Raw genomic sequence first — 72089 nt, forward strand, 5'->3', positions numbered from 1 at the left:
CCTCTTGTAGGGTAGAATTTTCCCAAGCTTGACTTCACTTTCTTTCCTTTTTTAGGCTGCCAAACACTTTAGCAAGGTTGAGTGACCAATATTTGTGAAGGGACTTAAGGGTTTTGAGTTAAGGTTAGAGAGATTTTCAAGCTTGAATGAAGAAAAGAAATGGAGGGTTTTCCCTTGGCTATGGTGCGGCTGAAATGAGGAAGAAGATGGCTGTTTACTTTTTAATTTCTTTGGTCTTTATTGTCTCTTTTATTAATTAATTAAATGGTTGTTTAATTGTGATTGGTGGGAACCTTTAAATGACATCATAATGATGTCTTAATTTGCATTATTTTGATTTTTCTTTTCTTTTCTTTTCTACTAACTTTAAATTAGTTTTTCATCAACATTAATTCATATTTTATGTCATAATAATTATTTACTTAACTGGACAAGTCGGCCAAAAATCGTCTCTGAAGGCGAAATGACAAAAATGCCCTCCGTTTGGCTTAACGGGTCAAAATTGTCTGTATCGATTGAAAATTTTTTCTAAATATTTTCTTGGCATTCTAATGCCATAGGAACCTCAATGACCCTTCTCTGAAGTCCCAAAAATTATTTTATGAATTTTTCCCCGGGTCTAGGGCTCCTAGTTGCGAGAACCGCAACTTCCCTCTGGGTTACCCATCGCTTGGGCACCGGCTCATTTGACTTAGTTGTATTTTATTTCTAAAATTTTTACTAAATTTTTCTTATTAATATTTGAGTTAATTTTGGTCCCTCACTTTAGTTTAAATATTTTTCCGAACGTTCTAGCTGTCCGGACCGACACCGGTCACCGGAACAGTAGAATGTACGGAGTTGCTACCGGGAGGGTATTACAAAATGACATTAAAAATGTCAAAGAAAAATTAAGAAAATTTAGTTAATCGGTACAGATAGATATAACCCGATAAGCATAACGAAGGGCATTTTGGTCATTTCACCCTCAAGGTTGAATTTTGACCTAAATGCCAATTAAAATTAGAAAGATTAAAACACATAAAAATAAAGTAAAATTATGAAATATGCAATGGAAAAAGGGAAAAGAAAAGGAAAATAAAGAAATGAAAATTTAATGAATTATGAGGTAAGCATGACATAGGGGTGATATAATTAAAATTTTGAACCAATTAAATTTAGACATATAAAGATATAAGAGACAAATATAATTGAGCCATTCTTATCATCTCATTTCATCTTCTTCCTTTTCAACATGTTGGCCGAACCACCCCATTGAAAAGCTTCTTCCATTTTCTTTCTTCAAAGCTTGATTTCCCTAAGCTTTCTACCCCAAAACCCATACCTCCCTTCATAAAAAATTAACCCCATACCTTGAGGAAGCTAGTTGTAGCAATAAGAAGAGAAAAAATTGAAGTTTTGGTTAGCTTGGACTTAAGCCCCAAGAGGTTAGTGCTTATTCCTTCTTCCTTCCTTTATTAAATATTGAATTAATGCTAAGATGAGTTGATATTGCATAAAAGTTAAAGAAAATAAAGGGTTATGTGAGGGTACCAATTTCGGCAGCCATGATGAAAAGTGGAATTTGATGTTTTTAATTGATATAAATGAAGGAGCGGAAGCATGAAAAACACAAGTTTATATCATTGAATTCAAAATTTTTTCACCTAGGGTCACATGCATCATGCAAGATTCATTTTTATCTATTTGATTTCAATGATAAACAGCATATTAAAACTCTTTTAATATGTTTTGGATCTAGATTTGCCATTTAAGATTTTAGAATTAATTAGATTAATTCATTAGAATCCTAGATTAGATTAAGAACAAGTGCAATAACCTTTTGATGCACTGCAGTGTGTTTAGCACCTTTAGGATGCTTCTTAGGACACCAGATGTTGTCCCTCTAGCTTGTCCACACCAAGATCACCTATGGCAGCCCTCGAATAGCTTCTAAAGCTTTTTTTATGAATTAGAAAATCAAGTTTTGTCTTTTAAGAGATTACAGATGTAAACAGGACACTAGAAATAATTTCTAATATTTTTAATTCAAGAGATTGTTGTCTAATCTCTTTGAATTGATGAGAGATGAAGAAGAAGAGAAAGGATGGTAGCTAAGGGTGGCGGCACAAAGAGATGAATGGCAGCTTGTTATTTTGTTCTTTCATCCTTACACTTATATAGCTAGGTCACCACTTAAAACCCTTGCCACATGTCACCTTCTAATTAGCTCTAGGTTTAATTGACCCAATCATATTGTGCCAAGTGTCAAACCTATATTTAATCTTGACTTTGATCATCTTACATGATTAAAAGACATATGACAAGCTTATGTGTAGTGCCATGTGTCACCATCTCATAGTGCCACATGTCACCCTGTGAAATGACCAAAATACCCCTGTGTCTTAATTTTGAGTTCTCAATCCAAAATAATTATTTCTCTTCTTCTAATCAATTTATATCAAATGTAAATTAATTAATTAATCTCTATTAATTAATTTCTCATAATTAAATTCATATTTAAACACTTTAAATATAAATTTAACTTATACTATACATCCAATAACCTAGATTTGGTTTCAAGCCATGCTAGGGACTTTGCAATCTAATTGCAAATCAAACCTATTTAATTAATCAATTCAACTCTTTAATTAATTAATTAAATCATATTTAATTTGGTGATTACTTGTGTATGTGTGTGACTTACTAGGCTCATCACTAATTGGCAATGAGACATGATATCAACTTTTAATATTATCAGAACTCTTTCTTACCATAAATGATTTCTCTAAATCATTTTATGCACCTCATAGACCATGGTTAACACCTAGCATAGCATGCCTGGCCACCCAATTAGTAATAAGGTTTACCTTAAATGAACCTGTAATCATATGTTACCATGCACTAGAATCTCTCTGTTACAAAATCCCAATTCGAGCTGAAGTCATGATTTATGTCAAACCCCATTTGCTATGAATATTATGTTCTCTTTTAATTCCAGTTCTTGATTAAAAAGATTTTTCTCATCAGAAACTCTTTTTTGATTAAATCTATCTGTCCTGGCCAGGAACTTGAAACATCAAGAACAATTAAATGAACATAGGATTTTATCCCTATTTATTTAGAGGAACAGATTCCATCTTGATCAACACCTACCTCCATATATAACTAGTAGGAGCCAACACATGCCCATATACCCATACATAGTACATGTATGAAAGCAGTATCAAACTCAAACCATTTATATACAAGATAACTGTACTATCTCAAGTCTAAAGATTATATGCACTAATATGATTTATGACAATACATTGACAAGAGTAAATTCCATGTGCTTGTCATAAATGTTACTGGTTCGGCCGACTTATCATGTATAAGTGCCTATCATATTAATTATATGGCATGAGACTCACCATTCCATCTTATTTACATCTCATATAAATAACTTGAGAACAAACATGATTACAATCTTTCTGGATAAGTCATGTCCTTATTGTGAAGTATCCTCGATTGTGAACCAATTTATGATACTTTATGCTAGAAATACTGTCATTCATATTCTTAACAACTTAAGAATAAAATTTCTAATAAAATATCAATGGACTTTTTCCATTACACATAAATATATTATGTAAACGGAAAAGTGAAAATGCCTTTTATTAATAAAATATGTACAAGATACATACTAAATGATATGCTCTAGGGCATACTACTAACAATCTCTCACTAGCACTAGAGCCATTCATTACAATATCTTAGACCCATCTTCTCAAGATGTCGGTCTAGTTGAGTTTGTGACATAGGCTTAGTGAATGGATCAGCTGGATTTTCAGCTGATGCTATTTTCTGCATGGCTACATCGCCTCGCCCAACTATTTCTCTGATAATGTGGTAGCGCCTTTCAATGTGTTTGGATTTCTGGTGAGACCGGGGTTCCTTAGCCTATATGACTACTCCATTATTATCACAGTGAAGTGGAACTGCTGACTCAATGGAAGGAACTACTGCAAGTTCTGTCACGAACTTCTTTATCCAGTAGCTTCCTTTGCAGCATCTGATGCAGTAATATATTCAGCCTCAGTGGTGGAATCTGCAGTCGTACTCTATTTGGAACTCCTCCAACTGACTGCACCTCCATTACAAATGAACACATATCTAGAGGTAGACTTTCTATCATCGATATCTGATTGGAAATCAGAATCAGTATAACCATCCAATTACAAGTCACCACCTCCATATATTAAGAATAAATCCTTAGTTCTTCTCAAGTACTTAAGGATATTCTTGATAGCTATCCAGTGTTCCAAACCTGGATTAGATTGATACCTGCTAGTCAAACTAACAGCATATGCAATATTCGGCCTAGTACACAATATTGCATACATCTAACTTTTTCATAGGTAAGTGGATCATCTCCATGATCAACTTCTTCATGAGTAGACAACTCATGTTCTTTTTCATTAAGGAAACCATATCTCACTGGTGAGTGAGATACCCTAGTTGTTCTATGAGGAACAGCTATAGATGTTTCATTAATAGGTGTAGGTTGACTAGATGGATCTATATCCATCTGATCTGTTGGTCGGTCAGAATTCTCCAATTCTAACTCTATTTGCCTTCCTTTGCCTCCTTCTTGAACAAACTGTTGTTCAAGAAATGTGGAATCTCTACTAACCACAACCTTTTGTGATGTAGGCAAATAAAAATAATATCCAAAACTATCTTTTAGATATCTAACAAATCGACCCTTTTCTGATCTAGTTTCCAATTTATCAGTGTTCAGCTTTTTGATATAAGCTGGACAACTCCAAATTTTAACATGCTTAAGACTTGGTTTTCTTCCATGCCATATCTCATAAGGTGTGGGAGATACTGATTTTGATGGAATCCTATTCAGAATATGCAAAGCTGATTCTAATGCAAATCCCCAAAAGGAGATTGGCATATCAGTATAGCTCATCATACTACGTACCATATCCAATAGGGTATGATTTCTCCTTTCAGATACACCATTCAGCTGTGGTATTCCTAGAGGAGTCAGCTGGGAAACAATGTTGTGCTCTCTCAAGTGTTCATCAAATTCAGTACTCAAGTATTCACCTCCACAATCTGATCAAAGAGCTTTAATACTCTTTCCTGTTTGATTTTCTACTTCAGATTTAAATTTTTTAAACTTATCAAAGGATTCATGTTTGTATTTCATCAAATACAAATACCCAAACCTTGATTTATCATCAGTAAAGGTAATAAAGTAATGAAAACCACCTCTAGTCATTTTTTTAAATGGACCACATACATCACTATGTATTGGCTCCAAAATATTTTTAGCTCTTCGCCCTTGTCCTACAAAGGGTGTTCTAGTCATTTTGCCCTGAAGGCAAGATTCACAAGTTGGAATAGGCTCAGAGCCCAATGAGGATAGAATCCCCATTTTCTCCAGTTTTGCAATCCTATCTTCTGCAACATGACATAACCTTAAGTGCCAAATATATTTTGAACTTTAGTTGATTTTCACCATGGCATTGCATTCATTTAGATCACTTGCATTCATTTTGTGTTTTTCATTATTATCCAAATAATAAAGACCATAATTCATATAACCTGAACCAACATATTTATTTCCAAAATAAATATTGCAAATATCATCTGTGAACTGAAATTCGTAGCCATTTTTAGTCAAATTAGATATAGAAATGATATTCTTAAAAGCATCAAGTACATATAAAATATTATCCAAACACATAACATGTCCAAACATGTAAAAAGATTTACCCATACACAGTATAAGTATGAAAGCAGTATAAAACTCAAACCACCTGTATACAAGATAACTGTGCTATCTCAAGTCTAAAGATTATATGCACTAATATGATTTATGATAATACATTGACAAGAGCAAACTCCATGTGCTTGTCATAAATGTCACTAGTTTGGCCTACTTATCATGTATAAGTGCCTATCATGTTTGTTATATGGCATGAGACTCACCATTCCATCTTATTTACATCTCATATAAATAACTTGGGAACAAACATGATTACAATCTTTCTGGATAAGTCATGTCCTTATTGTGAAGTATCCTCGATTGTGAACCAATTTATAATATTTTGTGCTAGAAATACTGTCACTCATATTCTTAACAACTTAAGAATAAAATTTCTAACAAAATATCAATGGACCTTTTCTATTACACATAAATATATTATGTAAACGGAAAAGTGAAAATGCCTTTATTAATAAAATATGTACAAGATACATACTAAATGATATGTTCTAGGGCATACTACTAACAATAAATTGGTTAAGTGATGTTGATTAATAAGTAGAGATGAGTTATACATTAATTTGCAAGTGTTATGTGTGAGATTGAAATTGTGAGTTAGGGTTTTAACCTAACTTTGAGAACCTTGTGTGTGGCTGGAATTTGACCTTATTGAGATGAATTGTTGATCATTAGAAGTGCTATAAATGCTAATTGAAGTTTGGGAGTTGGGAGAAATTGAATTGGGTGTATTAATTTTTCATGCAGGAATTCTAGATCTATAGGTCCAGCAGGTTTGAACTACTATAACTTGAATTGTGTTGCTCCAATTGGTATGAGGCCAATAGAAGATGAAACTAGAGTTAAAATGCCCCATTTTTCATAAAGAAACCATGCCCAAAAACTATCCATAACTTGACCTAATTACTGCTTGAATTCGAATGACCATAACCTAAAATCAGAAAAATGACCAAATGAATAGTATATGTTTATTTGGCCATAACTCCCTCTAGAAAGGTTAGAATGACCTGATTTTTATACCATTGGAAATGTTAGATATAGGAGCACAACTTTCATGAAGATCACAGAACCTAGAATTGCTTCTAACCAAACCAACTTGCTAGAATAAATTAGGTCAACAAAACTATCTAGAACCAAACTGTCCATAAATTCTGAACTTAGGCCTACCCGACCAGTTTTGGCAAAAATGCCATAACTTGGTCTACAAAATTGCAAATGCAATGAGACCAGTGCCAAAATTTTTGTAAGACATAGATCTAAAGCTTTGGTATTTTGACCAAAACCCAGAACCTAATGGAACTTGGCCAATTAGCTAGGAAAATCAGCATACTAAAACCTAAAATGAATCAAATAACCTCTTGACTCCATAACAGTTTTTATACCATAACTTTTAGTAGAAAACTCTAAAAAGGATGAGCCCAACTGTTTTGGAAACCTAAGAGATAGGGCTTAAACTTTAATTTAGAAAATTTTATTAAATTTTGAGTGTTAGAACCCTAAAATGAGAGACAAAGTCACTGACCTGAACTTGAAATCTTATAGATTCAGGGTACCTGAGTCCAGGCCAGTTAATTTGCTATAATTAATTCTACAAAATCTGAAAAATTGTAATTCAAAATTCTGAGTAATCATAAGACATAGGGTAACAACTTCTATGAAGAACATTAGGCTTAAAAGTGGCTGTAACATGTCTAATTAATTAGATAAAAATTGACTCTAGAATCTGCCTAATTCTGGACCCAAAAAGAAATAGTGAACCAGTTGTGGTTATTTGATCATAACTTGAGTTCTAAAACTTCAAATGATATGATTCAAAAAGAAAAACAAAGACAAGACATAGAGGGACAACTTCCATGAAGGAAGTATAGCCAAACAGTGGCCACATCTTAGCCAATTTGCTAGGAGAAAATAAGACACCAAATCTGGACCTAAAGAAAGGTTTAAGATATTATTTGATACATGACATGTAAATTACCTATGTGAATTGCTAAATGCATAAGTTACATGAAAATGAAGGGGGAACCTATTTTCCCACTATAAATTGACATGAAACTACTATAAAGCACTAATAGTACATGATATGAAATGATAAGATCATAAGTAATTAATAATACTAATTTGCCCAAAGTATACCTAGATTTATTTATATAGCATGGATCGATTGGTATACCAATTAGGGACTACAGATTGCAGTATTGCCTACAGAAATAATCATTGATAGACAATATATGTCTAAGATGATTGTTCTACTGACTTTATGCCTGCCCGTTGGCCATTGTGCCTAATTTTATTTCTGGCTTTATGCCTGCTCGCTTGCCTTGTGCCTAACATGACAGATGTATACATATTAGACATACGGATGTTTAACTAGTATACTCCCGTGTATTCAATCTTTATAGTTTGTTATAGGTTACTTGAGCACAGATAACAGTAATAAGCCTTAAATTTAAATAAGTACACGAAGAGATCATAGGTATGAGTAATAAGACTGAACATGGAATAAATAAACAGAAAAGATCCTGATTAACTTAATTGCTTACAAAGTTCTATAAACATGTAAAAGATTTTAAATTCATAAAATTTTATATTTCTTAGAAAGTTATACGTAGAATAATTAATTCAATTATTAAGTTATTTTTATTTCAATTTATGCACCACTAAGCAATATGCTTAGCACGTTGGATCTTACCACGCGTAGGTACAGGAGACCACCACCACCCCCACCACCAGTAGCAGTAGAGCACCGATAGAGGATTGATCAGATTTGCTACAGTGTCGGTGTCACCTCATCAGTTATTTTGGTAGAGCTCATGTATATATAGATATTGCATTTTGATCACCGTACATAAGTAAATGTTATAAATCATTCAAGATATGTAATTAAAATTTTGAATTTTATATAAATTATACATTATTGTATGTAAATTTTATATGAATGAAATGAAATTTACTTTCTTGAAAATTTTATGAATAATGAAATGATATGACATGGCATATGGAAAGAATGAAATGGATAGTATAACATATGATATGAAATTGTTTTTAATAGATAAATAATGGAACCCGCCATACCCAAATAAAAATAGAAGAGATCCCGTCTGGGTCTCCATAAAAATAAGATGTGATAAAAAAAATTATACACGTAAGATAATATAATTAAATTAATATTGTACACGATAAGACAAGATAGGGTGCTCCGACACCGAATGTAGCACACCTTGCTCGACTACACTGTAGATAGGTAAGGGGTATTACACTTAATCACATTAAGCCACTTGTCAAAGCTAGATTTAATCTTCATTTAATCATCTTTCATGAATGAAAGACAAATGGCAAGCTTGTATGGTGCCATGTGTCACCATCTCATGGTGACACATGTCACCATGTAAAAAGACCAATTTGCCCTTATGTATATCTTTGAGTTCTCAACCCAAAATTATTATTTCTCTTCTTCAAATTAATTTATATCATATATAAATTAATTAATTAATTAATCTCCATTAATTAATCTTACAATTAAATTCATATTTAAACCTTTTTAAATATAAATTTAATTTATATTATACATCTAATAACCTAGATTTGGTTTCAAGTCATGCTAGGGACTTTGCAATCTTATTGCAAACCAAACCTATTTAATTAATTAATTAAATTCTTTAATTAATCAATTAAATTATAATAAACTTAGTGAATTGCTTGTGTAAATGTGTGACATATTAGGCTCATTACTAATTGGCAATGAGAAATGATATTAACTCTTAACATCATTAGAATTCTTTCTTACCATAAATAATTTCTCTAAATCATTATAGGTATCTCATAGACCACGGTTGACACCTAGCATAGCATGTCATGGCCACCCAATCAGTAATAAGGAATACCTTAAATGAACCTTTTAATCATATGTTACCATGCACTTAAATCTCTCCGTTACAAAATCCCAATTATAGATGGAGTCATGGTTAATGTCAAACTCCATATACTATTAATATTATGTTCTCTTTTAATTCTAATTCTTGGTTAATCAGACTTTCTTGTTAGAAACTCTTTTCCGACTAAATCCATCTGTCCTGGCCAGGAACTTGAATCATCAAGAATAATTAAATGAACATAGGATTTTCTCCCTATTTACTTAGGGTAACAGATCCCATCTTGATCAACACCTATCTCCATATATAACTAGTAGGAGCCAACACATGTCCATATACCCACACACAGTATGAATATGAAAGCAGTATCAAACTCAAATCACCTATATACAAGATAAATGTATTATCTCAGGTCTAAAGATTATATGCACTGATATAATATATGACAATGCATTGACAAGAGTAAACTCCACGTGTTTGTCATAAGTGTCACTGGTTCGGCCTACTTATCATATATAAGTGCCTGTCATATTTGTTATGTGACATGAGACTCACCACTCCAACTTATTAATATCTCATTTTAATACTTTGGAACAAACATGATTACAATCTTTCTGGATAAGTCATGTCCTTTGTGAAGTATCCTCTATTGTGAACCAATTTATGATACTTTATACTAGAAATACTGTCACTCATATTCTTAATAACTTAAGAATAGAATTTCTAACAAAATATCAATGGACCTTTTTAATTACACATAAATAGATTATGTAAACGAAAAAGTGTAATTGCCTTTTATTAATAAAATATGTACAAGATACATACAAAATGATATACTCTAGGGCATACTACTAACACATCTGCTACTGCTTCTAACTTTTTAGGATCCATTTCGATTCCATTCTCTAACACTATATGCCCTAAGAAGGATATTCTCTTCAGCCAGAACTCACACTTGGAGAACTTAGCATATAATTGATGCTCCCTCAACATCTGAAGAACTATTGTTAGGTGTTGTGCATGCTCTTTTGAACTTCTGCAATACACTAATATATCATCAATAAAGACAATTACAAAGTGATCGAGATAATGTCTGAATACTTTGTTCATGAGATCCATGAATGTAGGTGGGGCATTTGTTAACCCAAACGACATTACTAGAAACTCATAATGCCTGCATCTGGTCCGAAAACAGTCTTCAAAATATCTGATTCCTTAATCCTTAACTGATGGTATCCAGACCTCATATCTAACTTTGAAAAACAACTAGATCTAGCCAACTGATTAAATAAATCATTGATACGGGGTAGAGGGTACTTGTTCTTTATAATTATCTTATGCAACTATCTGTAGTCAATGCATAACCTCAAGGATAAATCATTCTTCTTTACAAATAATACTGGAGCACCCCAAGGGGAAGTATTCAGTTTGATGAATCCCTTATCCATTAATTCCTGTAGTTATTCTTTCAACTTTTTCAACTCTACAGGAGCCATCCTATAAGAAAAAATAGATATGGGTCTAGTACCAGGCACTAGATCAATTTCAAAATCTGTCTCCTTTTTAAGTGGCAGGCTAAGTAGTTCCTCAGCAAACACATTTAAAAACTCTTTTACCACAGGAACTGATTCCGGTCCACTTTTGTTGTCCACAACTTCTCTAACATGAGTTAGAAACCCTTTACATCTTTTTCGAAGCATCTTACTAGCTTTTATTGCAGAGATTATTCCTTTCACTACTAAAGTCTGATCTCTTTGAAAGACTACCTTTGACCCATCTGGACCTCTAAACTTTACTACCTTATTTCTACAATCTAAGGTGGCATAATTAGTTAAGAGCCAATCCATCCCTAGAATGGCATCAAAATCCATCAATTCTAGGACTACTAGGTTAGCTAGAAAATATTTATCCTTTACCATCATTGGATAGGCATAATAGATCATTTTTACCTTTGAAGGATCACACTTGGGCCCACTAACAAGCAACAGACATTACAGACTTGAAACTACTAAACCAATCTTAAAATTACTTTGGCTTAATAAAAGAATGGAATGCACTAGGATTAATCAAAACATGCATATTGAAGCTTCCAATGTAAAGGTGTCATTTGGTGGAAGGCCACTCTCTGACAGACCTCACAAGCAGTCACAACTGTGCAATCTCTTTCTTCATGGAAGGCCACCAATATACCTTATTTAAGTCTTGATACATTTTGGTGGCTCCAGGGTGCACACTATACTTAGTATTATGAGCTTCTCTTATAATATCTCCCTTGAGTTGGGTGTCATTTAGTACAAACAACCTATTGCTGTACCTTAAGACCCCTTTTCTGTTAAAACAAAATTCACTGATCTTACCTTTCTGTACCAATTTTGCTATTTTCAGAAACTCAGGATGTTCATATTGTTTTCCTACTATTTGTCTTAGGTACACTGGTGTCACCTTCATCTAAGTTATCCAAGTACCCTTGGCTAATAACTCCAGTTGCAACCTTTCTCTAATCAGCTGGTGCAAGCCCTTTAAGATGGAACATCTTTTTATGGATATATGTGTCAAACTGCCAAATGATTTCTAGCTGAAAGCATTTGCAATAATGTTTGCCTTTCTTAGATGGTACTGGATTATACAGTCATAATTACTGAACAATTCTACTAATCTTCTTTGTTTGAGATTCAGCTCTTTCTGATTAAAGATATACTAGAGACTCTTGTGGTCTATAAAGATCTTGCATTTTGCTCCATGAATATAATGTTTCCACATCTTTATAGCAAAAACTATGGCTGCCATTTTTAAGTCATGAGTGGGATAATTAGCTTCATGCTTTTTCAACTACCTTGAAGCAAAAGCTATTACTCTTCCCTTCTGTATGAGAACACATTCCAAACCCACTCTGGAGGCATCGCAATAGATAGTGAAATCTTTATTGCCTGTAGGCAGAGCCAGTACTGGTGTTGAAATCAGGCACTTTTTAAGCTGCTGAAAGCTCACTTCACATTCATCACTCCATTTAAACTTCCTATTCTTTTGAGTTAACCTAGTCATTGGAGCAATTATCTTGGAGAAATCAGGTATAAATCTCTTATAATAGCCAGCCAAACTTAAGAAACTATTGATCTCTGTCACTATAATTGGCCTTGGCCCATCTGCTACTGCTTCTACCTTTTTAGGATCCACTTCGATTCCATTCTCTAACACTATATGCCCTAAGAAGGATATTCTCTTCAGCTAGAACTCACACTTGGAGAACTTAGCATACAATTGATGCTCCTTCATTGTTTGAAGAACTATTGTTAGGTGTTTTGCATGCTCTTTTGAACTTCTGCAATACACTAATATATCATCAATAAAGACAATTACAAAGTGATCGAGATAATGTCTGAATACCTTGTTCATGAGATCCATGAATGCAGGTGGGGCATTTGTTAACCCAAACGACATTATTAGAAACTCATAATGTTTGCATTTGGTTCGAAAAGCAGTCTTCAAAATATCTGATTCCTTAATCCTTAACTGATGTTATCCAGACCTCAAATCTAACTTTGAAAAACAACTAGATCTAGCCAGCTGATTAAATAAATCATTGATACGTGGTAGAGGGTACTTGTTCTTTATAGTTATCTTGTTCAACTGTCTGTAGTCAATGCACAACCTCAAGGATATATCCTTCTTCTTTACAAATAATACTGGAGCACCTCAAGGGGAAGTACTCGGTCTGATGAATCCCTTATCTATTAATTCCTGTAGTTATTCTTTCAACTTTTTCAACTCTACAGGAGCCATCCTATAAGAAGAAATAGATATGAGTCTAGTACTAGGCACTAGATCAATTTCAAAATCTGTCTTGTTTTTAGGTGGCAGACTAAGTAGTTCCTCAGTAAACACATTTAAAAACTCTTTTAGCAAAGGAACTGATTCTGGTCCACTTTTGTTCTCCACAACTTCTCTAACATGAGCTAGAAACCCTTTACATCCTTTTCGAAGCATCTTACTAGCTTGTATTGCAGAGATTATTCCTTTCACTACTAAAGTCTGATCTCTTTGAAAGACTACCTTTGACCCATCTGGACCTCTAAACTTTACTACCTAATTTTTACAATCTAAGGTGGCATAAGTAGTTAAGAGCCAATCCATCCCTAGAATGGTATCAAAATCCATCAATCTAGGACTACTAGGTTAGCTGGAAAATATTTATCCTTTACCATCACTGGATAGGCATAACAGATCATCTCTACCATTAAAGGATCACACTTAGGCCCACTGACAAGCAACGGACATTGCAGACTTGAAACTACTAAACCAATCTTAAAACTGCTTTGGCTTAATAAATGAATGGAATGCACTAGGATTAATCAAAACATGCACATTGAAGCTTTCAATGCAAAGGTTACCTAACACCATAGTGTTGGAGGTATTAGCTTCCTATTGTGTCATGATAAAGATCCATGCCAGTGCTGTTGAACCCCTTCCTTAAGAGCCCACTATAGAGGAAAAAAAACCTCATCCTCTACCTTGTCCTCTTCTTGATGAGGGACCCATAAATGTTTGCCTCACTATCGATTGAGTTACACTGCCTGACCCAGTCTGCTACTATGAAGCTACCCTTTCCATGTTAGGACACTCTCTAGACATGTGCCACTCCTAACCACATCTGCAACATTGTGAAGTTCCAAACCTATAAACTCCTCTATGAGGCTTCCCACATCTGACACAATCAAAGGTATCTGAACCTGAACTGGAGTTGCCTCCCATCCCAAGGCCTGACTTGATTTTGTTTTAGAACTTATTCTTTTTTTACTTCTGGCCAAACTTCCTTCCTTTTTCTTTCTTAGTTCCAGAGGAAAAAATAGTATGGGTTAGGTGATCAAACCTCCCTACATAGGTAGCCTTAGGAATTGCAGATTGCTTGGCTTTTGTACTTTTTAGCTGTAGACTCCCTTCAATGATAGCCCCAATCTCCATCTTTCTTGTAGCATCTACTATGGAATGGAAGCTGTGAGTTTCTGTAGCCAAAATCAATGAAGAGTATCTAGAGTGCAACCTCTGAGTGTACCTCTTTGCCTTCTTCTCATCTATATTATACTCTTGCCCTACATACTACAAAAGCTCAAAAAATATATCTGTATACTCAATCCACACTCATATCAATAGCTTGTCCTAACTGTTTAAACTTCACCACCTTCAGCTCCCTAGAGCTTTCTAGAAAAGCTCAATTTGTAAACTTTATCATAAACTGAGACCAAGTCATACTATCAGACCTATCTTCAACATAAGACTTGTACTATTTCTTCACCTTTCTACATTTCAAGGTAAAGCTAGCCGTCTGAATGGCCCTACAATCATTGGCATCCAATTTGTTAGTGTGACACCCCTTACCCGTCTACAGTATAGCCGAGTAAGATATGCCATACTGTGCACCAGAACACCATATTTTATCTCAATTATTTTTTTCTCCTTCCTTAATTTATTTCTTTATGATGATGAAATGCAATTTGAGAGATTTGACTCATTTAAGTCATTTATAGAAATTATAAATTTATTTGAGGTTTCGAAAATTTTATAGAAAATCCGGCAGAGTACCGGCTAAAAATGGAGAAAACAGTTTTTCAGAACCTGTGAAAAACACTTCCAATATTCATCCATATTCTCAAACTCCAATAACCATCAACATGGTCTCAACAATTTTCAACATTCACAACCATCTCAAATTTTCAACATGAATCCACAATTTCATTCAGATCAAAATCAAATTTAATTTTATGAAGATATTCTCAAATTATATTAATTAATGAAATTTTACAAAATATGTACATCAACATATTATTACATAAATTTACTATTTACATGAGTTCATAATTTACAAATCACAAACTACTACCTATTACAAAATGCAAAAACCAAATTTCAAAAGGAACCTAAAGGTCCTACCACTGATGCATTGCAGATAAGAGGTGACTCTGACTCTATGCAGATCTGTGACCTCACCCAGTCTGTGGTCTGCTAGGCTCTCTATCAGTCTCTCCAGAACTTACGCGTGGCAAAAAGTGACGCGCTAAGTAATAATGCTTAGTGGTGCTAATAATAAAATAAAGAGAACTAAAAAGAAATAAATATGTAGTGTGTATATTGATGTCTCATGCATATAAATTTTTGGTAATTATTTATAGTCTTATTTATTTGATACTTGTTATATCCATTATTTCATTAAATTTATCAACTTTCATTTTTGGTTGCCCAAGTAACCTATCTTTGGATGATCGGATCGATAAACGGGTAAACTGGCACTGGGTACCAAGTACCTCAGGCCATCACACCATCGGTCACATATGTATCTCCCGGTGTGCAACAGAACAGCTAATAAGCTGTAATAATTATTAGGCATAAGGCCAAGTATCACCATAATATCAGAATGGCTAAAAGCCATAAAATCACAGAATGGCATAATGCCATGTGCAGTACTGCTAACTAAACCCTATTGGCATGCCAACCTATCCAAACCAATCTTACTAGGTGTACTAGGGCACAATACTGAGTTATTGATTGAATTTTCATGCTTTACATGTAAGGTTACTATTCATTTTACTATTTAGGTCAAATTATTGACTTTCGAATGCATAATAGCTACATAAGTCCTAATCATATAAATTTATCATATTTTGGTTCCCAAAAGTGTTGGCATTAGTTGCCAATCCATACTTCTTACCAATGGTGAATAAATCAGAAATTTCAATTTTGGGTGCTAGAGTTCACTGTTCCATTAGGTCATTCTACAGTGAGAATTTGGCTAAATGTTCTTTATCAAAGTTGTTCCTTATTGTGTCTAGTTACATTTCTTTTTTTGAATCACTCCATCTGGAGTTTTGTAGCTCAAGTTATGGCCTAAACACCATAATTGGCCGGATTGCAATTTTTCTAGAATTTATGGGCAGAATCAATTCTGCGATTTTTGTACACTGATTGCAGGTCAGTTTTTGAACATGTTATGGTCAAAATTTGGGTTTGGTTTCTTCATAAAAGTTGTAGGGCTGTGTCTCAGCTTTCTACTGGTAAAAATTTAGGTCAATTGGATATTTCTACACTGAGTTATGACCAAATGAATGAACATTATTCATTTAGTCATTTTCCAGGGACTGCATATTGGTCACCGGGATTAGGTCAATTTTTAGAGCCACTTGGGTTGGTTTTCTGGGCAGGGTTCCTTCACCAAAATTGTAGCATTATGTATCTAGTTTCACCTCTAATTGGCACCAATTGGCACTAAAATTCAATCAATAACTTAGTATTGTGCCCTAGTACACCTAGTAAGATTGGTTTGGATAGGTTGGCATGCCAATAGGGTTCAGTTAGCAGTACTGCACATGGCATTATGCCATTCTATGATTTTATGGCTTTTAGCCATTCTGATATTACAGTGATACTTGGCCTTAGCCTTGTGCCTAATAATTATTACAGCTTATTAGCTGTTCTGTTGCACACCGGGAGATACATATGTGACCGATGGTGTGACGGCCAGAGGTACTTGGTATCCAGTGCCTGTTTACCCATTTATCCAGTCCAGTCATCCTGTATAGGTTACTTGGGCAACCAAAAATGAAAGTTGATAAATTTAATAAAATAATGGATATAACAAGTACCAAATAAATAAGTCTATAAATAATTACCAAAAATTTATCTGCATAAGACATCAATATATACACTACATATTTATTTCTTTTTAGTTCTCTTTATTTTATTATTAGCACCACTAAGCATTATTGCTTAGCGCGTCACTTTTTGCCACGCGTAGGTTCTGGAGAGACTGATAGAGAGCCCAGCAGACCACAGACTAGGTGAGGTCACAGATTTGCATAGAGTCAGAGTCACCTCTTATATACAGTGCATCAGTGGTAGGACCTTTAGGTTCCTTTTGAAATTTGGTTTTTACATTTTGTAATAGGTAGTAGTTTATGATTTGCAAATTATGAACTCATGTAAATAGTAAATTTATGTAATAATATGTTGATGTACATATTTTATAAAATTTCGTTAATTAATATAATTTGAGAATATCTTCATGAAATTAAATTTGATTTTGATCTGAATGAAATTGTGGATTCATGTTGAAAATTTGAGATGGTTGTGAATGTTGAAAATTGTTGAAACCATGTTGATGGTTATTGGAGTTTGAGAATATGGATGAATATTGGAAGTGTTTTTCACAGGTTCCGAAGAACTGTTTTCTCCATTTTTAGCCGGTACTCTGCCGGATTTTCTATAAAATTTTCGAAACCTCAAATAAATTTATAATTTCTATAAATGACTTAAATAAGTCAAATCTCCCAAATTGCATTTCTTTATCATAAAGAAATAAATTAAGAAAGGAGAAAAAAATAATTGAGATAAAATATGGTATTTCGATACACAGTGTGGCATATCTTACTAGGTTATACTGTAGACGAATAAGGGGTGTCACATTTAATTGGTATCAGAGCCGCTCACGTGTCCTCTTGGGCGATGGTGGGGCAAACCTCAGCGAGGACGTTTAGTCCAAAAAGGGGGGGGAGAAAGGTCCCTTAGGCAAATCCCACATCTGCAAAGCACGGAGATGGTCTTGGATTCAAAAGGTAATTATATAAAAAATGAGGGATCTAATCACTAGAGGCGCCTTTTGGTGGAATGGCCTAGAGAGTTGGAAGAACTCTAGGGTTAAGCGTGCTCACTTGAGAGAAATCCTAGGATAGGTGACCTCCTAGGAAGTTCTCCATTCCACCTATGGGACAAAACCGTGAGGCTTATGGCCAAAGCGGACAATTCCTCTAGTGGTTGGAGCCCGATCATTACAGTTAACTATCATTTTAACCGCCCTAATGTATTCAAAAGGATCACCTCCTTCCTTATACTTATGAGCATCCAACTTTAAAGTAGTATGTCATCTTTGTTTATTTTGACTACTTGCCTCGGTCTCTTGCATAGGAACTTTGGAGCTGCAGGGAGTGGTGGTGGCACTTGCGCTATTGTAATTCCCTCCATGGGATTTTGAGTTCTTATGATGGTAGAAGAACTATGGGGGCACTACTGTGGAGGGTACATGGGATATGGGTTATACGGTGGGAAGTAATGTAGGTAGGGCATAAAAGGAGGATATTGGGGATAGCCCATAAACTCAGAGTTCCCAAAACTTCCCTGTCGTAGGTATTGATACCCGAACCCACACTCTGGTCTTGGCTGTGGAGGAGATACAAACTCTAACTCATCTCCTCTTTCCTCAAAACTATCTTCTCCCATCCTTTCTACACCAAAGGCTTGAGATTCTCATGTTATTGGGAGAAGCCATAAGAGTTCCTTCTTGCATCTACGGACATTCTAAGTGCCTATGTAGTCTCCTTGTTGACTTCAAAGAACCTTTTAAGACCTCTTAAAGATTCCCCCCTTTCACTTCTGCTTGCTCTCTCCTTAACAATAGGGTTAAAGGGTAGTGCTCCCATACCCTCATTCCTAGGTGGAGCCCTAGTCAACCTAGTATACCGTCTCAAACCTCGCATTTTTTAAAGAAAATAAGAAGTGTTGAGCATGTAAAAAGTTCATGTGCATTCACATGAACACACAACACATAATTAAACATAACATTCATCACATAACATACAGGGACTCAACCCTACTGGATATGTATTTTTCTAACTGTGCTGGTTAACGAACTTCCTTTCACCTTTCTTCTAAACTTTTTCTAGCATATAATTCCACTCATCTATCCTAGAGCTTTGATACCAACTTTGTAACTACCCAAACTAGGGACCATTATTGGCACTAGGGATCGAGTTAGCTTAAGGCTGCCAGAACCTGTAGCAAGCCTCAAACCTGTGAAACATACATACATTCTTATATCTCACCATCTTAGCATACTTCAAACCATTACACCTTAGTCTTTTCGTTTATACATAAACATAATAATGGTTCATAACCTAAACCTTAACATACATAAAATTCAAAGTGTAATGGTTCAACATGCATACCCTCAAAAGGGTTTACACAACGTAAACATCATTATACTTTAAATAATTATTACATTTTTTCTTAAATCACCAGCACAATACTATTCATTCATAGGTTACATGCCCATTTATCCACACATCATACATAAAGGAGGGTTAAGACTATCGTTGAAGCTCTCTCTTTAAGAACTCTTCTAATCTTACAACCCTGCACCTAGGGGTTAGGGGAATGGAGTAACCTTATACAAGCTCAGTGAGTAAACTTGTGACACCCCTTACTCGTCTACAGTGTAGCCGAGCAAGTTATGCCACTCAGTGTGCCGGAGCACCAATTCATGTTTCAATTACAATTTATCCCTTTTAATTCATTTATTTACAATTTTTGATAAATCTGAATTTTTTTCGCAAATTTTATAGAAAATCCGGCAGAGTGCCGGCTGTAAATTGGAAAAACAGTTCTTCTGAACCTGCTTAAAAACACTTCCAATATAATTTCCAAATCCAAACTCCATTATACACACATTTCTCAACTCAATCTCAAAATCTCAATACTATTTTCAGAAACTTTTCTTTTCTGTTCACATCATCACTGAAAGCACATTTATATTTCTCAACATTTCATTTATCAACATACATTATACAGAAAATTTCAATAACATGAAATTTCATATATTTTCATTGTTACATAATTTTAAGAGTTTATAGTTACAAACCAAAATTAATACAAAAAGCAAAATACAAAGTGCTACCCCGAAATCCTAATGTCCTAACATATGCGCTGCAGATGTGAGGTGACTCTGGACTTCGGATGCAAATCTGAAGACTCACCCGGTCTGATGTCCACTGAGCTCACCAGCTAGGTCTCCAGTACCTGCGCTGTAACACCCCTCACCCGACTACAGTGTAGCCGAGCAAAGCGTGCTACAATCGGTGCCGGAGCACCCTAACTTATCTTACTTTATTTCTTTAATAATTTTGAATTCATTTAATTTAATATCAATTATTATTTTTATTTTATTTTATTTTTTTTTGATGGAGAAACTAGTAGAGTTTCTCCTATTTTATTATCGTTTGGCGTATTTCAATATTCACCTGTTTGAAATTCAATTCAACAATATTTCTAAAATAAAATCTTATCCATGCTAATCATAATTATCTCATATTTCAAATCTCATCCATACATTTCAATTTCATTATCATTTCCATTCACACTCAATTCATATGTAAACATTCTCAAATTACATAAGCAAAATTTTCAAATTTCCTTAATTTACATAATTTACAAAATAATTACAAAATTTCATAATTTACATCATAATACAATATCTAAGCAATTTATGCAAAATATAAAATATGTTCTATATGGGCCCTATCTACATGCATTGCTGAGGAGGTGACAACCTTGAATACTTCAGACACTTCTGCAGATCTGGACTCCAAAAATCTTAGTCAAAGTACCTGCGCGAGGAAACAAATCCATCGCGCTAAGCATTGCTGCTTAGTGGTGCAATAATAGAATAAGAAAATAAAATATACAAATAAAGAAAGAACGAAGCATAATTTGAATATTTAAGAATCAATTTAATTTAATACAATGTGTCTAATATTAATTATCTTTTGTTCTCATTTGTTTCACTTTGGAAGCGTTTAATTCCGAAATTCACAGAGATAACGTAAATATACAGAATTTATAAAAATACTCAATTTATATTCATATGGAATTTAATATGTTTAATCCTAATTTAGTCTTCTTTGAAAGTGTTTATTTGCCAATGTACAGTAATGATGTACAAAGAAAAATGATTTGAAAATGATAAATTTATGCTTATATTGTTATATAAGCACGTTTGCAATATTCATTTATGTTATAATTTTCTTTGCTAATCCTTTAGCATTTTCTCTATACTTGCTAGGTTGTCTCAGATTATTTCATAATAAGTAAATTTTGATATCTGTCCAGTTCATTTCGATTCTTTCTAATAAATAACTATCCTAATTTATTTTAGGTCATCTTACTCATTTATTTTATTTAATTTCTAATTATTTTTAATTGCTAATATTCTTAACTTATCTCAATAAATTACACTGCCCAAGTAACCTACGACAGGCTGACTAAACTGGATAACGGGTCGTTGGCACTGGACACCGCGGGGCCTCGGGCCGTCATACCATGGGACGCAGTAACGCCAACCACGTATCGATCGGTATGGCTAAAAAGCCATGATAACACATAATCGAGCATAAAAGCCATGAATGTTGGCATAAAGCCATGAATACGGGCATAAAGCCATGAATACAGCATAAAGCCTTCGCAAGATCGCTAAAACAATACCCTATTGGCATGCCAATCTATCCAATCTGACATACGTGTCTAGGCAATACAAGGGCACATAATATCATTAAATATTAATATATTGTGTTTATGAATTCATTATTTCATGATAAATTTCAATTATAATTCATAAATTCATTTGATCATTTATATGATCACAATTCACATCAATTATCCTTTTATACCATTTTACTCAAAATACTTCTCCTTTTTATAATAATGAGAACTAATGTCTCATTCATACATTAATATAGTTCATTTATTCATTCATTATGTTATTCATATTGATCACAATTCTAAACAATGGTTTACATGTACCATTGTATTCAAAACATTTCCTTTCTCATTTATACATTTAAGAATCTACTTATGTAGTCATAATTTTATATTTCAAGTTGAGTTATTAATATTTTATGAATTCCATTTGTGATGGGCATATAAGCCCTAACTATCTATTCACATCAATTAGGTGACTTATTTTTCATGTTTCAAGTAATCCATGAATATTTCATGGATTTCAAATTTATGGCCTTAATTTCTTTTTAACAATTTTGACTAGGATGCATAGTCCACATTTGTCATACAATTCTAAGCATTTAAGCTTAGAATTGGTTCTAGGTCTTCATCTTAGTTTGTTACTCATTTTGATTACTATTTACCTTACTAGTCAACCAAAATGTTGACTTTTTCATACTTAAGGGATATGTTAATTCTAATTACACCAAGATCCCACATTTTGAATTTTACATTTGCTAGTATCAATTGCCAATTGCAATTTAAAATCCCCTAGATGCATTTCTAATTTCAAATTTTAAATTTCAAGTTTTGGTATCACTATTCACCTCATTGGTCAACAAAAATGTTGACTTTTGGATAGAAAATAGGTGTATTGGTTTTAACACCCCAAACATACCACATTTTGTATTTAAAACTTGTTGGAATTGATTGCCATTTCCATTTCTCAACTTAAATCAAGGAGGGCAGAAATTTCAGTTTTTGAGACCCAATTTTACTGTTCCATTGGGCCCTGTTGCAGTAGGAATTTGAAGAAATGGAAAACATGAAAGTTGTTCCTTATTTTGTCTAGTTGAATTTCCTTTTTTGAATCACTCCATTTGGAGTTTTGTAGCTCCAGATATGGTCCAAAAACCACAGCTGGCCGGATTACCATTCTGCAGAAATTACCATATCTACAGTAACATGAACAGTGACTTCCACTGCCATTTGGGTTAGGTTCTGGCCATAATTTGGGGTAGGTTCCTTCATGAAAGTTGTTTTTCTATGTCTTAACTTATTTCTATAAAAATTTCAGGTCAATTGACCAAATCTACAGTGAGTTATGGCCAAATAAACAGTTACTGTTCATTTGGTCAATTCTGCAGAATCAGTTACAGGGTATCCGGATTGGGGCCAAGTTTTGGTCCTCTTGCTTTGATCTTTTGGGCATGGTTTCTTCAGCAAAAATGTGCCATTATAAGCCTAGTTTCATGTCCAATTGGCCAAACACCAATTGGATCAACACAGCCAAAGTTATGGATGTGTAATTGGACTGAAATCTCAGTCCATTACTGCTGTCCTAGGGCAGCTTACACCTTCACTTTGCCATATTATTTTTCAGTCCATATTATGGTCAAATCTCCTCAAATGGTCACTAATTGACCATTAAAATGTTCTCTAACAATTTCATAAGCAAAATCAATTTTCACTCCCCAAAACCCTAATGTCCAATTCAAATTACACATAAACCTTAATTAGCATACTAGTTCAACATCCATGCATGTTCATACCTTAAACATCATTTCTAGCCACTCTAAGTTCATTAAAACAATCAAACTCATCTTTCCTTAGGGCTGCCAAAAATTGAAGATACCCTAACATATATGATTTACTTCAAATTCTTACAATTTCTTGTCTTAAAATGATGCTCTAACAAGGATTAAAGGAGTGAGAGTGAAAGTATAGCACTAACCTCTTTAATGGCAGAATTTTCCAAGATTAAACTTCACTTTCCTTCACTTTCTAGGCTTCCAAACACTTCCCCAAGAGGTATGGACAAGTTTTAATGAAAGGTGTCTAGGGTTTAGTCGTGAAAATTCATGGGAAATGGAGGAAATGAAAGAAAATTTTCATGGAGGGAGGAAGAAGAGAAACTCACGTTTTTTTGCTGAAGAGAAGGCAGCTGGTATTTTAATTCCTTTGGCCATGTTTATCTCTTTTATTTGTTAATTAATAGGTTGTTTAAATATGATTGGTTAGAACTTTTAAATGACATCATAAAGATGTCATAATGGGCCTTTTTCCTCATTTTCTTTTCCTTTCTTCACTACTCATTTTAAATTTAATTTCTAGTAATGTTTATTCATATTTTAGACCATAATAATTATTTACTCAACTGGACAAGTCGGCCAAAAATCGTCTCTGAAGGCGAAATGACCAAAATGCCCTCCGTTTGGCTTAACGGGTCAAAATTGTCTATACCGATTGAAAAATTTTTCTAAATATTTTCTTGGCATTCTAATGCCATAGGAACCTCAATGACCCTTCTCTGGAGTCCCAAAAATTATTTTATGAAATTTTCCCCGGGTCTAGGGCTCCTCGTTGTAGAACCGCAACTTCCTCCGTTACCCATCACTTGGGCACCGGCTCGTTTAACTTGGTTGTGTTTTATTTCTAAATTTTTCCTAAATTTTTCTTATTAATATTTGAGTTAATTATGGTTTCTGACTTTAGTTTAAATAATTTTCCGGACGTTCTAGCTGTCCGGACCGACACCGGTCACCGGAACAGTAGAATGTACGGAGTTGCTACAGTGAGGGTGTTACAATTCTTCCCCTCTAATTTAAATTTCGTCCTCGAAATTTACTGGGTGTTTTAGGTTCTGAGATAATTCTTTTACCTTTCTATTACTCACTCTGTCTACTTCTTTTGTATATATGGTACTATTTAGTCTTTTCGAATCTATCATTATACACTTAGGCATATCAGAAGGGAAGGATACTTTACCTCAAATTCACATTTGGGGCTTCTTGCTCCTCTCCGGCTTGGGTGACATTTGGAAGTGGTGTTACTGTTGTACTTGGTCTTTCCACAACCTCTGTCTGGGTCCATGGTAAATTCCTCTTAGGATAATTTTTCAGACGATGGTCTATGGCCCCACATCTATAACAGGCTCCAGTTAATCCCCTACATTCACCTTTATGCCACTTGTTACAATGGCCACATTTTCTTGCTAATCCTAGCGCACTCACTACTAGTGTTTCTGGTTGATCTCTTCTGGGTATAGGCCTAGGTCTAGATCTCCTACTTTGATCAGATGTCTGACTTGACTATTCTCTCAGCCTCTTATTACTAGACTGTCCAAATTTCCTCTTTTGCTGATCACCACTCCTCTTCTGTTCCTCTTCATGAACACAGCTAATATATTTCTTTCTAAACTCTATCAAAAAGAATTCCCAAGTTATGTCAGCTGGTGGCACTACCTTGGTTACGACATCCCACCATCGATATTCAGCTTCTTGTAACAATGAAACTGCACACTCCAAATTCTGTTCTGGTGTGCAATGGAGCTGCTGCAAGACTCTTTTAGTCCTTTCTAACCAATACTCAGCAGCTGCAGAATCGTCTTCCTTTTTACCATTGAAATCTACAGCTCCATATTTCCTAAGTTTTCCTAGAGGTGATTTTCGCTGAGGTGGTGGTGGAATAACCCCAGTCATCTGTCGAAAGAATTCAGTCATCTGCTCAAACAAGGCCTGTTGGGGTTGTACAGGCACTACTTGCACTGGTGGAGCAGGATCTCCCCGATTTCCAATATCATTCCCAGTCGGGATACGGCTTACTACTTCTTCTTCTATTGCCCTCTGCGATTCTGAGTCCATACCTTAACCTAAAATAACCAAGAAAATAGATCTGCATTAGTGTCACCTCAACTCATATGAATGCAATGCATGATATGCAATCTATCTAGGTCTAGAAACGCCTAAACCGCGCTCTGATACCAATAAATATAACACCCCTCACCCGACTACAGTGTAGCCGAGCAAAGCGTGCTACAATCGGTGCCGGAGCACCCTAACTTATCTTACTTTATTTCTTTAATAATTTTGAATTCATTTAATTTAATATCAATTATTATTATTATTTTTTTTTTTTGATGGAGAAACTAGTAGAGTTTCCCCTATTTTATTATCGTTTGGCGTATTTCAATATTCACCTGTTTGAAATTCAATTCAACAATATTTCTAAAATAAAATCTTATCCATGCTAATCATAATTGTCTCATATTTCAAATCTCATCCATACATTTCAATTTCATAATCATTTCCATTCACACTCAATTCATATGTAAACATTCTCAAATTACATAAGCAAAATTTTCAAATTTCCTTAATTTACATAATTTACAAAATAATTACAAAATTTCATAATTTACATCATAATACAATATCTAAGCAATTTATGCAAAATATAAAATATGTTCTATATGGGCCCTATCTACATGCATTGCTGAGGAGGTGACAACCTTGAATACTTCAGACACTTCTGCAGATCTGGACTCCAAAAATCTTAGTCAAAGTACCTGCGCGAGGAAACAAATCCATCGTGCTAAGCATTGCTGCTTAGTGGTGCAATAATAGAATAAGAAAATAAAATATACAAATAAAGAAAGAACGAAGCATAATTTGAATATTTAAGAATCAATTTAATTTAATACAATGTGCCTAATATTAATTATCTTTTGTTCTCATTTGTTTCGCTTTGGAAGCGTTTAATTCCGAAATTCACAGAGATAACGTAAATATACAGAATTTATAAAAATACTCAATTTATATTCATATGGAATTTAATATGTTTAATCCTAATTTAGTCTTCTTTGAAAGTGTTTATTTGCCAATGTACAGTAATGATGTACAAAGAAAAATGATTTGAAAATGATAAATTTATGCTTATATTGTTATATAAGCACGTTTGCAATATTCATTTATGTTATAATTTTCTTTGCTAATCCTTTAGCATTTTCTCTATACTTGCTAGGTTGTCTCAGATTATTTCATAATAAGTAAATTTTGATATCTGTCCAGTTCATTTCGATTCTTTCTAATAAATAACTATCCTAATTTATTTTAGGTCATCTTACTCATTTATTTTATTTAATTTCTAATTATTTTTAATTGCTAATATTCTTAACTTATCTCAATAAATTACACTGCCCAAGTAACCTACGACAGGCTGACTAAACTGGATAACGGGTCGTTGGCACTGGACACCGCGGTGCCTCGGGCCGTCATACCATGGGACGCAGAACGTCAACCACGTATGCAGTCAGTATGGCTAAAAAGCCATGATAACACATAATCGGGCATAAAAGCCATGAATGTTGGCATAAAGCCATGAATACGGGCATAAAGCCATGAATACAGGCATAAAGCCTTTCACAGTACTGCTAAAACAATACCCTATTGGCATGCCAATCTATCCAATCTGACATACGTGTCTAGGCAATACAAGGGCACATAATATCATTAAATATTAATATATTGTGTTTATGAATTCATTATTTCATGATAAATTTCAATTATAATTCATAAATTCATTTGATCATTTATATGATCACAATTCACATCAATTATCCTTTTATACCATTTTACTCAAAATACTTCTCCTTTTTATAATAATGAGAACTAATGTCTCATTCATACATTAATATAGTTCATTTATTCATTCATTATGTTATTCATATTGATCACAATTCTAAACAATGGTTTACATGTACCATTGTATTCAAAACATTTCCTTTCTCATTTATACATTTAAGAATCTACTTATGTAGTCACAATTTTATATTTCAAGTTGAGTTATTAATATTTTATGAATTCCATTTGTGATGAGCATATAAGCCCTAACTATCTATTCACATCAATTAGGTGACTTATTTTTCATGTTTCAAGTAATCCATGAATATTTCATGGATTTCAAATTTATGGCCTTAATTTCTTTTTAACAATTTTGACTAGGATGCATAGTCCACATTTGTCATACAATTCTAAGCATTTAAGCTTAGAATTGGTTCTAGGTCTTCATCTTAGTTTGTTACTCATTTTGATTACTATTCACCTTACTAGTCAACCAAAATGTTGACTTTTTCATACTTAAGGGATATGTTAATTCTAATTACACCAAGATCCCATATTTTGAATTTTACATTTGCTAGTATCAATTGCCAATTGCAATTTAAAATCCCCTAGATGCATTTCTAATTTCAAATTTTAAATTTCAAGTTTTGGTATCACTATTCACCTCATTGGTCAACAAAAATGTTGACTTTTGGATAGAAAATAGGTGTATTGGTTTTAACACCCAAAACATACCACATTTTGTATTTAAAACTTGTTGGAATTGATTGCCATTTCCATTTCTCAACTTAAATCTAGGAGGGCAGAAATTTTAGTTTTTGAGACCCAATTTTACTGTTCCATTGGGCCCTGTTGCAGTGGGAATTTGAAGAAATGGAAAACATGAAAGTTGTTCCTTATTTTGTCTAGTTGAATTTCCTTTTTTGAATCACTCCATTTGGAGTTTTGTAGCTCCAGATATGGTCCAAAAACCACAGCTGGCCGGATTACCATTCTGCAGAAATTACCATATCTACAGTAACATGAACAGTGACTTCCACTGCCATTTGGGTTAGGTTCTGGCCATAATTTGGGGTAGATTCCTTCATGAAAGTTGTTTGTCTATGTCTTAACTTACTGCTGTAAAAATTTCAGGTCAATTGACCAAATCTACAGTGAGTTATGGCTTACTGTTCATTTGGTCAATTCTGCAGAATCAGTTACAGGGTATCCGGATTGGGGCCAAGTTTTGGTCCTCTTGCTTTGGTCTTTTTGGCATGGTTTCTTCAGCAAAAATGTGCCATTATAAGCCTAGTTTCATGTCCAATTGGCCAAACACCAATTGGATCAACACAGCCAAAGTTATGGCTGTGTAATTGGACTGAAATCTCAGTCCATTGCTGCTGTCCTAGGGCAGCTTACACCTTCACTTTGCCATATTATTTTTCAGTCCATATTATGGTCAAATCTCCTCAAATGGTCACTAATTGACCATTAAAATGTTCTCTAACATTTTATAAGCAAAATCAATTTTCATTTCCCAAAACCCTAATGTCCAATTCAAATTACACATAAACCTTAATTAGCATACTAGTTCAACATCCATGCATGTTCATACCTTAAACATCATTTCTAGCCACTCTAAGTTCATTAAAACAATCAAACTCATCCTTCCTTAGGGCTGCCAAAAATTGAAGATACCCTAACATATATGATTTACTTCAAATTCTTATAATTTCTTGTCTTAAAATGATGCTCTAACAAGGATTAAAGGAGTGAGAGTGAAAGTATAGCACTAACCTCTTTAATGGCAGAATTTTCCAAGATTAAACTTCACTTTCCTTCACTTTCTAGGCTGCCAAACACTTCCCCAAGAGGTATGGACAAGTTTTAATGAAATGTGTCTAGGGTTTAGTAGTGAAAATTCATGGGAAATGGAGGAAATGAAAGAAAATTTTCATGGAGGGAGGAAGAAGAGAAACTCACGTTTTTTGCTGAAGAGAAGGCAGCTGGTATTTTAATTCCTTTGGCCATGTTTATCTCTTTTATTTGTTAATTAATAGGTTGTTTAAATATGATTGGTTATAACTTTTAAATGACATCATAAAGATGTCATAATGGGCCTTTTTCCTCATTTTCTTTTCCTTTCTTCACTACTCATTTTAAATTTAATTTCTAGTAATGTTTATTCATATTTTAGACCATAATAATTATTTACTCAACTGGACAAGTCGGCCGAAAATCGTCTCTGAAGGCGAAATGACCAAAATGCCCTCCGTTTGGCTTAACGGGTCAAAATTGTCTGTACCGATTGAAAAATTTTTCTAAATATTTTCTTGGCATTCTAATGCCATAGGAACCTCAATGACCCTTCTCTAGAGTCCCAAAAATTATTTTATGAAATTTTCCCCGGGTCTAGGGCTCCTCGTTGCAAGAACCGCAACTTCCCTCTGGTTAGCCATCGCTTGGGCACCGGCTCGTTTAACTTGGTTGTATTTTATTTCTAAATTTTTTCCTAAATTTTTCTTATTAATATTTTAGTTAATTTTGGTTCCTGACTTTAGTTTAAATATTTTTTCGGACGTTCTAGCTGTCCGGACCGACACCGGTCACCGAAACAGTAGAATGTACGGAGTTGCTACAGTGAGGGTGTTACATGCGCGTGGCAAAAGCAACGCTCTAAGCAATTCTGCTTAGTGGTCACAATATAAAATAATATAAAATAGGAATAAAAATAAGTATGCAGAATGTATGTTTATATTTATGAGTAGACTTAATTTCTGATATTATTTGCAGTATTATTCAATTTAAAATTTAGTAACGTTTATTATCATTGCCCGAGTAAATCATACTAGTTGACTGGACCGGATAAACGGGTAAACTAGCACTGGGTACTAAGTACCTCGGCCATCATACCATCGGTCACATTGTGTCTTTCGGTGTGCAACAGAATAGCTAATAAGCTGTAATAATCATCTAGGTGAAAACCCAAGTATATCAACTCAAATAACATAGCCAAAGGCTATTATGTCACAGAATGGCATGGGAAGCCATGAAACACAAAATGGCATAAAGCCATATGTAGTACTGCTAACAGAACCCTATTGGCATGTCAAGCTATCCAAACCAATCTTATTAGGTATACTAGGGCATATTACACCTTTAAATTTCACAATTTTTGAATTTCAAGTTGTAATGTTACTACTCATTTCATTAGTCAACTAAAATGTTGACTTTTGCATAGGCAATAGGTACATTGGTTTTAATACTCCCAACATACCACATTTTGCATTCAAAATTTGTTGGTATTGGTTGCCAATACCATTTCTAAGCTTAATGTTAATTGGGCAGAATTTTCAGTTTTCATGCTTTGATTTTACTGCTCCATTGGTCATTTTTGCAGTGAGAATTTGGCAAAATGATCAACATGAAAGTTGTTCCTTATTTTGTCTAGTTGAATTTCCTTTTTTGAATCACTCTATTTTGAGTTTCGTAGCTCAAGTTATGGCTCAAAAACCACAACTGGCCGAACTGAAATTTTTCCAGAATTTTTGGACTGACCAAATCTACAGTACATGGAACAGTGACTGCAACTCACTTTTTGAATATGTTCTGGTCATAATTTGGGTTAGCTTTCTTCATGAAAGTTGTATATCTATATCTCAGCTTGTTGCTAGTAAAATTTCAGGTCAATTGGACCTTTCTACACTGAGTTATGGCCAAATGACTAAACACTGTTCATTTGGTCATTTTACCCAGGCAGAATGCAGTTCACCCGGATTTGGGCAATCTTTTGGTCCACTAAATTTGGTTTTCTGGGCATGGTTTCTTCACCAAAGTTGTGCCATTATGTGTCTAATTTCATGTCCAATTGGCCTTGCACCAATTGAACCTCTATAATTCAAGTTATTGCTGCCCAAACCTGCTGGACTCATGTCTAATTCTGCAGGTCACCAAGGGCAGCCACACCAAACCCAAATCCCACTACACAATTCACTTCATTTTTTATTCAAACCAAACCAAATGGTCACTGATTGACCATTAAAACCTACTTCCATCATCACATGGTCAAAATCTCATTTTTCACCCCAAAACCCTAACTCAAACATTCCAAATCATGCATTACCATTACACTTCATCACTCCACTTACAAAATGCATGTTAAGAGCAGCCATACTAGCATGTTAAGTCCATAAAAATCATCACCATATTACCCTAACCAAGGCTGCCGAAATTTAGGGATTACATACAAATGGTATTCCTTCAATTTCCTTATCATTTGCACTCATTCATAGTCCTAATACATGAATTTAAAGTTAAAGAACAAGGTTAGGTCACTAACCTCTATGGAGTGAGATTTCCCACTTGCTAGTGTAACACCCTCCCTTTAGCAATTCCGCACATTCTACTGTTCCGGTGATCAGTGTCGGTCCGGACAGCTAGAACGTTTGGAAAAATATTTAAACTAAAGTGAGGAACCATAATTAACTCAAATATTAATAAGAAAAATTTAGGAAAAATTTTAGAAATAAAATACAACCAAGTTAAATGAGCCAGTGCCCTAGCGATGGGTAACCTAGTGAGAAGTTGCGGTTCTCGCAACTAGGAGCCCTAGACCCGGGGAAAAAATTATAAAATAATTTTTGGGACTCCAAAGAAGGGTCATTGAGGTTCTTATGGCATTAGAATGCCAAGAAAATACTTAAAAAAAATTTTCAATCGGTACAGACAATTTTAGCCCGTTAAGCCAAATGGAGGGCATTTTGGTCATTTCGTCTTTAGAGATTATTTTTGGCCGACTTGTCTAGTTAAGCAAATAATTATTATGATCTAAAATATGAATAAATATTACTAAAAATTAAATTGAAAATGAGTAGAGAAGAGAATAAAAGAAAATGAAAGAAAGGCTAATTATGACATCATATGATGTCATTTAAATTTCCTCCACCAATCACAATTTGTTAAACTCATTAAAAGAGATAAAAGAGACCAAAAAATTGAAAAACCAATCTGCATCTTCAACCTTTGGGCAGCCAAAAACGTTGAGAGAGAGAGAGAGAGAGAGAAGAGATTCCACCATTTTCAAGCTTAAAAGCTTGAATTTCCTCTCCATTTGTTCACCAAAATTGCCAAGTCCCTTCACAAAAATTTGATCTTTCACCTAGAAAAAGCTATTGGCAGCCAAAGAAGAAGAGATTAGGGAGGTTTAATCAAGGTTAAGTGAAGCTCAAAAAGGTTAGTGCACTAAACAATTTCTTTTCTTTCTTTAATCTTGTAGGCATGCTAAATCAAGTAGAAATTGTGTGAAATTAAAAGAAAAACTTGAGTAAATGAAATCTCTAAATTTGGTAGCCAGGAGAAAGTTTAAGGATTGTTGGTTTTTGATGAAATTAAGTGGCTTAGTTATGCTATTGATGAGTATAGATGATGGATAAAGTGATTTGGTATGAGTTTAGTGTGTGTATGCGATGAATTAGACATTGGAGTTAAGGTTTGAGCATGAAATTGAGACTTTGATCATGTAATAATGAAAGTGAGTTTTAATGGTCAATTATTGACCATTTGGTTATAGGTAAACAAGAAATGAAGTGTGTTTAGTGATGGGATTTGGGTTTAGTGTGGCTGCCCTAGGTGACCTGTAGAATTGGACATGAGTCCAGCAGGTTTGGGCAGCCATAACTTGAATTGTAGAGGTTCAATTGGTGCAAGGCCAATTGTACATGAAACTAGACACATAATGGCACAACTTTGGTAAAGAAACCATGCCCATAAGACCAAACCAAGTGGACCAAAAGCTTGCTCCAATCCCGGTGACCTGCAGTCTGTTTTTGCAGAATGACCAAATGAACAGTGTTTGGTCATTTGGCTATAACTCAGTGTAGAATGGTCCAATTAACCTGAAAGTTTACCATCAACAAGCTGAGATATAGACCAACAACTTTCATGAAGAAACCTAATCCAAATTATGACCAGAACCTATCCAACAAGTGAGTTGCAGTCACTGTTCACTGCACTGTAGATATGGTCAGTCCAGAAAAATTTTAATCCGGCCAGTTGTGGTTTTTGGACCATAACTTGATCTATAAAACTCTAAATGGAGTGATTCAAAAAAGGAAATTCAACTAGACAAAATAAGAAACAACTTTCATGTTGATCATTTTGCCAAATTCCCACTGCAAAAATGACTAATGGAACAGTAAATACAAAGCATGAAAACTGAAAATTTTGTCCAATTAACATTAAGCTTAGAAATGGTATTGGCAACCAATACCAACAAATTTGGAATGCAAAATGTGGTATGTTGGGAGTATTAAAACCAATGTACCTATTGTCTATGCAAAAGTCAACATTTTAGTTGACTAATGAAATGAATAGTAACATTCAAACTTGAAATTCAAAAATTGTGAAACTTAAAAATGCAAAATGCCCTAGTAGGCCTAATGTGATTGGTTTGGATAGGTTGGCATGCCAATAGAGTTCAATTAGCAGTACTGCACATGGCATTATTCCATTCTGTGATTTCATGGCTTTTAGCCATTCTGACATTATGTTGATAATTGGCCTTGTGCCTAATGTCATTACAGCTTATTAGCTGTTCTGTTGCACACCGGGAGACACATATGTAACCGATGGTGTGACGGCCCGAGGTACTTGATACCCGGTGCGGTTTGCTTTATCGATCGATCGTCCAAAGATATGTTACTTGGGCAACCAAAAATGAAAGTGGATAAATTTAATGAAATAATGAATATAATAAGTAAAAAATAAGAAGGACTACAATTACTCATCGAAAATTTATTTGCAATGAGACATCAATACATTCACTGCATATTTATTTTCTGTTATTTCTTTTTATTTTATTAGTGGCACCACTAAGCATTATTGCTTAGCGCGTTGCTTTTGCCACGCATAGGTTCTGGAGAGACCGACCGAGAGCCCAGTAAACCACAGACTGGGTGAGACTTTCTGTAGCTCTACATAGTGTCCGTGTCACCTCACCGACGTCAATGCATTGGTAGGACACTAGGTTTCATTTTGGGTATTTTGTAATTAACTTTTATTTTCTCATATGTAATTGAAACTTATGTAATGTATTTTGGTATTCATGTAAATAGTGGAAATTGTGTTTATGAATGAAAAAGTGAATATTTATTTATGACTTTTACATGATTATCATATGAGATGAATGATTGAGGAATGGAAATGTTGTTGAAAAAAAATATTGGGATTTTGTTGATGAAATGGAGTTTGGGATTGATTGAAAATGTTGAAAGTGTTTTTCACAGGTTCCGAAGAACTGTTTTCTCCATTTTTAGCCGGTACTCTGCCGGATTTTCTATAAAATTTGCGGAACATCAATAAATTTATGATTTCAATAAATGACTGAAATGAATTATATTTCACAAATTGTACTCCATAACTATGAAAAAAATAATAATAAATTAGGAAGAATAAAAATGATTGAATTAAAATAGGGTATTCCAGTACACTATGTGGCATATCTTGCTCGGCTACACTGTAGACGGGTAACGGGTGTCACAGCTAGAGTTCCTCTTTTTCCTTTCTTTTTGCTCCCAAAAGAATCACCAAGATGCAAGAACACTTTTTTGTATTGGGAGTATAAGGTTTAGTGGGGTAGAAGTTGGTGAAATCAAGCTTGAAAAAGCTTGAAAATGGTGGCTATGGTGGAGGCTCACGGCAAAGAAGAAAGAAGAAATGAGTTTTCTGATTTTTTTCATTTTTCTAGCCCATTTTATCTCTTTTAAACAAGTTTATGCCATGTGTCAACATTGGGTTGGTTGGGAGAACTTTAATGACATCATGATGACGTCATTATTCTATTTTGTTTCATTTTCTCTCCATTTCTTATCTATTTAATTTCAATTAAAATTTTAACAACATTTAATTATATTTTATATTATATAAATTATTTATTTAACTGGACAAGTTGGCCAAAAATCATCTCTGAAGACGAAATGACCAAAATGCCCTCCATTTGGCTTAACGAGCCAAAATTGTCTGTACCGATTGAAAAATTTTTTTAAGCATTTTCTTGGTATTCTAATACCATAAGAACCTCAATGACCCTTCTCTAGAGTCCTAAAAATTATTTTATAATTTTTTCCCCAGGGTTTAGGGCCCCTAGTTGCGAGAACCGCAACTTCTCACTAGGTTACCCATCTCTAGAGCACCAGCTCATTTAACTTGGTTGTATTTTATTTCTAAAATTTTTCCTAAATTTTTCTTATTAATATTTGAGTTAATTATGGTTCCTCACTTTAGTTTAAATATTTTTTCAGACATTCTAGCTGTCCGGACCGATATTGGTCACCGGAACAGTAGACTGTACGGACTAGCTAAAGTGAGGATGTTACAAAACTAACCCTCATTAATTTTATCATTCATTCATACTTGTGTAATGCATCATTCACATAGATGTTCACATCACAAACATTTTACGTAAGATGGACATTATCACCAATAACTCCCTAAACTTTTCTTTTAAACATTACCTGTGTCATATACCCAGGGGCAACTATCAAATCTCCCTTAAAGGGTAACATCAAGATCTCCCCTTAGAATTTACTTATAGATCCATAACATTACATAACATAACATGGGGGGAGTAATGGGTCATCCAATATCCATCAATGCACCAACTGCAATTTATACAATTATGCAACATCTTCATGTTCTAGACACATACATCCTAAATAAATATGACATGATGCATAAGGACGCTCATTAATTACCTATAAATAGTTTTTGTTTTATTAAGGTTAGAGTTACTCACCTCTTGTAGCCTATCAACCTCCTTACTCAAATGGGAGCTATCCTTAGATCCTTACTCCTCTGAGTCCCTCAAGCCTGATCTTATAAAATCGAATCCTAAAGTGTTATACAAGGCTCTAAAACTCTATACATAACATAAATATCATATTTAAAGCCCTTAGGAATCATAAAATTAGGTTTTAGAATCTTAAAATCAAAGGAGAAAATAAGTGGGTAGAACCAAGTTCGACTATTGAAGTCTTAGGTTTCGACTGTTGAACCTTAGAACGTTAGGTGCCCAATTTGGTCAGTAGCCACTGCTGCTACCAAAGTTTAGGACTTCGATTGCTGAACCGAGAAAACTTTTAGATTTTGAGAAAATGTAAGCTTTAGCTACTGAACCTTAGCTTGCGATAGTTGAACTTGGAAATTTCTAGAATTCCTAAGTCGAAAGCATGCAGATCCAATCTCTCAGATGCATCAAAACTCATTTCAAAATTTCAAAACATAATATCATCACATATACACATCTCTAGGACCTAGAACAACTAGAAAACATGCTTAAAACCCACATACATTCATCATAAACTCAAATCCTAGGTTTTCCCTAAACCCACATGCATAAACTTCATCAAAAACTTAACTTAAAACAACTTTTCATGAAATTAAAGCTTTAGAAATCTAATTTCTCATCAACTCTCTTAGATCTATCTATTAGATCAAGAAGAAAATAAGGTTACCTCTTTTCTTGGAGCTTGGAGATGGAAGAAACAAAACTTCAAAGCTTGAATATACTCTTTTACACTTCTAAATAGAAGAATCCACCTTTAGATCTTCAAAGACCTTAGGAGTTCTCTTCAAGGAGCTCCTTGTATGCCCCACTAGTTGAGAGAGAGAGAGAGAGGAAAGAAAGAAACCCAAGTGTTTTGGGTAGGAAATGAACAAAGATCCCTTTTATACCCTCTCCGTCGAGAGACTTTAGGCTGTCGAAAGTTTGACTTTTGGCAATCAAAAGTTCAACTTTCGGCTGTCGGAGTTGATTCTGCCCAAATAGGCATTTGGTCAAAAAGAGACTTCAACTGCAGAAAGTCTGTCTTTCTGCTGCTGAAGTTCCTTCTGCCCAAAACAACTTATTTAAAACTTTTAAAGAATAAAACTCTTAAAACATTTTTTCATTCTTAGATACATTTTAAACACACATACATTAACATATTCTCATCTCATAACGCCACTCGCTTGATAATAAAGTCTCACTCTTCACTAAAATATTCTGTCAAGGATAAATATTCCAAAATTGAAAATAACTGATATTACAAATTTTTTTAAAACTACTGATAATTTTGGACATAATTATTTCTAAAAAATTAAAAATAAAAGTGAATAGAGGGAGTATTAAATATATTTTTTTGGTTTTTCTCAACTGTGCAACATTGCGCTTATTAAAGTTTTATTAGATTTACTTATTTACTATTAATTTTGCATCAAAATTTATCAATATTACATAAAAATTTATAATATTTTCATTGAAAGGGGTGTAATATCGCATAAGAAATATAATTTTTATGTTCACAATATAAAATTAATAATAAATAATTGTATTTATTAAATTATTGCACTTGTTTGAAAAATTGTTTAAACTAAAAGGGTTAAATTTTCTAAAATAAAAATCTTTATGCATCACATTAATTTGTATTTATTGTAATTTAATAAGAATAATTATGTAATTTTATGAGATAAAGTTTAATTTACCTCATGTATTTATTGAGTATGTTTAATTTATGTCATATTTAACTTTTAGTTCAATTTAATTTAAAAGTTTTGATTTATATTTAATTTAGCCCAAAATTAAAAAATATGTAATTCACTTATCACTTGGTGCATGGGTTGTTTTATTATTATTATTATTATTATTATTATTATTATTATTATTATTAATTTTTTGAACATAGTTATTATTTCAATAATCATAATTAGATATTCTTTTATATTTTGCTTTCTTTAAATATTAATTAATAATATGGAAATATAAAAATAATATTTTTATATTTTTAATTTATTTAAATATAAATTTCTAATTTTAATTAAAAATGAAAATGTAAAAGTAATTTCTTAAATTTAAATAATTAAAATCTATTGTAATAATAATTTTTAATTTTATTAATTATAAGGAAATAAAAATGTATTAATTATTATAATTTTTATTTTTTAATTAATTATATGAAAATATAAAATAATCTTTTTATATTTTAATTTAATTAATTATAAAATATAAAAATAATATTTTAATATTAAAAAATTAAATATTTAATAAATAGTGCGTGTAAAATAATTTAAGAAAATTAAATTAAATTGAACATAAATAAGAAATTTTAAATTAAATTAAATTAAAAATTAATTAAATTATACCTATTCAATAAATACAATAGGCAAACCGAGAGTTATTCTCTAATTTTACCATAAGAGATTAAGTATTTTTATAATATCAAGGGCATTAATAATTTTTTTAATTAATTTCCGAAATAAATAAAAAAAAATCCACTAAATTAACAAAGAAGTTATCTCCTACAACCACTAAATATTCTCTTTTCTCTACTAAAAACAAAACCAGAGAGACTCAGAGAGGCAGTGGGAATGGAATTACACTCGTTACTCCTTGGTCAAGCCTTTACCTTTGCCCTTATGTGACCCCTCTCTCTCTCTCTCTCTCTCTCTCTGACTGACAAATACGCTTTCATCATCTTCTTCTTCATCTAATCCCCACCAAACCCTTCATCGGTTTCTTCATGGATCGGAAACTCGTCTCCTCGCCGGTCCTGTGGAAGCTCTCCGATCTGCTTCTCAACGAGTCTGTCCCATTTCTTGGATTAGAAGATCAGCTCGAAAGCATCGAGAGTAAGCTCAGAGATATTGTTAACTCTGACTTCTTTGATTGCAAGAGGGACCTTGTTTATGACATTGAAGAGGTCATCGATTTCTTGCTCCAAAAAGCTGCTCACAGAAGCCAAACAGGTACCCTTTTCCAATATTTTTCGGGTTTCTTTGATTCTATCGATCAACGCACGCTTCGTAAGAAGTTGGATCGAATCAGGCTTGAAATTTTTCGTTCTACTGATAAATTAAGTCGCCGGAAGGTAATGGAGTCATGGCCTGCTTCTTCGTCGTCTTCTTCGTCTTCAACGAGGAAGCAGCTTGATGTGGGTGAGAGTATTATGTCTCCTGTAATCAGGAAAGTTATTGCCCTAGCTAGTCACAGTCAAATTAGCCCTTCGGTGAGAAGGCAAGCCAGATGGGTAAGAGATGAAATGAGGTTCTTGCATGTTTTTGTCAAGGATTTAGAGTCCAAAGAATTGAGAGGAGAAGAAATGGCTTGGATGGAAGAAGTTTCCCTGTTTTCTCGCTCGGCGGAGGACGTTATTGGGCTCTTCTTGTCTCAGTGGGAGCAGACCAAGAAGTCTCCTTTCAAGCATATTGCTTCGGCTTCCTGCAAATTCAAGTCACAGCGTAAGCTTCGCAAGGAGATGAATCAGATGAAGATTAAAGTTCAAGAAATCATCAAAAGGTTTGGTAAACTCCCACATCAAATGTATATGCCACCTCCCCGATTTCCTCCAAATTTACCACCACCACCTCCTATTCCTTTTCAACCCAACTTTCCTGGTCGGTTTGTTCCCAATATTCCAGGAGATGCAACCTCATTGTCTTCTTTTGATGATGATGATTTTGCCGATGAATTTGATGAAATAGATGATGGAACACCGCCCCCTCCTGATGAACAATCTCAGCAACCTGGTTTCAATAACTTTGATGGCAATGCCGGTGCTTCCTCCTCATCATCTTCTCGCAGAGCTGAACAACCTGATATTACTGGCTTCGATAGCAATATGGATGATATTATGGAGTTATTGCTCAGAGGTGATCCAGATTGTCTTACAGTTTCACTTCTGGGTATGGAAGGCATTGGTAAGACAAAGCTTGCTAAGTCTATTTATGAAAATCCTGCTATTAGAGATCATTTTCCTCATCGTGCTTGGGTCAGTTGGGTGCGTGACTCTAATATCAATCGCCTTATGGAACAAATAGTAGGGCCTCAGTATTTAAACATTAGACTTGTGAATGGGGATTGGGATGATTATTTATGCAGGTTGAGGCGGATGCTGAATGATTACTTGATGGATAAGAGGTATCTCATTGTTATTGATGGGTTATCCTCTAAGGTCTTATGGAATCAACTTGGAGCTGCATTTGATGGCCTATCAAATGGGACTAGAATAATTTTCATTTCTTCCAAATTAGGGGTAACTCCAGAAAGCAGTGAGAGAAACTTCACTTACAGGTTGCAATTGTGGAGTGATGATGACAGCTGGGCATTGTTTGTTCGTTCTCTGAATGTGAACATCCCCTTAGAGCTGCTAGAACTGAAAAAGAAGGCAATTTTGAGAATTTGTGGGGGGTTACCAAAGGCAATTGTGAAACTTGCAGAACTTCTGGCAAGGGAAAATACATTTGCAGAGGACTGGTCAAGGGTGATTGAGAAATTCAATAGAGATGAAGGACCTTGGTCAGGAACCTTGCAGGAGATCAACAAAAATTTGCCATTGTATTTGAGGAGATGTCTCTTTTATTTTCGATTATTCCCTGAGCACTACGAGATTCCCGTGAGAAGATTGATTGGATTATGGGTTGCAGAGGGTTTTGGGCACCAAAGCAATGATAAAGAGTCTCCAGAACGTGTCTCAGAGAAATGTTTGATAGAGTTAGCTAACTGGAGCACAATTCAAGTTACAAAGAAAAAACTAAATGGAAAATTTAGGACATGTCGCTTGCCTGATGCTCTGCGAGTGCACTGGCTATTAAAAACCAAGGAGGCTAAATTTCTGCAAGATAATGGCCATATTGGTGGCAATTTGTCCACCAGCAGTGGTACAATATATCGACTTGTTGACCATCTTGACCGTAGGCATGCCAGCTTTGATCATATCCACGGAGACAATGCTACTCCCTCATCTCTGTACTCCTGTTATAAAGATACTGTATCATTTCTATCCTTTGATGGTCAAGAAGGAAGCAGACCTGGAGAAGATGTAGGGAATTTTCTTCAACGATGCATCTTAAGCAAGTGTTTCAGTTCTCTATGGGTGCTAGATCTTGAACATGTGTACAAGCCAAAATTGCCCAAGGCAGTAGGCCAGTTAGCTCGATTGAAGTACCTTGGCTTGAGGTCAACATACCTGGAAATGCTTCCTGTGTTTATTAACAAATTGCCAAAGCTTCAAACGCTGGATTTGAAGCATACTCACATCAATGCTCTCCCCAGTTCCATATGGATGATGCAGGAATTGCGACACTTATTCCTTGATGAGAGTTCCTGCTGCACATTTGTGTCTCAACCAAAAGGCAGCTGCTTAGTGGATCTCCAAACACTTTGGGGTGCATTTGTAAATGAGGATAGCCCAGTGAAAGATGGCCTGGACACATTTCTGAACGTCACAAAATTGGGTTTGACATGCAAGATATCAGAGCCATCTCATAATGAGGCAATGTCCTCTCAACTTGATGCTGTAGCAAATTGGGTTCTAAAGCTAAATCATCTGCAATCTTTGAAGTTGAAATCATTTAATGAATCAGGTCAGCCATCGGATCTACACTTAGAGTCATTAGCAGATTACATGGATCTGTCCAGTATACATTTGGTTGGAAATCTGAGGACTCAGAGTCTTGTGTCAGAGTTCCCACAAAACCTCATTGAGCTCACTTTGTCAGCATCTGGACTAGTGGAAGATCCAATGCAATCATTGGGCAGGCTTCCCAACCTCAGAAACGTGAGGTTATTCTCTGGGGCCTACGCCGGAAAGAAAATGGTTTGCACTTTTGGAGGATTTCCTAAGCTTCAAGTCCTCAAAGTCTGGGAGCTAGAGCAACTAGAGGAATGGAATGTAGAGGAAGGGGCACTGCCTAGTCTGAAATGCCTGGAAATCAGATCCTGTAGAAATTTGGGGATGGTTCCTGATGGATTGCAGTATGTCAAGACTCTATGCAAATTAAAATTAGCAAATATGCCGGTGTTGTCAGCAAGGATTAAGGATAATCAAGGTGAGGATTGGGATAAAGTTGCTCATGTACTCCATGTGTACACAGAAAGCTGATTATGCTGAGGAGTAAACCCATTACCGTAAGTATGCACTCTTCTTCTATGACCTTTCAATACAGCTCTTTTCTTTTTTGGCTAACAGTCATTAACTTCCTCATTAATAAATAACTCACTGCAATTATTTGTTTTGATTGTGAAGGAATTTGTTCCAGGATTCATAATTCATACTTAATTGCTGGTGGTATTTTGATGCACCTGGAGATCTTCTATTGGCTTCTTTTTGTGTACTTGTGCAAATAGGAAATATGTGCTGAATAATCTTATCGTTTATATAATACTAACAGGGGCATATGGGATGGTGAAAGTTGGTTGCTAAGGTAGCTTTGGATGAAAATTTAGAAGGTGTGTTTTGATCTTTCCTCTAAAGTGGCATCAATGCTTCTCATTTCAGCTGTTTTGATTAGCTGCAGCCTATGTATTAGTCCTGTAATTTGATGAAATTATTGTTGCTGCTGCTTCTGCTGATTCTGTGATGATCATCATCATTTTCAATATTCTTGTCATTTCATTTTGATTGCTTGTCGATGTTACTTTTATTAGTGTCGTCCTAACTTTCCCTGAATAGAACGTCACTTCTTAGCAATGCCTTTGATGCTTAATTTTGCGTTGCCCATATTACATCAGAATCAATAACAAAAGAAAGGGTACTAAGCGCGCAAGGCTCCCTCCCTGTTTTGCAGGAGTCAGGAGAGGCTCCAGTGTGAATAAATTTCATATTTGCTCTTGAATTTTTCATCCAAATAAGCCCATTTTGAGTTACATTCAGACCTTTTCAGTTAATTTTGACCCACCCATAATCTTATAGGTTTTTGGCAAAACACTGCAGTAGAAAGCAATAAAAAATTGAGAAAAAATAAGCTCAAAAATCAAATTAAATCTTCACAACAATCTAAAATGCAATTAAATTTGTTGGGTGATTGCTAAAAAGCTTTTATTATGTTTAGGATTATCATATCAATCGTCATTCTTGATAATAAGTGACTCTATTGTAATTCCTTGATGAGATTAATAGTTTGCCTTGATGTTGAATTGGGAAGTCTTTTTTTCATCTAAATTTTTATCCTAAAGAAAAGGCAAATAGATTAGGGATGATAATGTGTTGGTTATTGATTCGATTAAATTCTAATAAGATGGATTTAGATAATGTATAATTGACTTTGAAACGGATTCGGGTTTGAAGAATAATAATCATAATTAGTTCAGATTTTACATGTTGGGTATTCGTTACTCGAACTCGTTCATATAAATACTTAATTAAATATAAAATATATATATTTTTCATATAACATTTATAAATTTTTATATATTTTATTTTATATAAAATGAAATTTAAATTTTTTAGGAAATTATTAAATTTTTAAAATATAAATTATTTGTCAATAATTTTTTATTTAGATTATTAATTAAAATATATAAAATTAAACAAGTTTAAGTTTTTTCAGGTAATAATAATTGGGTTTGGGATGGATTTGGATAGCTAGTAATATATTTTAATTGAGTTTGTGACGATTTCAGTTTTGAGAATACTAATCGGGTTCGAGTTCGAATAGGGTAATTTTTGTAAGTACTCTACCCGTTTCCATCCCTAAAACAACTTATTTAAATCCTTTAAGTTATGCCAAATAATCATATAAGTCCTTAAAATGTTTCGAAATCCAATTAAACCCTTTAAATTTTATAAAAAAAAAATTTAAATAAGTCTTTTAATTTTTTTTAAAATAGATCAAATAAGTTTTTGGGATAAATAAGCATTTTAATTTTTAAAAATAAACAAAAAGACTGAATCATAGCTTATCTTGTACATGAAGTTTTTATTAGTAATTTTGCGTATTTGATTTGTAACATCCCGATTGATATCTGCTGCATTATAGAACATATTGATAAGTTATTTTTTGTCGAATGATTTAAGAAATTTCTTTATGAGTTTAACAAAAAATAACTAATCAATTTACTCTAAGATGCAGCAAATACTTACCAACGTGTTGCATTAGAATTGCTGATAAAAACCTCATAAACTAGAAAAACTTTATGCACAGTTTTGACTGGATTTATATCAGAAACAAATCATTATTTAATCTTTTCTATATATATTTAAAAGTTAAAGGCCCTATTTATTTCAAAAATAATAAAATAATTTATTTTATTTTTTTCAAAATTTAAAAAACTTATTTAAATCTTAAAATATTTTAAAAACTTATGTAACTATTAGCACTTAAACCTTTTGAAAAATAAAATAAAATCTAAACATTAGCAAATTTCTGATAAAAAGAAATGATCCAACCATAATCCAATTTTGTTAAACAATCCAACAATAACCATGAGTAATCTCAACATCAATCTAAAATAATAAATTCTTAGTAAATATTCACATTAATTATGTTCCCTTTATTTTAAAACTTTCAATCAGATGAATAAAATGCTATAATGTGGTGATTAATAAATTTCTGATAAAGGAAACGAAATTCCTTGGGGGGCAAATATGAAATTTATTCCAACTTTATTTCCATATATTCATTAATATATGGTTTTCATTGTTGTTATTAAATTCATTATTTTTTAGGACATTTTATGACTGGCTGGACTATGAAAACAATTATGTGCTTACAATTATACAGCATATATGAATAGTAAACAGTGAAGTTCTTCTGTGTCTATCAAAAAAATGATAAAAAACATTTTATCTTGTTTAAATGGCTTGCTAAATATTCAGTTATGGCTGCAAGCTAAAAATGGACAAGGAAAACTATGGCCATGTGTGGGTTCAAAATTGGAGAAAAAAATCCAATAACTCTGGGCTAAATAAGTTTAAAATTAAAATTTGAGTGAAATAAATTTCTGTATTTTATTATTATTTTTCTCTATTTTTTAATAATAAAATATTAAAATAATAATTTTATTTTAATTAAAATAATAAATAATTTTTAATATTAAAATTAAAAAAATATTTTATTAAATGAAAACTTATTTAACAAAGTTTATGTAGCCAAAATTTAATTTTAAATTTATTTAAAAATAAAAGTAATAGCAGCCATATTACTTTATAATCCCAATTATCAACAAAATTTTTTCTACCCTTTTAACCTTCAAACCAAAGCTGTCCTGTAACATCCTGATAAAAGTTTTGTAGTCAAATTCTTCTTCAATGATTGAAAGTTTTCTTCAAAATTCAAGAATTACAATCTGCAATTTGCAATCATCAATCATTACTTGCAAGCTATGAAGGATTGTAAAGTGCATGCATAAGAATAAAAGCCATTAGAGATATATCCAAACCATTTTTGTAATACATTTGATCTTATCATAAATAATTCTTAAAGCTTAAAGAGCCTGATGGAAAAAGAAAAGAGATGGATGAAGAGTAAAGTGTTGGCCATTCTTTGGGTTTCAAGGTTCCAAAATCAACTTTAGCTTGGAACAAATAGAACATAGTAATTGGTAAGCTTCCTTGGTGGGGTAGTGTTAAAATCTAACAAAATTAAAAGCAAATGAAGAATTAGATTGCTTGAAGACTTTAATTTAATTGTAAAAAATAAATTTAATTTATGCTATTTTTTTTGTGAAAAACATTTTTTAAAAAATATTTTTCATATTTTTTATTATTTAAAAGCAAAATATAAAAACACTATAGAGAAATTATTTTTTTAATCATGGAAAAAAAATACTCTTTTAAGTTTGAAAAAATGATTTCAAGATTAAAAAGTCATTATTCCCAATGCCTAATTTATTTATTTTTTTGGTTGTGTTTAAATCATTGAATTAGTGATCAATTAGTATCTTTAATTGTTTTTTGTTGGTTTCCTTTTTACTCTAGTTTTTTAAAATGAATTTAATTACTTTTAATTAATTTTTAATGTTACATTAAACAATAAAAATAATTTATTTTTCAAATACAAAATATTTTTACATAAAACATCAAATCAAGAAAATCATGAAAAACATTTTGCCTCTTGGTAATGTTCTATTAATTCTTTGGTACTACTTTTAAAGGATAACTTTAAAATTACATCATCTATAATTTGAATGTTACATGTTCTCATTAAAGCAGCACGCTTGTAACCATACATAGCTATTTTAAACCTAATTTATCTCTTCATTTGCAAAACCAATGAATTGCAATCATTTTACCTTTTCAATCAAATATAAAGTGTAAAATTTAGAAAGTTTTTGGCATGGGTTATTTTTAAATATAATTTTTAATTTATAAATTAATTTTTTTATAAAAAATATATAAATATTTAAATTTGATCCTGTTAAATGAATTATTTATATTTAACTATTGAATTAAATTATATTAGATAAATTTAAAATAAATAATTAATTATTTAATAAAATTACTTAAAATTAATTTTAAATGATTTAAGTATTTAATTAAAAAGTATTTAAAAAGAATTCAATTTATTAAATGTTAAATTATTAAAATATTTATAAAAATTATTAGAGTAATATAATCTTAGTTAAATAATAGTGTTAAAGTAAATAAATAAGTTATAAGTAAAAATTTCTTATATATAACTTTTAGCTTAATTTAAATATTTTTTTTAATTTATAAGATAAATTAAAAATTAATTTATTTATAATTTTATACTTATAAACCGTTTCAATTAATTTATAAATTAAATTAAACGTCCACTTATAAAGCTGTACAGATAAATATTATTTATTTAAAAATGAGAAATTAAAATATTTTATTTAAAAAAATATTAAAATAAAATAAATGAATTAAAAATATATATTTTCAAATTAAGTGAATATTCAATTTTTTTGAAAGGATAAAAGAGTATATTTAATCAAAATTTATGGGTGTTTTTGTAATTTAATCTTAGGGGTATCACGTTTCCATCCATGATAGGTGTAAAAGGCCAGTTAGTCAGACTGTCACCTGACACCGGTTTACCAGGTAGATTTCCTTTAAGCATTATCTTATTCGCATCTAACCTTCCACTTCTTAGCCAGTTGCCCGTCAAAGATAAAATGAACTAATTTATCAAAATATGAAACTAATTAAAGTTAACAGCTTTAATTCGTGTCTCTCTTTTCAAGCCTCTCTCTCCATTGTCAGGGTTCCTAAGAATCTTATTCTTTAGTGACCCTCTCTTTCTTTCAATCAAAGGTTAGAGCTTGACGTCTAATTTTCTTGGCATTTCTTCTTTCATTCTTTCTTTAATATTTATTTATTTTTTTGTTGGGTTTTGCTTGTTTAATTTTTATTTATTTCATTGATTTATCTGACTAGAAGTCTGGTAAAGATTTTAGCATCTTCCTTTGTGGGTATGTTACTAATACTGAGACTCACACTTTTATACAGATGATGACATGTGTGTATGTTTTTCTTTGTTGAAATGGTGGTTGCTTTCATTCTGATTTTGCTAATTTGTTGAAGTATTTGCAGGTGTTCTTCTAATTGACATAGTGTAATTCTCTGCAAATGTAGTGGATTTTAGGTTTTGTGTTGGTTTACTTGTTTATATTTTTTTCTGTATAATTATGTTGGTAAATATTTTGATATGTCTATAGCTAAACAGTTTAGATTTGGAAATTAATTTTCAGGATAATTTTCTATTTGAAAGAATATCATAGATATACATATCTAATCTAAGGCTAATTACATAAGCATGTTAAGAGATTCTACAGGTATTTGTTTATTGATTGTTGAATACTCCGAATATTGAAGTCAACAACACAGCCTCGAAAAGCTTAATTCAGAAATTTAGTAATTTTGAGATTTTCACTTCTTTGTCAATTGTTTAACTGAATATTGCAACTGCTTTCTGTTTTTTCTGCCTGTGTTTTGATGGGTGTGAATGAGTAATTTTTAGTTATTGCTATATTTGGCTTTTTATTGGTCAAAGGTTAGGTTGCTGTTTTTGCTTCATTCATAATATGATGGCCTTTAATATCACAGGACAGCTAGGTTTCACAGTTAGCTTGGTACTGTAATACATAACATGATATTATGTTTTCTAGCTAATGAAATCACATTGAGATGGCAAACTGCCATATTGGATTGATATATGATACCTCAAAGAGGTAATCCTTTTTGGATTTAATTATGTATCTCTATTTGGAAGAGAAAAGCTACCTTTGTTTATTAGACTTGTAAGTGTTGTATGAAGCCATAGGGGATGTATTCCTTTTCCTCTATCATTATTTTTATGGTTAACAAATTTTTAGTGCAAATTCCACAGCTGGATAAGGTCTAGCATTTTACTTTTTCATAATCTGCATTTTTACGCCTTTTGTTGTTGTTGTTGTCTTTATTATCATGGCCGTTTGTGTTCTAGGTTGTAAAATGATTTTTACCTTGCCCAGGTTAGATTTCTCAAAAAAGGCTCATTTTGGGTCCTGGAAATGTCTTAAAGAAACCAGAACTTATAAGGAACTTTTTTAAGAGATTGTTTAAATTGATCTGCATTATACGTACTTTCTTTTGGTTGTTCTATGTCTCTGTTGCCATTTGCTTGTTGTTTACTTTGTTTTTCTGGTATCTGGGCTTGATTTGTAAGAACTGTGGCCCTGTGGAGTGTCTTGTCAGTTTTAAACATTGGGAGGATATGAAAGTAGAAGACATGAATTATGTATATGTTGCCTCTTGTTGCTTGCATATTCTTACCGTATGATTATCTGATACATCTATGCCTAACAGGATCATATGGCCAGCCTTGGTGACAAAAGTGAGTGTGAATGGATAGAGAGAATCAAATCAGAGGGGGCTGTTCCACTACTTGAACCAGATAATTGTCAAAACGGTTGGGCTTCCCCACCTGGAGACAAATTCATGGTAAGAGGTCCAGATTACCTGACAACCAACGTTAAAATTCCTGCTGAAGAATGCCTTCTAAAGCCTCTTGGATTTGACTGGATTAAAGGTTCTACCAAGATTGGGGAGATTTTGAAAAATCCAAATAGCCGCATAAGGAAGGTTATTGATGATGAGTTTCCAACTGGTGATAAGCCTTTTGTTTGGGCATTTAATCTACAAGCACCTGGCAAGGATAATTATAGTGTCGTGGCCTATTTTGTTGCAACAGAACCAATTCCAGAGGGATCCTTGATGGACCAGTTGTTGAGAGGGGATGATGGGTTCAGAAATTCAAGGCTCAAACTGATTGCCAACATTGTCAACGGCCCCTGGATTGTAAGAACGGCAGTTGGGGAGCAGGCTGTATGCATAATTGGACGTGCCCTTACCTGTAGATACTGTGTAGCTGAGAATTTTTTTGAAGTAGATGTGGATATTGGATCTTCTGTGGTTGCAAGTGCAATTGTTCATCTTGCATTTGGTTACATCACAATGCTGACTGTCGACTTGGCTTTTCTCATTGAGGGTCAGACTGAGTTGGAGCTTCCAGAACGACTCTTAGGTGCTGTCAGGTTCTCTGAGCTAAACCCTGCTTCTGCTCACTCATTTGAACCATCGTCATATGGAAGTGCTGATAGTTTGCAGTCATCATTTTCAACACTTTTCTGGAAATCTATTGGCCAGGGGTTTTCTCAATTTCTTAATCCAGGTGCTCAAGAGGGTGTTTCTACCACTGGCTTGGCCCATGTTAATGGAACTTCCAATCATGAAGACTGTAGTGATGATACAAAGAAATGGTCAGAATTGTGAAAATTAATTACCTTGGAAATGTTGTGCAAATAAATATTTAAATTTCATTTCATGTTTGGCGCTATAGAAATGGAGCTTATCAAAAGACTTGATGATATGCTCTTGTTTGCAGCTGAAGAACTGCAATGTTAAAAATGAGGGTTCATTGAAGCATGCAGGCTCTTTATCATTATCTCTTTTTGGCATGAAAAATAATAATAAAATTTTCATTTAAGGCTGTTCTTGGTTTTGCTTTTTTACCCTTAATTTTGTTCATTGTAGTATCTTTCTTTCTTTTCTTAGTTCAACAACTAATGGATTATGGAGTCTTTTCTTCAAAGATACTGCAATTTGGCATTCCTTTCATGGTATTACTTCATTCCTTGCATTAATAAATTCAAATTATGGTATCTGCAGATGAATCAGCTCCTACTGGTCGACTGTGCATACATTGCCATAAGAAAAGCTTAATCCTAGATTATGGAGGATGACTCAAGTGGCAAAGCATCCAATGTTCATAGCATCTGCTGCTCTGTTTGATTCATGAGATTTCTTGCAGTTGTGGGCAGACGGTATGGAGTTTATGGCAGTGAAAGAGTAATATATCATTTGTTGGCAGTATAGTAAATTTATTGATTGATAGTTGATTTTTATAAATTTTCTCTGTTTATAATTAATTAATATGTATACGAATAGTTGTAATATATCATTTATAAACTTTGAGTTGATATACTTGATTTGGCTGCTAACTCTGGTTTTTGAGAAGAAGAACTAAGCCTGAATCCCAAATTAGTTGGAATTGGCTGTATGGATCCTTTCAGCTGTATGAGATAAAACTAATATAACTCAGGCCATTGATATGGCTAGTGCTAGACGAGGAATTTTGATACCAGTGCAGGGACCAACTTGGGTTCTGTGTAGAGACTACAAACTTAATATATATTCAGGAAAATTTAGGTAAGTTCCATCAGAAGGAGGCATTTTAGTGAAAATTTGCCATAGTTTCTCTTCATAATGGCTAACAACCTTCTATCAAAATTTCTTTCAATGTGTTTCACTTGTAAATATACACTGAAGAAGTAGTGGTAGAAACTAAATGAGTCCTTAGTTTGCATAATTTAGCAACTGATCAATCAAATTGGTAGTGAAATTTACAATTAGTGCTGTTTTATATTTGGAATCTGTTGTATAATTTAGAAAAAAAAAATTTTTAGAAATCAAGTTGATGAAATGAGAAAAATCACTTTTTCATGGTATTTTTTTTTTTAATTGCAACAAATTGTTTATGTTCTGAAGCACTAAAAATTAATAATAAATATTTTTGTTGTTTATATAAATTTCTTTAATAATTAGACAATAAAAGAAAGGTTATGATTATTTAAAAAAAAATAATTTATATATGAAAAATATTTTTCATGAAAAATATGTATTTTTTTAAATGATAGCATATGTTTATATTATATATTTACAAATGTTTTGACATTTTTCTTAAAAATTGATTTAATTTTCTTTTTAATTAGAAAAATATTTTTCTGAAATTATTTTTTTAGTACTTTAAACACTAAAAGAAAAAAATTATTTTTCTGCAACACAAACAAAGCTCAAAAATAGCAATTTTTTTTTCATATTTAGTGATCGGCAATTAATGTAATGAGGTTTTTTTCATTATTAGAATTGTAGTAACATATTATTTTATTCACTCAGCTTAGCTCCTTCAATTATTAGTGATCATCATTCCATGCCTTAATATTATATTATGACCATTGGCATCTTCCATGGAATATTACTCTATTCTATCTCTTTACTAAAGTGTTACTTTATGTAGGCTACATATGGCTTGCTGTTGGAGATGTATTTAGTGGCCTGGCGGTGGAGTTGGTAGGATTTAGGTTAGGAGTATTCCAGCAGCCCAAATGTGATACTAATGGGCTGTTCTCCAAAACTTGGACTTCATATCCAATCATTTTTGCCATTTTCCTAACCCATTTCATTAAGTATTCTTTCCATGTCAGTAAGCCAGCTTAACAATTGCATGCTCCTCAGCCCCTGAATAAAATTGAAACAATATAGAAAGAATATAACTTCAAATTGATAAAATTTTTTAATAGTGAACATTGCATTGAGTCTGAGACAAGTTAAAAGTTTAGAACAATCTTTCTCTTCTCTGTAAGTCTCTGATCCTTTATTGCTAACTACATCTCTTACAATGGTTTTTCTGTCTCAAAGCATGAAATGAAAGAAAAATGTCAGCCATTCCATGATCCCTCAGTCCTTAATCTCACAAACTTTATTGTGTGTAAGGGACCATATCATAGTCCTAAATAATAATTTTCGTTCCTATATATTGATATTGACATTATGATGCGGATCTTGTGTCTAATAGGACTAAATGACGAAAAAGGATTCATATGAACTTAGCAATCCCAACATTAACATTAAGGCTTAGCTGTTTTGTGTATTGTTATTGACATTAACAAGACAAGGCTGCAGGATATATCCATGACAATGAATTAACTGATTCACGAGGGGAATGGGATCAATTCATCTGACATCAATTATTCCACTGGCCATCAAGGTAAATATGAACTTAGTTAAGGGGTAAAATGAAAAAGGATTGAATGTAAAGGAAAAACATGCATGCTAATGAACATGCCCAGCCCAAATGTCAGGAAATGTTATACCCCTTATTTTCTGGGTTTGCTAAATTCAATTTTGCAAGGTTTTGAATTTGATATTACCTAGATGAATTTCAACAACTGCTAGATCAAAAACTCATTTATTTATGCACAGAATGCTACAGTGTTGTTGAAGAACCAACCTTGAAGAAATAAGACCCAAAAAAAAAAAACGAAAGAAACAGAAAGAATTTAGCAACAATACAAGAAAATCCAACCTATGATACATTTCCTTATGCATGTAATGTTTAGTGCAGTGGACATTTTATTTTACACAATAAGAGCACTATCTAACAAATATCTTCAAGGAACAGGAATAAATAAAGAGAGAAAAAAAAAAGGAGCCTTATAAGATGTAGAAGCCTATGCAAATGATCTAACAATGCCCCAACCCTGTATTGCAAATGGGAAAGTAGAGCTGGAACTAACATATAAGATGATTTTGCCGAGAAAGCATGTCTTTTATATGTGTGTGTGTGTGTGTGCACAAGTTTGCACATTAACGCACATGAGTTTAAGCTCATTCAATATTATCAACTTATTTATCCAGAAAACTCGCACAGGGCAATTATATCTGATATTCATTTATATCATTTTTTTGGAAGTTTGTTTGACCAATATACTAGCTATTTAAAATCAAAACAATGAGATCCAACAGAACAAGGAATCTGAAAGGGAAATAAAAAGAATCTTCAGTACAACAGACAAACCATAGGGGGACGATGATGGCTGCTGAAAACCTCACAAACCACTAATGTCAACAACAACATGCATCCTGCAGGAAGGACTCTTCATGAAGTCAAAAGCATTCTAAGGAATAAGATCATTACCAGATATTAAACAACTTCAACACCTTCAAGTGGTAATGCACTCATCTGCAAGGTTCTACCATTCCCAAGAAATCGCACAGAAGGGAATGAAGGATCCGCAACAGATTCAATATCAAGAAAGTTAAAATTATATGCACCAGACTGCTTCAAACTGAATACAAAAATGACCACAATCCATCCCAGCATTGAGATTGCCCAGAAATTGTTCATCCCATGAATCAAACCCCATGCAGTAGCATACCCAACAATAATTCCTGATAAATGACCAAGAAAACTTGCTTGTGGTACAATTATTGATGTAAAAATTAATGATTCAAAAGGTGCAAAACTTATGGGTAGTGAGAGAAACCCAAAGAGATCCAACTTTGAGGAGGGTTGCTTTACGGAAAGAATTGTCATCCACCCAAAAACAACACAAGAATACCCAACAGCTGTCACTCTTCGAAAGTAATCTACCTTAAATCTTTGTATCAATATATGGTACATTCCCAATACCAACAACCCAGAAAAGACGACTAGCACAAGAGTGTATTGAAGATAATATGCCACACCAAGGCCGATGTGGCCCAACTGTTCTACTACACCAAGACTCCACAATGCACTCATATTGAAAACAAGATGTAGAACACTAATATGTGAAAAAGCTGAAGTAATTATCCTCCAATGGTGCCCTTCAATGGCAGTTTCATAACTTAAGCCCACATGTGAGTACCCAATGTTTTTCTTCTGTATATAAAACCATATGGCACTGCATATCCCTATTATACTACTAGTAGCTGGTTTTTCCAAGATCTCATAAAACAATGGCTTTCCCATCTGTAACAACCCTTTGACCTCTTCCCTACAAAATGCTCAAAATCCTCGTTTTAATTGAAGCTGACTTATCTGAACTCTCAATAAAGAAAATACCATTGCAACTTTTCCACCACAAACGTCTGCATTAGAGCTCCATTCAGCTCAAACAATATGGGTTTTCTTAAAAAACTAGAATTTCATCAGAAAATACATAATCCAACTCATAATGCACCAATTTCACGAGACCCAGATCAAAACAATCCCCCAAAACTGCTAAATTTAAAGCATTAGATCATCTGACTGGGACCAAACTTCGAGAATCAAACCATAAGATCTCTATTTCAGTGAATCAAGATAAATAGCAGGAAGCTTAGGTACTAGAATCGAAACCTTAATGGTATCATGATTTCAGATTCGGATATTGAGTAGGAGAAAGCAAAAACAAAGTGTGGGCAATTAGGGTTTATAGTGATAAAGAATAGAAGGAGCTTAAGGCTTTAAAGAGAAATGGGTTTCTTACCTCGCGCTGCAAATCGATTTGAAGACTGGAGTTCCTTTTGTTAGATTCCTGGCCTTTGTGGGGGTTTCTATCCATAAGAATCGTACATATAGGCGCTCAAATTTATATACACCAGCTAATGACGGAACTACCATTGCCAAATTGTTTCATGGATAAATTATTTTTAATACCTAAATTATGTCATAATTAATACTTTTGTTCTTCTATTTTTAAAACTTAATGGTTTTGCCCCTATAGTATCATTCTGTTAAAATAAAGGCCCTTCCGTCCATATATTCCGTTGAAAGGACCCAAAAATACACTCATCATCCCTAATTTCTCCTCTCATTCCCGTTCATCCATCGTCAATTCTTTCTGGGTTTGTAAATAATAAATTATTTCTTGCAACAATAAACACAGTTCATCCACAAGAGGAGCTCACATGAATCCCTTCATCTTCGAAGCCCATTTCCTCATACCCACTAGAAGAAAGCTTCCTCGCAAACCTATTTCTCCTCTCTTTTAACATATTCACGCAACACCAGACCTAGCTCACCTCCCTTCAGTATCGAGCCTCGCAGCTCTTCCTTAGACTACACATCAACAACCTGGCGTCGCTATCCACACAAACAAGTCGCGGCAGTTTCGAAGAAGGATTAGATTGGTGATATGGTGGACATCTACGGTTAGACCTCCATTGGGTTCCTATAAAGAGGAATTGTTTGTTGGGGTCTGCGATTTTGAACTCATCAGCTATGGCCACAGCAGGGATTATATGTCCACTAGTCCTACTAGCCGCGAACACAGAGAAGGAAAAAGGGATGGAGGGCTATTGGAAGACGAAACAAATGCGTTTGGTTTCTTTTATTGTAATTTTCTGTTTGGTTACTTAGAAAATAGATGGGTTCATGGGTTTTGTGATTTTGTTCTGCCTTTTGTGATTTGTAATCCTTGGTTCATGGGTTCATAGCTTCTAGCATCCCTTAAGTGACTTAAGCGATTCGTGGTTCTTTGGTTCACGGGTTCATGGCTTCTGCTCTAGGTTTTGTTCCTTGATTCTATTTTAGGTTTTCTTTGTGGATTCTAATCTTCTAATTATTAAACAAATGGGTTGATTATAAGCCTGTTTGACATTCAAAAAGTATTATTTTAAATATTATTAAAAAAATAATTAGAAATAATTATTTTATTATTTTTTATCATAATTAATTAAATTTAATTTTTAATTATTTTTTAATATTTTTTAATTAATATATTTAAAAAAAATAATTTTTATTAACAATTTCATTAACTATGTGAAACGAGCTCAATATGAGATTTTGCTTGTATATTAGTTGATTATTAAACACAAAATTAATTATTGGTTGATGAATGATAAAATGAAGGTGTAAGCACTTGACCCTTAGGGTATTTTAATAATTTTTTATACGGTTAACCAAAATTAACTTTGAATTGTATAGATTTAAAATTTAAAGACGAAACTGTTTATGAATTTTAGAAAAAGAGAGAAAAATATTAATAGTGATTAATTTAAGAATTAAAAAATAATTTATTTTTATTTTATCAAGTTGACATAAAGTTCAATTTTCACTGTATCAAACTAAAAGATTTTTTTATTTCTATTCAATTTATTATAAAAATAAAATATAAAATATATAATTATTTATTAAATATATATATCTCACATATTTATATTTTAAATTATAATAAATTAAATATAAATAAAAATTTTTTCAAACAGTGTCTAATCTAACCCACTGTGATTAGCTCTATTTGAAGTTCTACAAGTGAGATACACGTGCATCTCTCACTTATCCCATTATGCTATTCTTTACTTCCTTTGTTGCTTCTGCTGCTTTACTCTTCGTGCTCTCTCTCCCTGATCCATATGCTTCCTCTCTATATGTTTTCTCCTTCTCACCCCTTTATTTCTCTCTCTATATTTTCTCTGTCACCCCTCTTATTCCTCTCTTTCCTTCTAAAATCACAAATTCACAATAATAAAATACCATAATTTAAGAATAAAATTAACAAATTCACATATTAATCAAGTAATAGGCAATATAAGGGGTGCGATTATGGGCCATGACAAGAGGCGGAGGAAATTGTTCATGACATAAGATAAGAAAGGAGTATGGGTTGTGAGTTACAATAGAGACAAAAGGGGAGAGGAGATATAGGTCATGATAAAAGGCAAAGACCTGCAATTCTATTTCATTAAATTAACTCAGCATCAAATCTCTTTAAGTTACCAAAATAAGAGGCCTCATCACTTTGATAATTAGGGTTAAAAGCATAGTCTAGTTCTTCCATCTTGTAGTCATTGAGTAGTGCCATGTTCCTTTATGGCTTTTCACTCAATGAAAAAGTACTTCACTGTTCTTCTCCTTCCTCCTCCGCCTCTTCATAGTAGTCATCATCATCATCAAATTTTGGTTCATAAATCTAAAGTTTTTCCAACATCAAGTTTTACCTCTCTATTCACCAGTGCAATTCTAGTAACCTTCCATAGTATTGTACTTTGTTAGAAAACAAAAAGGGGACTAGACCAAAAAATAGAGATTCATTCTTAGAGCCATGATTTGGCCACATGAGGAAGAATTATAAGAGTAACCATTTATGCTTCAATCTTTACTTCTATCTTCTTATTCATCACCAGAATTCTTGTTTGTACTCATTCAACAAAACCCCCTAACCTTCAAATTTTATGGGTTGTGTTATATACAGTGCTTTTTTCTTGTCAGTAGACAATAGTGCAAGTTTGGAATCTGACTTTAGTTTTTCTTTCTGCAAGTCCTTGATTCAATATGTGATTAAGAACTTCTTGCTATGACTGCAACATGCAAGGAACTCCTTGAGCAACGGGTTTTCCCTGTTGATTCTGGGGATTGGGAAGGAAAGAGAAGGCCTTGTTTCTGAAGTGGCCTCCAAGCGATTTAGAGTATTGTGGAAAGCTTCATTTGGGCTTGATTTAGTGGCTGACAACTAATAATTGATAATTGATTATTATTGATATATTTGGTAAAAAATATGTCTAGCAGTTATTAATATGAAAATGAATAATAAAAGTATAGATCATATTATTTATTTTATTATTGAAATAATGATATAATTTATTATATAATATATATAAAAATTAAAAATATAATTAAAAAAAAAAAAAAAATATATATATATATATAGAAGAATGAACATCATAACTAGTTTAATATTATTTATAATTTTTTTATATTTCTCTATTATTTTTTTATAATTTTAAATAATTTATTAATATAAAAATTAATTTAAAAAGACAAAAATTTTACAAGTAATAAATTTTTAAAGAATAATATAGTCTAAATAATAAATAAAAGAAAATAAACTATTAGCTTATAAGAAAAAGCTCTAAAAATGGAGCTACAAATTGTAGTTGATAAAAAATCTTTCAATCATATAGTTTTGATAGGCTTATCAAATAAACTAATTTAATTATTTGAATGTTTAAAAAATATCAGCTGTATTCAATAGTTGAACTAAACACTCCTTTTATCTTTTATTTTTCAATTGCTAGCGGATAATAAATGTAGCTATTATAGCCATATAAATGAATTGTTAGTCCAAATGTTCAAAAAGCTCAAACTTTGTGAGTTTTATCAATTACAGCCAAAACCCTTTTTTTTTTTTGTCAATTTTAGCATAATTGGAAACTTTTGTGTTAGTTATGGCTTGGGTCTCAATTTGGATAAGTGAATGCTGATGTGATGGTTTACATGGCAACAATATTATTATGATTTTTTTATACATTTTTGCTAAGGTGGCATGTAATTTTCCACTGAGCAAATGTATGGAAAAATTTGTAAATTATATCGAATCGTGAGTTTGGAACATTTGTTACCATGAATCTGTGAGTCTGGAACCTATGGTGAAATTTGATAATTTTAAAGAGAAATAAAAGTTTTTAGGGGCTGTTGTTTGAGTAGGAAATTCTATTTTTGGATTACCATGCTTTAATTAAAATAAATAGTTATAGTATCCAAAAAATTTTGATTTTTCGTGGAAATGATGTTTAAGATGTTGGGAGTATTGTGTTAAATTTCATGAATTTTTGACTTGCGGTTTGTGAAATTTAAATTTATTTCCATAAGTTGTCAGGGAAAGAACAATTTATGAAAATTTCAAAAATCTGAAGGATTTAAAAGATTTCTAGATATCTCATGATATGGAAATAATTTAATGCTTAAATTTTTAATGAGATTACATATGGATGTCTAGAATATTTTATTAAAATTTGAGACTGATCCAACAGCTATAATATTAGATAAAAATTTAGATATACCGAATGCCATGTTAATAATTTGTGCGGAAATATTGGTCAATCACTGAAAATGAATTTATTTTTGGGTTTCTATTTTCACTTAGAATTGGAGATGTGCCACGGGAGTTTTATGTGATTGCAAGATTCCCAATAAGTTGAAAGGAAAATTTTACTGTACAGCCGTACGACCGGCCATATTATATGGTAGTGAGTGTTGGACACTGAAGTATATGTCTAAGATAAGAGTTGCGGAGATGAGAATGTTAAGATGGATGAGTGGCCATACTAGACTAGATAAAGTCCGTAATAAGAGTATTAGAGAAAAGGTAGGAGTGGTACCAATTGAGGATAAGTTGAGAGAAGGGAGATTGAGGTAGTTTAGTCATGTGAAGTGTAGACATATGAAGACTCCAGTTAGACAAGTAGAGCATATTAGGGTAGAGAATAGAAATAAAAGAAGGAGTAGACTTAAACTGACTTGGAGGAGAGTAGCACAATATGACCTAGAAACATTACACATTTCTAAGGATTTAACCCAAAATCGTTTAGAGTGGAGAAAGAGAATCCATATAGCCGACCCCAAATTTTTGGAATAAAGGCTTAGTTGAGTTAAGTAGAGTATTTTGTCCTAGAAATTGTTATACATGATATTTGATATGTGGGAAAACCATGACTTGAAAATGAGATAGAGTGCTTAGAAATTTTAATGAATTTTTGTAAATAGGGTTCTGGAATCGGTGTCAAGAGTTTAGAATAGCTTTGTTTATAAAATTAACTAAATATATAAGGAGCCTGGTTTTATCACCTAGAAGACGATAAATCTACTAGATAACGAAGTAGCTAAACTTAGCTGCAGATTTGGGTTATGTGCATTTGCATATGCATATTCATGTTAAATGTATAGCATTTTAATTAAATTCTATTGTCAGGCTATTTTAATTTTGGGCAATGAAATTTAATTGGAATTTAAATTTCAGTTGATCTAAAAAAAATGTACAATTAATTAAGTGTCCTTATTAACTGTGTGGATTATGATAGGTGAAATATGAATAAATTTTAAAGGAAACTCCATCCGAATTCTTATAGAATTCAAGTACTTAAAGTTGGATGAACTATATTAATTCGAATATAAGAATAAACTAAGGAATTATAGAATTTTTTTTTTTTTGTCAAAGATAAGAACACACGCACCTGGGTTAGTGACAAGACTGAACTACTGTTAAAACCATGACAATTTTAACAAAGTCCTTAATCCTATACAACCCATGCACACACACTCTCACCACACGATGTGAGATCCTGAAGGACCAGCCCCTGGGCACGCCCAACACACTCGTGGACCTCAACCAGGGCCACATCATGGACACTCGCCCTTCCCTTGTTTTCACTCAGGTGGCTTTTTCTTTTTGTCAAAGATAAGACCACACGCACCTGGGTTAGTGATAAGACTGGACCGCTGTTAAAACCATGACAATTTTAACAGAGTTCTTAGTCCTATATAACCCACGCACACGCACTCTCACCACACGATGTGGGATCCCGATCAGCTAAACATCTCCTAATCAGCCCATCTCCACATCTTTTAAATAAAAATGGCTCTTCCCAATCATAATCCTTCACATCAAAAAGAATTTTCTTCTTTTGCTGCCATGTTAGATTAGGTGGAGGGATTCCACACACCAAATAGTTCACAAAATCTGCATACTAAGGGATCTTTGCACTAATAGTTGCCAACAGCTGCTCATTAGGCAAATAATCATCTATTGGAAGCTCTCTCCCCAAATTATCTCCTTGTTCTTGCCTCAATCTGGATAAATGATCTGCTACTACATTTTCTACTCCTTTCTTATCCTTAATTTCCATATCAAACTCTTGAAGGAGTAATACCCACCTTATCAACCTAGGTTTGGCCTCTTTTTTTCTGAAGGAGATACTTGATAGCTGCATGATCTGTGTATACTATTACCTTAGACCCCATAAGATAGGACCTGAATTTATCTACTGCAAATACCACTGCCAAAAATTCTTTCTCTGTAGTAGAGTAATTTATTTTAGCATCATCTAAGGTCTTACTTACATAATAGATTGCATACACTTTCTTATCTTTCCTTTGTCCTAAAACAGCCCCAATGGCATAGTCACTAGCATCACACATCAACTCAAAAGGTAACAAATAATCAGGTGGCTGCATTGTAACACCCCTATGTTCGATAGTGTGTTCTACTGCTCCGGTGACCTGTATCTGTCCGGACAGCTAGAATGCCTAGAACTATATTTAAATATTAGTGAGGAGACATAGAATAATGAAATACAAGAAAAGAAAAGACAAGAAAAACAAAGAAAAAATAATAGCAATGAAATGTAACCAAGTTAAACGAGCCGAGAACCCTAGCAATGAGTGACCGCACCGGGAAGTCACGGCGTGGACCATTGACTAGCCATCGACCGCGGGGAACCCTGAAAAATATTTTTAAGACCTAATGAAGTATAAATATCATTAGAAATATCAAAGAAAAATTAATTAATTAGTACAAAGAACAGTAAGAAATCGAGAAAACGATAAAACTCGGTGTTATCGAAAAATCGAGAATGCAACCCGAACAGGGGCATTGTGGTCATTTGACACCCCGAGTTGTCTTTTGACTTCAATGTCCATTAAAAATAAATGATATTACACTTGGAAAATATCATGAAAAATTAAATTAGTGGTACCTAATGTAAATAGCAAAAATGGGGAGTTAAATGTGGGAAAATGAAACTTTTGAATAAATAAACAATTAAACAACACATAGTGCTCCAATAACTCACCTAAGTGGACCACTACATCCTCATTTTTGGACAGATTGTCATCTTCTTCAACCTTCCCAAAGAGCAGCTGAATTGCTCCCAAGAAGAACTCCATGGACGCATTGTTTACAAGCTTCATGTAAGCTTGATCCAAGCCTCCTTCCTTGCACTTCCCTTCATTAAAAGTTGTCCATACACCTTGGGCAGTAGATTGGCAGCAAGACGACCAAGTTTTGGTGAAGTTTTGAAGAGTTTCCAAAGTGGTAAGTAAGTATTTTTGATGCTTGCTTCATTAATGTTTGTGTGGATGTTATGGGTACTTGGATTGTGGGAAGATTTTTGAGGTTTGATGTTTAATGGAGATGTAAATTTTTGGCAGCCATGGAAGCTCCTTAAGGGCAGTTTATCCTTGTATGTAAATGGTAGATTAAAGTGTTGATGAAGTGTTTATATGTATAGGAATAAATTGGGTGATGTATACTAAGTATATGTTAATGTACACTTGATTTTGGAAGCTTAGAAATTTGTTCAAGGAGAGGTATGAATCGGCAGCTTGAATTGTGAACAAAAAAAATGTTATTTCATAGTTTAGTTTATGGAATTGTATGGTTGAATTATGGTACTTGTTATGGCAGCTTGTGTATATGTATAAGAGTTTGAGTTTGGACATGTAAATGAGCCATATTATGTAGTTAAATTGTGTGTAAATTGGACTTGGTAAATTCTATGCTATAAGGTGCATATTGAGTGTGGTTATAAGCTGCCAAAGTGACCAAAAATGTGTTGTGAAATGTGTTTATGTTATGGTACAAAACAGAAATGGCATGAATGTGTAACTTGGTAAGTGTTAAAGGTGTCCTTTGATGAGTGATGGACAATGTGCAATAGGGCAGTGTGTGTTTTGGCTTAGAACCTTAAGTGTGTGGCTCCAATTGGTATGAGACCAATTGGAGGTGAAACTAGGCACAAAAAGTACCAACTTTCATGAAGAAAGCTTACCAAAATTCTGCTTGGAAGGTAACTTGAAAAATGACCAAATCCGGATTAGTGCATTTAAGGCCTGAAAATTGACCATTTGAGCAGCAGTTAGTGTTTTGGCCATAACTCACTCAAAACAGGTCCAATTGACCTGAAATTTTTACCATGAATAGTTGAGACATATATCTACAAGTCTTATGAAGACACCAAAGCTCAGAAATGACCATAAGCAAGTCAAATAGCTTGCACAAGTTTGGGTCCAAAAACTGGCCGAACCTAAAATGACCTAAAATGACCTAAAGTGACAAATTTTGATGCATTTTGACCAGCAATAGTAAAATGACCATAACTTAGTCTAGTAAACTCAGAATGACCTGAAATTTTGCCCCGTGTGCAATAAGACATAGATATACAAGTTTGTAGTTTTGACCGAAACTCGAAAACCGAGGAAACTAGGTTGTCCGGCTAGGTCAAATTTATATACCGGAATTCGACAAATTGCAATAAAACGCAATATACATGGAAATGAATTTGGTAACATGTACCAATACTACAAGGCTACAAATGTGACATATTGGTAACATTAAAACCTAATTCATCTAGACTGCAGCGAGGGTCAACATCTTAGGTTGACTAAGGAAATGATAGAATTCAATAAATTAAGTATTAAGCCTTATTATTAGAGACGGTTTAAATGAGTACTGAAACACTTCAAATTGTGTATTTCAGTTAGCAAAGACTCAGGGAAGGGGAAGGAAACACTGAGTTAGAGCCAAGAGGCATATATCAGAGGTTTGTGCAAAATAGTTATTTCTTCTGAATTTTTTGATTGAAATAAATTATGATTATTTGTATGTTATTATTTTAAATTGTGTTTGTGCACAATAGTTATTTCTTTTAAATTTTTCAATTGAAATAAATTATGATTATTTGTATGTTATTATTTTAAATTGTGTTTGTGCACAATAGTTTTGATTTCTTATTTCTACTTAAAAATTTATTTGAACATTATAGTTTTAAATTGTGTCTGTGCACAATACTTTTTATATTCACTGCTTTTACCAAAAAATTTATTTGGAGAAATGAGTTATGAATAAGTTTTGATTGTTTTAACCTTGAGAATCTTATTTGGAAATTATTGTGTTGCCTACTTTGCAAATAGAAATTTTAAGATAAAATGTGATTTGGGAATTGTATGAAATATTGTGATTTGGAATTGTTTTGATTCACACTTGGCATGACACTGTTACTATGTTCCTCCTCCATTTATGGGGTGAGTGTGATTATATTCCTCCCTCTTTGACTTATCAGTCTGGGGTGAGTGTGATTATATTCCTCCCTCTTTGACTTGTCAGTCTAAGGTGAGTGTGGATGAGTACTCATTATTTAGCTAACTTCCTCCCTTATTGATTTCGATTATTGGGGTGAGCGTGTCTTGTCGTGGTGTACAACACGGTATGTGTGGAAAAATTGTGTCATGGCCTAAATTGTGTTATTGATTTGCAAAACTGTATTATTCAGTTATTTGATCAAATTGTGTTATTGATGGGCAAAACTGTGTTATTCAGTTATTTGATCAAATTGTGTTATTTATTGGCAAAACTGTATTATTCAGTTATTTGATCAAATGGTGTTATTGATTGGCAAAACTTATTTGATCAAATTGTGTTATTGATTGACAAAACTGTATTATTCAGTTATTTGATCAAATAGTGTTATTGATTGGCAAAACTGTATTATTCAATTATTTAATCAAATTTGTGTTATATGAACTTTGTAAATTGTGAAATGGAATTGTGAATTATTTGATTTGTGACTTGTCAATAAAAGATTTATATATCGCATTTCAAATTGTTATTGTGCACCACTGAGTAAATTTTACTCAGAGATAGCTTTTCATTGCTGTCGCAGGTAGACAGACTAACGGGGCAGCAGACTAGGCTGCTAGTGCTTTAGTGAGAGATCATCGGGTATATTGAGTATACCATATTTTACATTTTGTATTGTAATATATGTTCACTGTATGTATATAATGTTCTTGGTTTTGAGTAGTTGTAAATAAAAATTGTACATTAAAGTTATAAACTAAATTTGTAAATTATTTTGGTTTGTAAATATTGTGATATATTTCTTTTATCTCAGCCTTTGGAAATATTGAAAATTTATTGTGGAATTGAGTTGAGAAACATATTGTGTTGATTAAATATTGGAGTTGAGAATGAGAAATATATTTGAAGTGCTTTTTACAGGTTTTTGAAGAATTGCTTTATTCAAAATACAAATGGCACTCCGCCAAAATTTTTACAGAAATTGTTAATTCTTCAAATGTGTTAGCTGTTTCACTTCAGTTCAAAAATTTTTTTAACACCTGTAAATAGTGCTCACCACTGTAAAAAGAAGTAAGAAAAGTTTTAAAATCCATTGTAGTGTATTTAATGGGTTATCAGTAGACGAAGTTAGTAATTCATTAGGTATACTACGGGATCATGTTATGCCTTACAGAGGGGTAGGGTGTGACATGCATAATAGGAGCAGATATCAAAGTTTCCTTTATCCTGCAAAAAGCATTCATACAATCAGTATCAAAATGAAATTCCACATCTTTACTCAATAAATTAATGAGAGGTTTAGAAATTTTAGAAAAATCCTTGATGAATCTCCTGTAAAATCCGGCATGCCTCAGGAAACTCCTCACTCCTTTCACAGATGTTGGGGGTGGCATTTTCTCAATAATCTCTACCTTTGCTTTGTCCACTTCAATTCCCCTATTTGACACAAGATGTCCCAAAACAATTCCTTCTTGTACCATAAAATGACACTTTTCCCAATTCAAAACTAAATTAAACTCTTCACATCTCTGCAAAACTTTAGACAAATTAGATAAGCATTCATCAAAAGATTTACCATACACAGAAAAATTATCCATGAACACTTCCATAATATCTTCAATGAAATCAGAAAATATGGACCATACACAGAAAAATTATCCATGAACACTTCCATAATATCCTCAATGAAATCAAAAAACATGGACATCATACATCTCTGAAATGTAGCTGGGGCATTACATAATCCAAATGGCATCCTTCGATATGCAAATGTACCATAGGGACATGTGAAGGTGATTTTATTCTGATCATCCGGGTGAATAGGGATTTGAAAGAACCCTGAATAGCCATCCAAATAGCAAAAATAAGATGATGAGCTAATCTCTCCAGCATCTGATCTATAAATGGTAATGGAAATTGGTCCTTTCTAGTTGCATTATTTAACTTCCTATAGTCTGTACACATTCTCCATCCAGTTACAGTCCTAGTAGGTATTAGTTCATCATTTTCATTTTTTACTACTGTGATGCCTCCCTTTTTGGGTACAACATGAACTGGACTTACCCAATTGCTATCAGAAACAGGGTAAATGATAATTGCATTAAGCAATTTTAAGATCTCTTTTTTCACAACCTCTTTCATATTTGGATTCAGTCTTCTTTGTGACTCTCTAGAGGCTTTGTGATCATTCTCCAACAAAATTCTATGCATGCACACAGAAGGATGTATTCCTTTAATATCATCAATGGTATAACCAATTATCCTTTTATGCTTTCTAAGAATTCTTAATAATTTTTCAACTTCACAATCATTCAGTTTAGCACTAACAATCATAGGATATGTAGAATTTTGACCAAGAAAAGCATATCTGAGATTTGTTGGAAGAGGTTTTAACTCTACCTTCGGTGCTTCACTTCTTTCAAGCATTGGTGATGAAGTTGTATCTTGCTTCAAATCTCCAATCTCCTCAACACTAGCCATAGGCAAAGATAAATTTCCTTCCAGAATTTGAGCATATTCTGTAGCTTCTTCAATCTCATCCCCCTTCTTAATGTTGTGAACTAAACAAGCTTCTAAGGGATCTTTAGGATGTTGCTTTTTGAACACTTCTCTGACCACTTCACCTACCACATCAATTCTTAAGCATGAATTTGAATCATCTTTCTTTTTCATTGCTTAGAACAGATTAAATTCGACTTTTTCTTCCCCAACTTCTAATGTAAGCCTTCCATTCTTTACATCAATCACAGCTCCAGCAGTAGCAAGGAAAGGTCTACCAAGAATAATAGGAATGTGTACATCCTCTTCCATTTCCAATACTACAAAGTCCACTGGTATGAAAAATTTTTCAACTTTCAGAGGAACATTCTTAATCACCCCAATTGGAAATTTAATAGACCTATCTGCTAACTGCAGTGAAATAGTGGTAGGCTTCATTTCTCTAATCTTCATTTTCTCATAGATATACAATGGCATTAGACTAACACTGGCTCTAAGATCACATAAAGCCTTATCTATACTGATATCTCCAATGTGACATGGTATGGAAAAACTATCAGGATCTTTCAGTTTGGGTGGAAGCTTATTTTGCAAGATAGCACTGCTTTCTTCTGTAAGAGCTATGGTCTCAAATTCTTCCAACTTCTTCTTGTTAGACAAATTCTCCTTCAAAAATTTAGCATATGAAGGCATTTTTACTAAGGCATCAGTGAAAGGAATAGTCACATGCAAAGACTTCAATACCTCTAAAAACTTTCCAAATTGTTTATCTAACTTTGCTTTCTGGAACCTTTATGGGAACGGTAAAGGTGGCATGTAGGCTTTAGGTGCTACATATTTAGGTTCTGCCTCTTCACTCTTTCTCTCTTTACTTCCTTTTTCTTCCACTGAACTCTCTTTCTCAATTTCTTCTCTAACCTCAACTTCAGCTTTTTCATCTCCTTCTCTATTTTTCTCTTCTTTAACTTTCTCTTCAATCTTTTTATCTCCACTCTCCAATATTTTTCCACTTCTTAATTTAATAACCTTGCAATGCTCTCTTGAATTTTTAGGTTGGCTAGGAAGCTTCCCAAATGCTTTACTATTTGAAGAGCTAGGTTGTTGAGCTATTTGATTCTCCATCATCTTGTTGTGTGTTGCCATTTGATCCACTTTAGATGCCAATTGAGAAATCATTTCTTGTTGACTTTGATGGCTTACTAATAGAGTCTCAATCATGTCTTCCAATCTAGCTGTCTTGTCTGGTTGTGCTTGTTAAGGTGGAGGTTATTGTGGTTATGGTGGAACAGGTGCATTTTGAGGTTTAGGAATTCATGGAAGAGGACCTCTATTTTGCTGAATATGCTGATGTTGTTGATACCCAGAAGGTTACTAAAAATTTTGGTGTTGTCCTTGTCTACCTCCCCAAGAGAAATTAGGGTGGTTTCTCCATGCTGGATCATAAGTTGCAGAAAATGGGTTACCACTTGGTCTTTGATTGTAGTTCCCCACATAATCCACTTGCTCACTTGAAAAATATTGACTAAATGCAGGAAAATCAGTTGCACAATTGACATTTGCAGCTCCAACATCTATTGAGTTACTCAAACCTCCAACTGAAGAATCTACTTTCATTCTTAGCTTGTCCTATCAAAGCATTAAACTTAGCATTAATCATATTCATGGCATCAAACTCAAACATACCATTTGGTTTCTTGATCTCATTCCTCTCACAACTCCACTAGTCGTTGTTATAAGCAATTTTATCTAGAGCATAAAAGCTTCATCTTCATATTTCTCCATAAGATCACCTCCAAAAGATGTATCAATTGTACTTTTAATAGCTGGTAAAACTCCATTGTAAAAGTGTTGAACAAGCATCCACTTAGGAATCCCATGGTGTGGACATCTCCTTTACAAATCCTTGTACCCCTCCCATGCTTCATACAAGCTCTCATCATCTCTAGGTTTGAAAGAAGTCAGATCATTTCTTAGCTTAGCTGTCTTGCTTGGTGGGAAATATTGAGCTAAAAATGCTTGAGAAAGTTTATCCCATGTTGTGATAGAAGCCGATGGCAAAGAATGTAACCACTCTCTAGCTCAGTCCTTCAAAGAAAAAGGAAATAATCTGAGTCGAATTGCATCATCAGAAACTCCATTTATCTTCAACATATCACTAATCTCAAGAAAGTGTACTAGATGAACATGTGGACTTTCACTTGGACTTCCCTCAAATTGTGATTGTTGTACCATCTGACACAGTGCAGGCTTCAGTTCAAAATTATTAGCTTCTACGCTTGGTTTTGTGATACTTGGCATGAAATCCCCAATGTTAGAATAGGTGTGATCCTTCAGAGAACGGTTGTTATTGTTGTTGGCCATCTCTTCTTGTAGTTGCTTTTGCTCTTGCTCTTGTGCTCTTTTTTGTTGTTGTTGAGCTTTAAATTCAGCTTTTCTCCTCTTAGCTTCTGCTCTTAAAGCTCTTGCTGTCTTTTCTATTTCTCGATCAAATAATAAATTGATTTCTTCACTTTTTGTCCTTCTCATAAAATAAAGTATCTGAAAAACAAAATAAACAAATTCTCAAAGTAAAATGGTAAAAGAAATTAAAAATAATATAAAATGCCCAATTTAACCAAATAAATAATCGTTCAATATCAAACAAAAATCAAATCCCCGGCAGCGGCGCTAAAAACTTGATGCATGTGTCCGCAAGTATACGGGTCGTACCAAGTAATAGAGTGATAAGTCAAGTATCGTTCTCACAAGAATTTGCTGTTTGAATACCAAACTATGAATGAAGTGATTATTTGAGCTAATGATTGATGAATAAATGGTAAATGTAAATGAGCAAAGTAAATTAATGAATCTAATTGGAATGGGTTAAGAGCAAGTAAATAAATTCTAAATCTATATGCAATTGAACTAAATTAGTAATGGGTAATTTAAATCAAAGTCTAATTATGATAAAATTGATTCTAGAGTTAGGGGTTTATGTTTAAATTAATTGGGATTTGTCTTGGGTATTCCAATTTTAAGGGAAAATAGAGTTTGAAGGTGATTGATTCTAAATTCCTTTGATATCTTTTTCAAGTAAACCAAAGTGTGATCTAAAATAACCGAACCTACTTTCGTATGATATTTGATTACTTTAAAACCCATTAAGTTTTGTAACCAATCATTAATTCCTCTTAAAACCCTAGTTTATTTCTAAATCTAGGTAAATTTAAGTTCCAATCATTGATTATCTATCAGTGATATTCACCTTTCGGTCCTTCAATCAAAGATTAACACAATACCCAATGAGTACCAACATTAGGCAAGTAAATCAAGTATACAAGGAAATAATCAAGACTCATATTTATATAAAATATGGAAATAACCAGTCCAAATCCACAAATTAATCTAAAATATATTTCTCAACTCTGAAATCCAGAGAGTTTACTCACTCATGTTGGTATTTACAAGAGAAATTGATGGAAAAGTAAAGAAAAACATGATAAGATGACTAAAAATAGAAACCAGGTAGAGGGACCAAAAACTCTGAGTCATGGAGCTTCTAGAAATGGCTGCAGTATCACCTCTTCTGCAGAACTGATGGTGTCCTCCTCCCTTTTCTTTCTCTGTAATTTTTCTTTCCTTTTTGTTTCTTATTGTTTTTTCCTCTTACTTCTTGTGGAAAAAACTAGAAAATGATGCTTTTATATGGTTCCAAAAGTTGCCCTAAAAATAGATAAGAGCTAAGGAGTGGATAGGAAATGAGGTGTAAAAATATCCATGTCAGTAGAGTTATCCACGTTCTGGGCATTTTGCTTAGGGTACTGCTTACCCTAAGTAGGATCTTCAGCAATTTTTGGCCTCTGCATGCACTATTTGCTTAAGGTTAAGCAGACCCTCAGCAAGTCTCAGCTGGTTTAGGATAAAAGGAGTTTTTCTGCTCATGCTTGACTTTCAGCTTGACCTGAGTTGCACCTTAAGCACTGTCGCTTACCCTAAGCAGGATCTCAAGCAGGACCCTAAGCAAATCTTGGCAGGTTTTGGGATGAAAGCTTGAATGTATTGGATTTAAGGTGTGCTTAACTTGCGGCTTGCCCAGGCTGAAGGTTAAGCAATATGACATACCCTGAGCAACATCATAAGCAAAGTCTCAAGCAAATTTCGGCCAACTAAATCTTCTAAGACTTGATTTCTTGGACTTTGCTACTTGCTTAAGGGACTCCAAATTTCTTCAAATCAATTCCTAATGCACTCATTGGCCCTCAATTTGCTACAAAAACCTATCAAAAATAACAAAATTATAAAAATCAGATATAAAGTAACTAAAGTTAACAAATAAGCTAAAATAAAGCTAAAAATATAAAATATACTAAAATAAAAGGGCAAAATGGATGCAAAACTACCCTAAAATGCCTATATGAAATGAGTGCAACAGTAGTGAGCTACATAATTTAGTTTGGCTCCTTGTTCTTTTTCTTAGAATTGTGATTTCAACTTGTAATAAAAAATTTAGGGTTGTTAGTATAAGTTTTAGGCAATATCAAGTAATTTGATGTAGGATTTCAAATTACCTCCATATTTGGAGCAGGTTATGAAGAAGCATTCCTTTTCCTACCTCTAGTTGATCTTGTACTGGGGGTTGTATTATTATGTGCTTCCTGCTAAGGAAAATAACCAATCAAAAGTTATTGAACTTAGAATACACTATTATAGATCAATACAAATAAAACTAAGGAATTAACCTTAGTTCCAGCGTCAGTGGCTATTTTCTTTCTCGTCCTTCTTTGCCATGCAGTCTCCCTAGTAATGCCAACTTTGCATCCCCTTGCATTGTGCCCAATTTGTTTGCATTTGCCACATTTAATATATCCATCAGTTCTTATGATCTTCTATGGCTTTCTATCTTCATCCTTTCTCCTTATTCTTTTCTTTTTTGGTCTTCTAGCTGCCTTGCTCACAATGGGAGGATTGATCTCATCTATAGCTTCGAATTTTTCCCATTCCTCTTTACTTGGCACAAGGTTTATGATATGGTCATATACTACTAGATATGTCTCTCTAGAGAAATACTTGTGCACATATTTCTCTGGCATTTCTCTATTATTGAATACGCAGGAAATGGCATGTTTACAAGGCAATCCTGTCAAGTCCCAAACTCTGCAATTGCAGATTTGTTTTGCCATGTCAACTTTATTCTGAGTGTTATAGAAATTAACCTCATATCTCTGTCTTCTAGCAGGTGTGCAAAAACAATTCCTGCTTTCAATCTTCCTTATTTCTAGTTCCTTTTGTGCATTTGGACATATTTCACCCCTATAATTCTTCATGGAATTATATATCACATAAAATCTCTTTATCAATCTCCTTCTAATCCATTCCAC

General features: G+C 33.3%; 3 protein-coding genes and 1 non-coding gene across 9 annotated transcripts; 3 read left to right on the top strand and 1 right to left on the bottom strand.

Moving 5' to 3' along the window:
* The first annotated feature begins 38886 nt into the window (after positions 1-38886).
* LOC110655244 (putative inactive disease susceptibility protein LOV1) lies at positions 38887-42924 on the top strand. Of its 4 annotated transcripts, none has more exons than XM_021811478.2 (2): positions 38887-42480; positions 42599-42924. In XM_021811478.2, exon 1 carries the CDS (start codon positions 39095-39097, stop codon positions 42452-42454), a length of 3360 nt encoding a protein of 1119 aa, XP_021667170.2. In that variant the 5' UTR covers positions 38887-39094; the 3' UTR covers positions 42455-42480; positions 42599-42924. The 4 variants fall into 4 exon arrangements, with proteins under 4 accessions (XP_021667170.2, XP_021667171.2, XP_021667173.2 ...); XM_021811479.2 differs by having other exon boundaries at positions 38900-42484; XM_021811481.2 differs by having other exon boundaries at positions 38900-42484; positions 42744-42924.
* Positions 42925-47416: 4492 nt separating this feature from the next.
* LOC110642409 (protein ENHANCED DISEASE RESISTANCE 2) lies at positions 47417-50779 on the top strand. 3 transcript variants are annotated; one of them, XM_021794462.2, is made up of 3 exons: positions 47417-47569; positions 49103-50055; positions 50465-50779. In XM_021794462.2, coding segments are annotated over exons 2-3 (948 nt in total). In that variant the 5' UTR covers positions 47417-47569; positions 49103-49108; the 3' UTR covers positions 50466-50779. The 3 variants fall into 3 exon arrangements, with proteins under 3 accessions (XP_021650154.2, XP_021650152.2, XP_021650153.2); XM_021794460.2 differs by lacking the exon at positions 50465-50779 and having other exon boundaries at positions 49103-50285; XM_021794461.2 differs by lacking the exons at positions 47417-47569; positions 50465-50779 and adding an exon at positions 47578-47727 and having other exon boundaries at positions 49103-50285.
* Positions 50780-53235: 2456 nt separating this feature from the next.
* On the bottom strand, positions 53236-55922 carry LOC110642408 (RHOMBOID-like protein 13). Its single transcript, XM_021794458.2, has one exon. The coding sequence runs from the start codon at positions 54366-54368 to the stop codon at positions 53559-53561; it is 810 nt and encodes a 269-aa protein (XP_021650150.2). The 5' UTR covers positions 54369-55922; the 3' UTR covers positions 53236-53558.
* Positions 55923-68602: 12680 nt separating this feature from the next.
* Positions 68603-68709, top strand: LOC131181057 (small nucleolar RNA R71). The gene has a single exon (XR_009149684.1). It is a non-coding gene; the product is annotated as a small nucleolar RNA R71 (small nucleolar RNA).
* The last annotated feature ends 3380 nt before the right edge of the window (positions 68710-72089 follow it).

This window comes from Hevea brasiliensis, chromosome 6 (genome assembly GCF_030052815.1).
Source record: "Hevea brasiliensis isolate MT/VB/25A 57/8 chromosome 6, ASM3005281v1, whole genome shotgun sequence".
NCBI classification, from domain to species: Eukaryota; Viridiplantae; Streptophyta; class Magnoliopsida; order Malpighiales; family Euphorbiaceae; genus Hevea; species Hevea brasiliensis.

Excerpts from the sequence above, each read along its gene's own strand:
- LOC110655244 (XM_021811478.2), top strand. The coding sequence starts at position 39,095 with ATGGATCGGAAACTCGTCTCCTCGCCGGTCCTGTGGAAGCTCTCCGAT.
- LOC110642408 (XM_021794458.2), bottom strand. The coding sequence starts at position 54,368 with ATGGGAAAGCCATTGTTTTATGAGATCTTGGAAAAACCAGCTACTAGT.
- LOC110642409 (XM_021794460.2), top strand. The coding sequence starts at position 49,109 with ATGGCCAGCCTTGGTGACAAAAGTGAGTGTGAATGGATAGAGAGAATC.